Source organism: Podarcis muralis, chromosome 2 (assembly GCF_964188315.1).
Source record: "Podarcis muralis chromosome 2, rPodMur119.hap1.1, whole genome shotgun sequence".
NCBI classification, from domain to species: domain Eukaryota; kingdom Metazoa; phylum Chordata; class Lepidosauria; order Squamata; family Lacertidae; genus Podarcis; species Podarcis muralis.
In genome coordinates, this window is record NC_135656.1 from 74,276,200 (window position 1) to 74,348,288 (window position 72,089).

Genomic DNA, 72,089 nt, shown 5'->3' on the forward strand with positions numbered 1-72,089 from the left:
GCCCAGTATACCTGAAGGAGTGTCTCCACCCCCATCGTTCAGCCCAGACACTGAGGTCCAGCTCCGAGGGCCTTCTGGAGGTTCGCTCCTTGAGAGAAGTCAGGTTACAGGGAACCAGGCAGAGGGCCTTCTTGGTAGTGGCACCTGCCCTGTGGAACGCCCTCCCACCAGATGTCAAGGAAATAAATAACTACCTGACTTTTAGAAGACATCTGAAGGCAGCCCTGTTTAGGGAAGTTCTTAATGTTTGATGTTTTTAATGTTCTGTTGGAAGCCACCCAGAGTGGCTGGGGAGGCCTGGCCAGATGGGTATAAGTAATAAATTATTATTATTATTATTATTATTATTATTATTGGCAAGGGGCATGAATTAAGGAGGTATGTGGCTGTGGCTATCATGAGGGGGCCCTGCATTTCTGAATTTGCCCACTACACTACTCACCACAGAGCAGGGGTGAGGAACCACCCACATTCCAGCCACACAAAAGGCCAAAGGCTTTTACACTGCTGTCACCACACACCACAAGAAAGAGATGTTATTGCAGGTCAAGGCCACATTCCAATGAGGCAAAAGCGCTTGAAGGTGCGGAACAGGGGCCAGAGGCCTGGTATTTGGCCTCTGGGCTTGGCGTTCTCCCCACCCGATGAATGCTGGGTGACATGGACAGAAAGTTTGACCTGACATTAAGCAGCTTCCTCTGTTCCTGAGATCACACAGAAGCTTGACAGGCTTTTAAGAAAGGAGGGAACCTACCTGAGGGGCACCAAAGCCAACGGTGTGGGCCCCTGTCTGCTTCCCCTGCCCTTTCCACCCCTTTCAATCCATCACAGCTTAGCCTTTGTGTCAGATTTAACAGCATGACCTAATAGTTACCGCTGGGAAAGCCTCCTGTCATTGTGGAGGATACAAGATGACTCACAAGACAGAAGGGCTGATAGTTTCAAGGAGCTGAAAGTTAATGCCACCATATAAAGCATTATTGTCTTATCACAGAAATCCTTCTGTCCTGGGGAGCACAGCTGCAATGAAAATAAATGCGCCCTTTCTCCCCCGTTTATTTATTTTATAATCGTGGGCCTCAATAAAGCTCTGTCACGTGTGGCACTTGCTCTCTGATGGCATTCACTGAGTCCCACAAGCGGAATTCTAACTTCCATTTTTGCTTCACATCTCCCCCAGCAAGGAGTTATGTGTAAGAGGAGGCATTCAGGGATCAAAGTTAGGATTGGCACTCCCCCATCCCCCAAGCAGTCCTCGCTCACTGACGTTAATGCTTCTGATGCTGATATAATGAGGATAATGACTGAAACGAAATGGTTTAAAAGGTTGTGAGCAGGGCTTTCTTTCCAGGTTTGCATAGCGTTTACTCCTTAGCCTTGTCTTCTCCTGAAGATGTCCCGCAAGGCAGCAGGTACAGATTTTTTCCTTGGGGTTTACTTTAAGGTTACCAGATGTTCCCATTTCCCGGGGACAGTCCCCGGATTTGTGAATAAGTCCCCGGACAAATTCCATCCCCGGAATGTCCCCGGATTTCATCTAACGTCCCTGGGAAACGCAGCAGCGGCAGTCTCAGCAGCCCGGAGCAGTTGGCTCTGGCTGGTTTCAGGAGCTGCTCGGAAGTCCCCATATGATGGTGGTGCAGGGGCTCTAAGATGCAGCTTCCAGGCTTCCTCCACCTTCCCTGACCCCAGCAACTAAGCTGTGAAGGGAGGCTTCATGCTGCCTATTGGAGTAGCCTCCCAACTTCTCCTTTGTGCAAGCAGGAGGGGGCACGGATCTCTCAGTTAGGTAGTGGGAAGCCTTCCTTCCCAGCTGAGGGATCCCTGCCCCCTCCTGCTTGCATGCAAGTAGGAACGGGATTGGGGCTGCTCCAATGGCCCCGCCGCTGCTGCTCTCGGCCCTCCTTCTCCACCTTCCATGCCTGACCCACCGTCCACCGCCCCCACCACCACTGTAGAACCAACAACTCAGGGGCTGTCCAGACTCATGGAGAAAGGAGATAGAAGCCTCGGAGGAAGGGGAAACATGGCAGTTGAGGTCAAGGCTGCGGCCGCCTCTCTGCCACCGCCATCGCTGCAGCATCAACGTCCCGAACGTGCAGTATTTATTTATTTATTTAAAGTGTCCTCAGATTCATTGAAAAAAACCTGGTAACCTTACTCCCGAAGCCTTTCTCATGGGTGATTTAGGGACTTCCCCTGCATGTGAAGACAGACTCTGGTGGACTGAGCTGATGAGACCAATTGCAGACCCTCCAAGCGTCCCTCTTTTTCAGGGACAGTCCTGAATTTACAGACACCATCCCAGTTTCTGATTTGATCCTGGAATATCCTTCTTTTCCTTAGGATGTTCCTATTTTCATCGGATAAATGTTGGAGGGTACTGAGTTTTCCGACCCTCAAGCCATCTGAAGGCACAGTGGTACCTCGGATTACAGACGCTTCAGGCTACAGACGCTTCAGGTTACAGACTCCGCTAACCCAGAAATAGTACCTCGGGTTAAGAACTTCGCTTCAGGTTGAGAACAGAAATCGTGTGGCGGCAGTGGGAGGCCCCATTAGCTAAAGTGGTGCTTCAGGTTAAGAACAGTTTCAGGTTAAGAACGGACCTCCAGAACGAATTAAGTTCTTAACCCGAGGTACCACTGTATAGGGAAGTTGTTTTTATGTCTGATGTATACAAATAACCCTGTTTGATTGCGCCCTACATCTCCCGTTGTGAAACCATCAGGTCTACTAGCATTCTGGTCAAAGAGGTGTTAGAAATACAACTGAAGAAAAATGAAGAATCTTGTGTTGCTAGACTACAACACCCATAACCCCTGAGCACTGGTCTCTGAGGCTGGGGCTGATGGGACTTGGAGTCTAGCAACAGTTGGAGGCTCAAGGGTTCCCTATCCCTTATGTGCACACTGAAGCAAAAACAAGGCAGAGTTTTCTCCCCTCAAGTGCTCAGCATTCCTTTACGCCTTGGAAAGGATTCCACCCCCTAGTTTGCTCTGATTTCCCTCTCTTGCTGAGAGCTGTCAGGGAAGAAGTCTCTGTGACTCATGGATACAAAGGGGTGGGGATCAAACAAGAGAGACTTTGGCACCAGCCAGAGATAATTCATGGCCGTACAGGTTCACTGTGCTCTGGGATGCTAACTGAGCTTCAAGAGCAGCTGCTCTTGAAAAGCTATAAATATGTCCCTGTAATAATAGGATGAGAGGAGGAATTTCCCCACTTCTTACCTATCTTTTATCTGCACCTGGATCCGCTTGTGTGGTGCTCAAAGACTCCTTCTTTTGCTAGAGAAATCAAATGCACCACCTGCTTTTAATCTTGTGGAATTTTTAAACTTATTGTCCACAAAACACAAACACACTCTCGCAAGTGGAAACACGCCGCTCTCCTCAGCCTGCCATCTTGACAAGGCAATGAAACCCCTGGTTGGGCTGCTAAGAAGGGGCAACTCAACTCATTATCAGACATGGGAATTACCCTTTTTAGACATTAAAACCCAATGCATGCAGAGGGTCTGGGATGAAGGTTTTCAAAACAAGAATAGTTCTGGGGAGAGCTAAAAATGAGTTTTTGCAGCGAGCAAGCTCGGTTTTCTGTAGATGGCATATGAGTCATCCTTTCTACTGTCCTTGATTTACACTAATGAAAGGCAGACGACACGTACTTGGCTCATGAAAGAGTCTTTCTTAAATCAGATGTGAGGGACAGTATGGCCTTGAACGCTGTGCCAATGCAGGGGAAGAACAAGCAAGCACAAGGAGCACCAGCCACTCAGTGCCAGTCCGCATGGAGCAACCTGCCCACCAAGTTTGCGAATGTGCAACAAAAGGCAGAATATACCCGTACATAAACCCCGGCTGAGAGCTAATGTGGGTAATGTCCAAGGTACTGGGCAGTGAACTGGAAAGTGCCCAGCTCGAGTCATATATCTGTCATTTATTTTTATCGATTTATTAGACTTGCTAGTTGCTTGTTACCCAAAGGGGTTATTTGTTTATTTCTTACATTTTTATGCCACCTTTCCCTCCAAGGAGCTCAATGTGACACAGTAGTTGTTTTCAGGACCAGTTTCACTAGCTCCACATGCTGAAAAAGGCAGTCACTTTTTGCCCTCTTCGAATAACTTTGCTAGAGCTATTACGAAGTGTAATGATCAGTTGTTGTTTTGATGAGTGTCCCATACCCTCCAACATTTATCCGATGAAAATAGGGACATCCTATTGCAACAAGAAGGGACACGGGTGGCGCTGTGGGTTAAATCACAGAGCCTAGGGCTTGCCGATCAGAAGGTCGGCTGTTCGAATCCCCACGACGGGGTGAGCTCCCGTTCCTTGTTCCCTGCTCCTGCCAACTTAGCAGTTTGAAAGCATGAAGTGCAAGTAGATAAATAGGTAGCGCTCCAGCGGGAAGATAAACGGCCTTTCCGTGTGCTGCTCTGGTTCACCAGAAGCGGCTTAGTCATGCTGGCCAGATGACCTGGAAGCTGTACGCCGGCTTCCTCGGCCAATAAAGCGAGATGAGTGCCGCAACCCCAGAGTTGGTCATGACTGGACCTAATGGTCAGGGGTTCCTATACCTTTACCTATTCCAACAAGAACAACAGTTTTATTATTTATACCCCGCCCATCTGAATGGGTTGCCCCAGCCACTCTGGGTGGCTTCCAATATAAATAAAAACATAATAAAACATTAACCATTAAGATGTCTTCTCAAGGTTGCATAGTTACTTATCTCATTGGTTTGGGGTGTGTGTGGGGGTGTCTTATAACTCCATACTCTTCAGCATTTCTCCGATGAAAATAGGGATGCCCTAAGGAAAAGCAGGATATTCTGGTTTCGAATTAGAACCCAGGGCAGCTTCTGTAAATCTGGGACTGTCCCTGGAAAATAAGGACACTTGGAGGGTCTGGTGTCCCCAAGACCCCGGGGAGTTTCAGGCCTTGCTGAATATTTTTCTCCCTCAGAAGTTTCTTCCCATTTCCAGTAAAATCTTAAACGGTGCTCCTCCCTGTGTTCTCTGTACATTGGGAGTAAGGCATACAGAGTGCTTCAGACTAGTGAGATGACTTCACAGTGATTACAAGAGGAAGGAAATCCACTTCACTCCCGTCTCAAGCATAAAGCAGAGTCCACGACATTAGCGCCCTATGTGCAATTAATTGAGCATGATGTGAGTGCTCTCGGGTGAGTCGCCCACACTGGTTGAGCAAGAATAAATGTGCAGCGGTTAGTGTATTTGGGGAAGTAAGGTAATGAAACGCGTTGCTCAAAACCGTTTATTGTAAAACAACCTGGAGTGGTGGGGGAAGTGAGATCTTTTGCAAGGAGAGAGGCATTTATCATCAGCCCCCTTTGACAGAAGTGTAAATGCATGGAAGTGAGTCAGCGAGAGACTAGTTGGCCAACTTATTGGCAAACAAAACGACTTCTTTCTTGTGGTTATAAAGTCCTTTGCACTTTAGCAACTTCTATGCGTGTCTAATTTCGAGCAAATGTAAAGCACTTCTGAAAAACAAATTGCAGTGATTTGTGTAGGACAAAAAAATGATTCGTGTGTGCCTCAAATGTGCCCATTTCTGCTTATTAACTTGCAACCATCTTGACAGTAAATCCTACAGTGGCTCAAAAAATGTGGCTTCCAGACTGTGCTATCCTTGGTTCTTGAATATATATTTAAAAAGGCATCTGCTGTTGCTTTACATTTCCTTTTCCCTTGAGTTTTCCTCCTCAGCACGTCAAGGAAGGTTATTGTGCATTATTTTTATAAATAATCTAAATAGATTTCTCTTCATAAATGAGTGTTTGATTTATTGCCCGTGTTATTCAATCTTCACTTGGTGGATGTGTCCCTCTAGTAATCACTGCCAGGGCCAGGCTGCTGGATGATAGGCCTGGTTTTGTTGTGCACAAGTTGATTCAGGTCATAGCGACCGACAAGGTGAGGCACAGTGTCCTTGTTGTTCAGCTGGCTTCTTAATATGGAGGTTGCTGCTGGTAACTCAGAGGGAGAGGAATGAGGCTGGCAGGGAGATAGGGGCAGGGCAGGCATAGCAGCGAAGCCATTCTGCCACTGCTGGCACTGGGCCCACATCAACCGCACAACAACCTTGCCACTCTTGGTTACTGGCAGAGACCTCTACGTTGGCAAGCCAGGTGAGCAAAGCCACCCCTTCCTCCCTGCCGGCTGCTGCTGGATTTAAGTGGCCATGAACGAAAGAAAGCCTAATCCCCATTTAACGTTTGGAGTAGTAATTAGTTAGAAGAATTATATTTCTCACAGTGGACTTGAAATGATGTTTTCAGGACAGAACCTTAACTTCTGTTTTCCTCCTTTCTTGTTCCAACCAGGTACCTATGAAGTCTTGTCGAATCCTGGGAACAAATTGCAGTACGTGTAATGGGGAAAAGCAAGGGCAACTTGACCTTTGCTGCCTGAAGCAGGATGGGTCGCCACCACCTACAGAATCTTCCCAGACTGGCAGCTGAATCTTATTTTTTTAAATCAACAACAACCACCTTTATTAACATTACTAACAAACCAAGAGTACAGTAGCAGGTTTTACAGCATACCATATAAAAAGCAAATGAACAATAAATAATAACAGAAAGAAATGATGACACACCGATAGAAAACAAGGCATCCATATTTCACGAGCTGGTGTGGATGGTGAATGCTGAGCTTCTAAATCCAAAGCATAGGAAATATAATCCCACCGAATGTCATAAAAGTGTCCTGGATCCTCAAAATCCCTAGAAAACACAGTTTATGTGGATTCCCCCGCCCCGCCCCGCCCCGCCCCACCCACAATAGCCAAATTCCATAGAGTCTTAGACCACACAGCCAAATGCAGATTTTTTAAAGTTTTCCATCGCTGAGCTATTGAAATTATTGCTGCAGTTTACATCCATGTCAAAAGCATCGCTGTCAACTTTTCCCTTTTCTAGCGAGGGATCCTATTTGGAATAAGGGAATTTCCCTTTAAAAAAGGGAAATGTTGACAGCTATGGTCAAAAGTTCTTTAGAGCGACCTTTCATGTTCTCCACCCTCATATTCAGTAATGACAGTTGTGCCTAAACAGGTGATTTAATTGTTTTAGATATTTCTTGATATATCTGGGACTAGATTGATGAAACCTAAGGGCATTCCCACGAAAGACAGGAAGAATGCCCCTTGGAGCTCACAAACCCACCAGCAATCTTGTGTTGATTGCCAGGCAGTATGATGCCATCTATGCAGAACTTTGAAGGAACATTCCCTTACATATGCCGAAACAGATTTATAAGGTTTAGCCAGCCATAGCGATTTCCATTCAGATTCCTCTATCTGAACATTTAAATCTTTCTCCCAATAACATTTAAGGCTCGCCAAGGGATCAGTGGTAAGTTCCAAAAGCTCTTATGCACACCCGAGTCTGGTTTGGAGGCTGGAGGGGAGGGGGCGGACCCAGAAAAGATTGGCTACAGCCCTATGAGCTCTCCCAATAAGATTATGTGTCTGTAAACAATATGGAACACAACTTATGGATTTCTCTTTTGTCCTCTCGTAAACTGAAATACGATTTTTTCACGGTGTCAAGTCTAGAAAGGAGGAAGGCAGAAGATAAATTGGGATCTACTGATAGACAATTCGCACTGGATCAGCAAGTGTTTCTGGTTGTCTAACAATAGCAATAAATAAAAGGTTCCCCCCACTGCTAAAACAAGGGAATCTTATGGGAAAACGAGGAGTGGTTTCCCTCCCCTCACCTGGGCTGAACATATGCCATTAATTCTTTCTCAGCTTATGCCCACCCTTCCTGAGCCACTATTTTGGCTCTCATTGGCTAGTGAATAAAGTCAATCCTGCTAGCCTTAAGACTGCCCCACCCTAGCATAGGCTATGTAAGCCACCTGCTTGAAGGATCTGTGTGGTTTTGAAGTGAGAAAGCGGGTCAGCAAAGCAGTTGGCGAAAGTGTGAGCCTTGTGCTAATTAATACCGATTATCATCCCATTCAGCAGAAGTTGCTCATCAGTCAAACAACATAAGGCACTTCAAGAAGGGATGAGTCACTCTCATTGTGGAGTTGAATGTTATGAAATCCAGGGTGACTGATGCATTAGATTGAGCTAAGCTCTTCAAACGGCCTGGAAACATAAAAAGGGGGCCTAAGCCCAGCTGTGGTGGAAGCAGAAGCAGCAACTGAATGGCTTCGATAGAGTTGTGTGCCTGCTTTGCTCCATTATTGACTTTGGCCTCTAGCTGTTAAAACAACTCGGCATTCATACCTCAGTAAAGGACTAGGCTGGTTTGTGAATGGAACACGCTGGAGACATGGCAGCAGAAGAAGAATGGGAGTGGCACTGAAGTAAAACAAAGCAGAAGGGCTAAGACATGAGCATGTGGTCTCCTCCTACACCTGAAACACATTTTCTTCAGCTGACATAGTGGACAAGCAGGTCTCAGGAATGAGCAGACTTTCAAGACAACGTCCCCCCTTTTCTTCTACAATGTGATTCAGCGTGCTATGTGTGCTACAGCGTTAGTTTAACCAACTACAGATGTCTGGTCAAATTCTGCCTAGAAATATAAACAGGCAGACAATAGGAAACCTAAAGCCAGCTGAAAAATATGACAGGCAGTTGCTGTTGGGACCGAACTAATCTCTAGCAGAAAGACCACTCAATAGGGCCCCTTGAGCCAAGGAATGGAAGGGGTGCATTGTGGGAAATGGCCTGTGGCCAGATCACATGAACCCTATTCACTTCTATGTGATTAATAAATGAACAATTACTCCTATGCAGACAGTCCTTGTGTAGATTATTCCTGCCCTTTTCATGGGAGAATAGATTGCATGAAAGGAGTTGTCATGCGGCGGGGGCTTGGCTGAAGGTTGTGCTCATGCTAATACTACTTCTGCAGTTTATGGATTACAGTTTCACAAACTAATAAAACAGCAGAGGCTGTAAGGATCTGAATGTCATCTAGTCATCCTTTTGTATTGTGGAAGGGTCCTCTGCACTAAGGAGCCAAGTGCTGGCCCTACTGTTAGGCAGAGTGGAGTAGGCTGGAAGTTTCTGGATATTGTTAAAGGGCAGAAAATTCCCAGCTAACTTTATTGTTTAACACAAAAAAATCCATTAGGATTTTCTGCCAAAACGTCTTGGCCCAGCCTTGCAAATATCCCAAAGTCCATGTAGATTTAGTTGAGATTCAGACTCACTGCAACTGAGACCAGATGTCTCTCTCTGGACTTCCAACTGCTTCCAGAGAGGGTACGGAAATATGAAGAAGTGGAAGAGGGTGATTTTGCTTTGTTGTGATTAGAACTGACAATGCGCCAAGATATAAAAGTGGATCAATTGTTTTAAGTGCACTAAATGGCATAGGAGGTTGTAAGCAACCCTGTAATATTCCTGGAAGATCCGTTACTTGGGTTGCTAAGGAAACAAGAAAGTAGACACATGGTGAATATTTTTACTTCTCCCGCCCACACTGGAAGTCACCTCCATCTGACACACCTTTTCTTCTCTGTTTGGTGGGCTGAGACCTCCTCTGTTTGGACTGAAAAAGGCAGCGACTTCTAGTGACACAGCTGCAATCAAACTTCTCTTTAGATCCATGTGATGGTTGGAATTACTTTGCCCTTCAACACACAATACAACAACATCACAACATTTAATGGTTCAGACACACCTCTCCCAGTCTCCTTATTTCTTCTCAGTGGGATTCTTTTCTTAATAATTCCTCTTGCCTCAGTCCAGATCAAAGTAGAATATTCTAGTGCTGGAATGACTCATTTCCCCATATATATATATATATAGGAGTCACGATGTCTCCTTTGATAGGTGTCATTCATGCACTAAACACTGGCAGAAGTTATGACACAAGAGCATAATTAAATTCCCCAAAGGCAAAGGAAGAACCCTATTTCCAAGTTGTTTTCTTTGTTTTGTTAAGCAACCTGTTCTGGCGCAGATTATATTAATTTGTAGAGTCTACTGCAGACACTGGGCTGGAAGCATAATTAACATATATTTCCAATGGCAACGAGCACTTAATCCTTGCAAACAACAAATGTCTGAAACTAGAAATCAGTTTTAGCTCATTCATAAATCTATAAACCACTCATCCAGATCCTTCTGAATAATCTGCTCTATTGCTTATGTTTTCCTTCGTTACAAACACCCTTCTAGTGCAGAAAATATACTAGCTCAGGATGCCTGAACCTCTGGTAGTTATGCAATGGTTTTGCCTTCAAACTTTTTAAATGTTGGCCCAGTTTGCATGCCCTGGTGAACCATTGTTAATTAACACACCCTATCTGGGAGGTTTTGCTCTTCTCTGCTAGTGCATTGAGAATAGGAATCACAATCTTAGGTTTTGTGTTACTTTTGAACCAGGGATCATGGTTTGGAAAAGATCACAATCCTAAATCTGGATGTACTGCTAAGCCAGGGATTGCGATTTGTTTCCCAGTGCTAGTGGGGACAGGCAAAGTGGGTGTGACCAGCTTGTCTATGGTTTATGGCTTGTTTATGGTTTATGATGTGCAGACGTGGCCATTGTGTCATATTGCTGGAATTGTGGTCTTGTGAAGTTGTATGTTTTGTAAGCCACCTTGAATGTCCTGTAAAATGATCATATGAATAAAATAAATAAATAAATAAATAAATAAATAAATAAATAAATAAATAAATAAATAATAGTGATATTAATTAGAGAAGCAGAAATTTCTTATCCTTCTTCCACTATCAATGCACTTGCTACAGTCAACAAAGGGGAATAACCCCAGACCAATCAAAACTAAGAGATAGTATACAAAGTCAGGACAAAAACCCTACAGGTTTTACTAAAGGTATCCTTATATACAAAAATAGCAACACAACAATAAAATAGAGATGAATATAGAACAGTGCTTTCAAGTGCTAAATATTAAGATAAGCCAGCTTCTAACTAACATAAAAATATCTCTCATCTATATCTATATCTATATCTATATCTATATCTATATCTATATCTATATCTATATCTATATCTATATCATCTATATCTATATCATCTATATCTATATCTATATCTATATCTATATCTATATCTATATCTATATCTATACCTCTGTTTATGAACTTAATCTGTTTTGGAAGTCCATTCTTAAACTGAAACTGTTATTAAACCAAGGCGCGCTTTCCCTAATGAGGCCTCCCGCCGTCGGTGCCCTTCCACCGTTCGGATTCCGTTCTTAGACCGAGGTAAAGTTAGCAAACCGGGACACTATTTCTGGTTTTGCGGAGTTCATAAACCGAATCGTTCATAAACAGGACTGTTCTTAAACCGAGGTACCACTGTATCTATATCTATCTAGCATCATAGTTCAGATAAACGAAACTTTCAGTTACCACCATAGCCTCCTACAGATGAAAAATATTTCATGTTTTGACCATGCCATTGGCAGGAATTTCTCTTTTTTGTTTGATTCCAGTCAAAACTTAATAAAATAGGGCCAGAAGTCCTATGATGCAACACAGTTTACTCAGTTTACCACTACTTATGCATAAACACGTTTAAAAACAAAACTAATAAGTTTAAAAATATAAAAACGTCTAAACACATTGAGATCAGGGAGAACAGAGAGAAATGGATATCATTCCCAATAAACATGGCATGTAACTATTCCAGCTGCTAGATGTGTTTCAACCTTGCAGTCTTCTTCAGCTAGTTAGGTTGACTAGCAGGTTCCCTGCCCCATTCATTTAGGGGACCTTGCTAAGTGGTGAACAGGCAGACTAACCTGCTGTTGCACATGGCTGTTTTGAAAGGGCCCTGCTTCCCCTTATTTGCCAAAAGCTGCCTTTGTGAAGAACCTCCCCCCACAGCTTTGGGTTGTTTTCCTTTCCCTGTTCTTCTGAAGATGAAAATCTGAAACAGATGCACAGAGAAGACGGATATTTTTTTTCCACCTCAGTATTACAGCCCAAAGCAAAGACAGTGTTTCTTAGCATACCTTGATTTAAATTTGGGGGGTTTGCCATGCCGTGGCCAGAGAAAATTGTTCTGGAAGTGGTGAAGCCATCCCTAATTTATGGGGGCATGCAAGGAGTATATGTTGCAAAATGAAGGCCTACAGCTTTAATTGGATGCACGAGTTAAATGTATACACACATCCCTATCCCTATATCTGTTCCTGAATGCATGCACTCTGTAACTCCTTTACCATGAGATGACTCCAAGGGAGGGACTGCGGCTAAGTGCGAGCAGGTGGGGGAGGAGAGGGTGGGAAAAGCTGAGGGAATAGGCATGGGGATGAAGGACATGTAAAGGGAGGAGAGGTTGGCCAGGAGTGGGAGAACAGGGATTGCTGGGTAGGCCGGGGTTGGTGAGTGGAGTGTCCAAGGATGGCAGGCAGCCCTGTGTCTTGTGTGTGCATTGCTGGAAAACTTCACCACAAAATTCAGACAAGCGCAAATTTCAAAGGATAGCTGCATTGTGATTTGCTTATTGTTTGGGGAACTGCAAATTTCTCCCCCATCACTATAATGCACCCCATTATTGCCCCAACTCTCGACTCATCTACATTTCTGTTTGTTCCGCCACTTTCCTACAGAGAAACCTGCTCTTTACCATTGAATTGGTGTTTGCTCTGGTCCAGAAGTAAAAAGAGGGTTTTCTCAGGGAAAGGGAAATAGAAAACAGCTCAGACCCCCTGCTTTCTCCTCATGGGACAAGCAGAATTTTGCTACCCCAACACCCTGTTTTTCTGTATAAAGCTTTTTTTAAGGGGATTTTTTCCAAACCTGCTGCTACCTCCCTCATGTGCATGGATGGTGCCATTTTGACCACATACAGATTCAAACTTGGGAGAATGGATTTGCTGTTAGTATATATGGAGTGGCGAAGACTCTTCTGTTTTGTTAGGTTTTGATGTCTTACGGGACTGTCAATAAAGGAGCAAAAGGGCATAATGAAGGAGATGGATTAGCTGTGTATGTCATGAGCTGAGTTAAAAGGCTTCTCACGTTCACCCGCCACTCCTTTGACACGGAAGCTCTGAGAGGCAACTTGCCTGGCCAAAGCCACCTGACAGTTTCATGGGGGTGGAAGAAGTTAATGAAGCGAGATTAGGCACTGCGCAGGCTGCAGAGCTAACTTTCTGCTGAGTGGCTTATAAAAGAAAACGTGGATTCTAAACTTTCCTGTGGAACCTTATTATCATAGCACAACATTAGCATTGATAAAAATAGCACAAATTAGTGCAGGAGCTGAAAGGCTGGCATAAAAACTCTGAATACATCCCCACCCCACACACTTTTTTTTCTGGAGAGGCTTAGCCTTTTGCACACATTAGCAAGAATGTGTTCATTCCAAGTTCTGACATTCCCACTTGCCTTGCCATATCAGAACCCTGCTATCCTCAATAAGGGCTTGATCCTTAAGTGGGAATAAATCGGCCCACTTTATGTACAACAGAAAGATGAGCACTATGTATATAGTACAGCTCCTCACTATAGTATTGTTGTGTTTTTGGAGGAGTCCACTGTTGAACAGGCCAGCCAAGTCCCTTTGTGAGAGAATGGCCTTTGTTGCCGTAGTGTAATGGTTCAAGGGGTTGCTCGTGCGTAAGCCGGTGCCCACACCTGGCTGGGTTGCCTGAGTGAACCTTTTCTGTCCGGACAGCCACTCTCCCGTGGCTGTCTCAATCGCTGGCAGAATCCGTCAGTGGGCGTTTCTTAAACTTCTTCCAGCAAAGAAGCTCTTTGACGCCTAGTCTCCTCCTACTCTCTCTACGCGAAAGCCTTCTGCGCAAGGAGGGCGTAGGCAGCGGAGGACCTCTACTCTCCCCGCTGGTCCCCGGCAAGGAGTCATGGGACCGCCTCGCCGCTTCCCCCATCTGCCCCCCTTCTCCACTGGTGCTACGCTGATTCTCTTCCCCAGAAGATGGGCTGCCTCTCCCACTCCCGGGATGCTCTCTGGAATCCCTCTGGATTTTGCTCTCTCCCTCCGGCACTGATGGCAGTTCCCTGGGGGCAAATGGGTGGACCCCCTCCCTCACCTGGCTGGTAGTGAGAAAGACAATAGCCAGAGTGGAGTGCATGGGAACCGGGGTTAGAAGAAGGCGGAAGCCAGAGATTGAGAGCCATGCTTGATTTCTGCTGGAATCCAAGCCTGTGGCAATGGCCTTATTGGGGTGTTAATGCCGTGAGCCCTTCCATCGTAGGCTCAGGTTGCATATATATGTAACTAAACCATGTATCATAACAACACCCCAGCCTCCAGTGCCTCTCCTTCTGAAGAAACTGAACCCTGGGTAAGAGCCTGGAACCACTGGGATCTTACACCGCTCAGAGATTGGGGTGGCACGCAACAGCGTAAATAGTATGGAATCAGGTGGCACATGGAATGTGGGGTCCTGTTCCCACAGTGGCAGTTGAGGGGTGGGGTCTTTCCAGCAGTTGAAGCAGGTCTGGCTTCAGCAGTGAGTGGCTTCACCATTCAGCCAGCTTTGGTCCCTTTAGGCTGCTTTGCTATCCTTGCTGCACCCAACCCGACATTATTGGCCACCTAGACTGAAGCAGACTAAAAAAAGACAAGGTGGTATCCAGGAAAGTTTTACTCAGCGTAGACCTGTTGAAATGTCAAATCAAAATGACTGTCTTAGGTCCCTTCTTTCCAATAGGTTGGACTACCAGCCCTAGTCTTGAGCAGGAGCGTGGAACCTGTGGAACGGAGGGGTGCTGTTGACCTCCAACTCCCACCAGCTCCCAGGCAGTATGGCGAAGGGTTGTGGGAATGGCAGTCCAATGAAACATGGAGGGCCATAGGCTCCCTGTCTCTGGGGCTGAGCACACAGCTAGCTAGAGGACTTCAATGCAGCAGAACGCTTCTGCAGTCGAATATGGTGTAGGCACAAGCACCCAGTTCTACACCTTGTCTTGGGCATAGGGGAAGAGCTACAGTAATAGCCTCCTGGCAGGGCTGTTGCAGGTCTTTCCTGCAAAGGGTGCAGCAGCAGTGAGGTCCAGGTTGCAGAGGTGCCCCAGCAGTGGCACCAGATTAGCTGCGCCGGTGCAACCTCAACGTCACTGCCGATTCCTGGTAAGTCGTAGTGACGTCCCTTGCTAGGAAACTATTGCTACAGCTTCCCCCTATCAGGCAAGCTGCTCCTGTATGCAGGTCAGAGATGTTGTTGTCAAGGAGAAAATGAGAAAATGCTATGCAAGTGCTCACCTGGTGAAACCTCAGACTCTTTGCCCCCATCTGTGCTCACGTGGCTGCCACAAAATCACCACTCCTAGAGTTCTGCAGACCTAAACCCCACCCTAAATCCATGGCTGAGGTTCATCACCATCATTTTCAAAATAAGTTTATTGTACTAGCCGAAGGCCAAGACAATTCAATCCAATCACAATCAGTTTAAAATATAGCTCAGACACATATAAAGTGAGATACTTGAGAACAGGAATGCCTCCACATCTGCACCGAGTTTCAATTTAGTACTTTGCATCCCCCTTACAGTTTATGGCAGGCATAGGCAAACTTGGCCCTCCAGGTGTTTTGGGACTATAACTCCCATCATCCCTAGCTAACAGGACCAGTGGTCAGGGATGATGAGAACTGTAGTCTCAAAACATCTGGAGGGCCAAGTTTGCCTATGCCTGGTTTATGGCTTCTTCCTGATCTTTTTTGCCACCAGAACAAAAAAAGGGCCACCTTATGAGTCACCAATGCATTGTTGTCACTCAACAACCACTGAAGCATCTCCGTTGGGAGGAAGCCCACCATCCTGTACAAACAGGGGTTTCAGAAAGCACCTCCTCAGATATGCATATAGGGGACATCATCATCATCCTGGCCCCAAAACTGAAAGGCATGCATTACAGGTTGCCACAGAATTGCCTTAGGAAGCAGCCACCCTGTGCTGAACATGTCCTTGGCTATGACATGATAAGGTACGGAGGAGGCTCACGAATGATGGCTCCGGTACATGGCATGAATACTCATATCATAGCACCTGGGCTGGGATGATTCATCAAAGGCCGTTTCTGGTAGCATCTCCATGGCAACTCCTAAGATGTACTCCAGAGCAGGCCAAGGTGGCGTCCTTTCGTGTACCAAAGCCTCATCCCTCAGTCCCCTTGCTATTTTCACTGAAGAACTTGGCCACTCCTTCCTTAGCAGTGTGACAGGGAAGGAAAAGAGGCTTGGAGGTGTGTGTGAAGTATGATCTTCAGTCTAAGGGATCCAATTTCGCCCTGCCCCCTTCTCTTTTCTTGTCTTTCCTCTTCCATGAAGACTCTGAGACAGAAGTGGGGAGTGACTGTGACATCAGAGGAGGAGGACTGGAAAGCTGACTTCCTCAAGGTCCAAAATGTCTCTGCAGAGGTATGTATGTCCATTTGCCATTTCAAACAGTCAGACTACTTTCTAAGTCCCTGGGACCTCAAGGAGAGAAGAGTTTTCCTGTGATGAGCACCTTAACTGACTGTGATTGTTTTCATGCCCAGTTTTGCTCCTGCCTCACTTATTCTGTCCAGCAGAGGGCAGGGCAGTGATGCACGTATACAAAACTACTTTTGGAAGGTTTGTGTAGCAGAGAAACTGAGAAAAATGTATTCCAAATGTTAAATCTCTCCAGGGTTTCAAATGAGGGTAAGTTCACATTTAATGACATTTCTGCCGTACTTCCCCCTCAATTGTTCTTAAATGTTTTGTTCCTATGAAAGACCCAGCATGAGAAGTAAAAGTTTTCATCAAAGGAAAGCAAGTTTAAGTGAAAATATAGGGGGGAAAGTTAAATGACATTCTCTGAAAAATTACTGACTCATCCCAGTCAATATGCTGGTATCACACAAGCTACGAAGTATTGATTCCTGGGCATTTTACCTGCCAGTAAAGCTAGTATAGCAATGTAAAAAAGTCGTAGACTGCTGGTCTTGTTCTTTTCTGGGGTTAAACACTTAGAGCAACAATCATTTCCTCTGCCCTGGAGGGAAAGAAGCCACAGACTGAGGATGCTCTGTAAAACCTGCTTGTATTGAGAATGGATGAAGGAGAAAAACAGTAACTAAAGTTAAGACAAAGGTGTCAAAAAGCTTTGGTCCAGCTTGTTCAACACTATCAAATCCAACAGAGATCAACTCTTCAGGCCACTGGTTTTCCCTGCCTGGGCTGGATTCCATCTTCCTCTGTAGCTTGTGAATTGCCAAAGAAATATACCATATATGTCTCTCCCTTACAGATAATCAATGCCGATTTTGTTTTTTTTAAATAAAATTTTTATTAGGGTTTTTTACTTTGCAAAATAGAAAAAGAAAAAATACAAAATACAAAATAAAAATAGTTAAAAACAATCAATCTTTTCATCACATTATTTTTCATTTACTTGTTTCCCGGACCTCCTCATACCTCCCTTTTTTGTATTCCAATTCAATTTGTTAGCTCAGCCGTTTCTTTCCCTCTTTATTCTACCCTGATCTTTAATCTTAAGTTATTATAACATTAAATTTTTACTTATAAAAAACCATTTTTTCATATTCTTTTATACCATTACAGCTAGAAACCACTTAATTTCAATCCAACATTAGTCTAGCATTCATTAATTTTACAATATCTCTGCAAATAGTCTTTAAATTTCTTCCAGTCTTCTTCCACCGACTCCTCTCGAGGTCTCGGACTCTGCCAGTCATTTTCGCCAATTCCATGTAGTCCATCACCTTCATCTGCCATTCTTCCAGAGTGGGTATGTCTTGTGTCTTCCAATACTTTGCAATGAGTATTCTTGCTGCTGTTGTAGCGTACATAAAGAAAGTTCTATCCTTCTTTAATCAATCAATGCCGATTTTGGAAAAAAGTGTTTTTGTGGAACCCTGCCATACTTAGGATGTTGAATTCTATACCAAATTCTATGTGTGTGTTTTGATTTTGACACTTGCTTTGAATTACTAAATACACACTGCTTCTTTCAAGAAGGATTGCAGTGCTCCCTTCCAGCATTTTGCAATATTTATGCATTTCCAGGGATATACAATCTCCTGCAAAGACCAGGAATGTTATCTGGGTGACGCGGAGATGGTTTGCCTTGTGCATACTAGTCTGACAGGTTTGTGCCTGAGCTCTGCACAAGTAAGAGTGCTTCCAAGCAAACTTTTTTTTGTTAAAAAAAAGTATGTATCCAGGTGGAAGTGTCCCGTGCTCTTGGACTGCTGTTTATGTACTGAGTTCCAAATCTGGAAAGCCAACACCTGCGTTGGAGTGATATAATCACCACCCTGACCTGTATATTCGGGACACTGAGGGGGAAGGGGGTATATTTTATTTAGTTCAAGATTAGGAAACAGCAAATGAAAAAATGGCAAGCATCCAGCATCAGAAGCAACAGCAAATAGGGACAGTACCCTCCCCCCACCGACACACATTCATATTTGCTCTCTGAATTCTTTGTTAGGTAGCAAGCCAACAAGTTTTAATCATGGCTAAAGGTAAAGGGACCCCTGATCATTAGGTCCAGTTGTGACCGACTCTAGCTTTAGGGGCCGAGGGAGCCGGCGTACAGCTTCCAGGTCATGTGGCCAGCATGACTAAGCCGCTTCTGGCGAACCAGAGCAGCACACGGAAACGCCGTTTACCTTCCCGCCGGAGTGGTACCTATTTATCTACTTGCACTTTGAAGTGCTTTTGAACTGCCAGGTTGGCAGGAGAAGGGATCGAGCAACGGGAGCTCACCCCATCGCGGGGATTAGGGAGACTGAATTGCTATAGGTTGTATTCAATGTCATGTGAGCAGAAGGCAAGCTTGCACAATGCATCTTTCTCTCCTTTCTCCTGTACGGGGAAATCACATAAACTTGGGAGGTTTGTGCAAAGTGGTACAATAATTTTATGCCCAGTTTGGGGCAATTACTCCTGCACCCGCTCACCTAATACAGTCCCATAAGACACAGTCCACAATGTTTGGTAGTCCACCTAACGCAGTGGAGTTGTTTTTGAGGGGGAGCAATGCAGGGGATGGGGGAAGGAAGGAGAAAATACTCTGAGTGAGCTGTCTTCCACTTCTGCAGTACTGGATGCAAATCTATGCCAAGTTTTGCCCAATGTGGCCTAACAAGCTGCATGTTTTTGCATCTCACCGTGTCTTTAGAAATTGCAAGTAGCAGCAGCAGTAGAAACACAAAGCCTGTCAATGCTTTTTATAGGACTAATTGGGGGTGGGGGCGGGGGGGGGGGAAACCTTCTGCTCCTCCATGGGTTGGATGATGTCAAGGAACGTCAAAATGTTTATTCAGTTCTCCCATATCTGTAGGAGTGTTGCTTGTTTATTTACAAGGTGTTCCCTCCGCCTTCAACCATTTGACACTGAAATAAAGGAAGGAACAAACCTCACCTGTGTTTCCTTGCTCTGTGGCACCAGAATAGGTAGAGAAAAAGTGAGTAAGAGGCAACATGATAGAAGTGTATGGAATTATTCATGGGCTAGAGAAAGTGGAAAGAGGAACATTTTCCTTCCTCACTCGTAATACTAGAAATCACGGATATCCAATGAAGTTGAATGCTGGGAGATTAAGGACAGGTAAGTAGTTCTTCACACAGTGCATAGTTAAACTATGGAACTCTCTACCACAGGAGGCAGTGATAACCACCAACTTAGATGTCTTTCAAAGAGATTCATGGAGGAGAGGGCTATGGATAGCTCAGTCAGTAGAGCATGGGACTATTAATGGGTCGTGGGTTTGAACCCCGTTGGGCAAAAGATTCCTACATCGGAGGGTTGGATTAGGTGACCCTCATGGCTCCTTAGGTAAAGGTAAAAGGACCCCTGACCATTAGGTTCAGTCGTGACCGACTCTGGGGTTGCGGTGCTCATCTCGCTTTGCTGGCCGAGGGAGCCGGTGTGCAGCTTCCGGGTCATGTGGCCAGCATGACTAAGCCGCTTCTAGCGAACCAGAGCAGCACACGGAAACGCCATTTACCTTCCCGCCGGAGCAGTACCTATTTATAGAATCATAGAATCATAGAATCATAGAATCATAGAATCATAGAGTTGGAAGAGACCACAAGGGCCATCGAGTCCAACCCCCTGCCAAGCAGGAAACACCATCAGAGCACTCCTGACATATGGTTGTCAAGCCTCTGCTTAAAGACCTCCAAAGAAGGAGACTCCACCACACTCCTTGGCAGCAAATTCCACTGTCGAACAGCTCTTACTGTCAGGAAGTTCTTCCTAATGTTTAGGTGGAATCTTCTTTCTTGTAGTTTGGATCCATTGCTCCGTGTCCGCTTCTCTGGAGCAGCAGAAAACAACCTTTCTCCCTCCTCTATGTGACATCCTTTTATATATTTGAACATGGCTATCATATCACCCCTTAACCTCCTCTTCTCCAGGCTAAACATGCCCAGCTCCCTTAGCCGTTCCTCATAAGGCATCATTTCCAGGCCTTTGACCATTTTGGTTGCCCTCCTCTGGACACGTTCCAGTTTGTCAGTGTCCTTCTTGAACTGTGGTGCCCAGAACTGGACACAGTACTCCAGGTGAGGTCTGACCAGAGCAGAATACAGTGGCACTATTACTTCCCTTGATCTAGATGCTATACTCCTATTGATGAGGCCCAGAATTGCATTGGCTTTTTTAGCTGCCGCATCACACTGTTGGCTCATGTCAAGTTTGTGGTCAACCAAGACTCCTAGATCCTTTTCACATGTACTGCTCTCAAGCCAGGTGTCACCCATCTTGTATTTGTGCCTCTCATTTTTTTTGCCCAAGTGCAATACTTTACATTTCTCCCTGTTAAAATTCATCTTGTTTGTTTTGGCCCAGTTCTCTAATCTAATTTATCTACTTGCACTTTGACGTGCTTTTGAACTGCTAGGTTGGCAGGAGCAGGGACTGAGCAACAGGAGCTCACCCCATCGTGGGGATTCGAACCACCAACCTTCTGATCAGCAAGTCCTAGGCTCTGTGGTTTAACCCACAGCACCACCCGCGTCCTTAGGTAAAGGTACCCCTGCCCATACGGGCCAGTCATGTCCGACTCTGGGGTTGCGTACTCATCTCGCTTAAGAGGCTGGGAGCCAGCACTGTCCGAAGACACTTCTGGGTCACATGGCCAGCGTGACGAAGCTGCTCTGGCGAGCCAGCACCAGCGCAGCACACGGAAACGCCGTTACCTTCCCGCTATAAAGCGGTCCCTATTTATCTACTTGCACTTAAGGGTGCTTTTGAACTGCTAGGTGGGCAGGAGATGGGACTGAACGACGGGAGCTCACCCCGCCGCGGGGATTCGAACCGCCGACCATGAGATCGGCAAGCCCTAGGCGCTGAGGTTTTACCCACAGCGCCACCTGCGTCCTTACAACTCTGCAATTCTATTATGGCTACAAGGCATGATGGCTATGTTCTGCCTCCACAGTTACTGAGACAGCAATGTTTCTGGATGCCAGTTTTTGGAGAAAAAACAAGAGTGGGGAGTGCTCCTGTGCTCAGATCCTGCTTGCGGGTTTTCTATTGCACCTGACTGGCCACTGTGTGAACAGGATGCTGGAAAAGATAGGCCTTCTTTGAAGAGAAATTACTCATTTTGCTTTAGAGTGTTGATTTGCATAACAACCTATAAAAGTAAAAAGGCCTAAGGGCCATTTCACACCCCATTCAAACTCAGCCTTGCCAGCAAGTTGTTGGGTGTTTTTTTTACAAAACCGGCAGCTGCAGCCAACCCCAGCGTCTTGCGTGACTCATCTGCCTATTTTATGCACTTTAGTAAACACGCGTTTCTTGCATACCTAACATTTACAGGTGTGCACTAAAAACACCTTGATCACCAAAAGCTTCTGTGAGAGGAGGCCCCGAGTTGCCCATCGGGGCATGCCGAAGCCTGCACGCCTTGAATAGCATCAGCATGCAAGGAAGCAAAGGCAAAGGGCGGGGGAGCATCGCCTCGTTTTTCACAATGCCTTAAGAATCAACCGCACGATAATCCCAGGAAGGCTAACCGCTGGCCTTCTGCGCAAGCCCGCTCTAGTTTCGCTGCTCCATTCACTTCCTCCGGTCCCCCTTCCCGCGCTTAGCGACTTGATACACAAGATTCTAAAAGCCCCGCCTCCCTCCCCTGATAGGCCTCTGACATTCCAACACCGCCTACCTAAGCGGCTCATTGGCGCCCCGTTAAAAGGCGAAAGTCAAGAAGGAAATTATTATTATTATTTAAATAAAGCAGCAAGGCATGAGGAGCAGGTTGTCAATCAAGTACTCAGTATGAATGTAGAATCAGAATCCGGTCAATAACACTGAAAGCCGAGTCGTTCTATTCCCCCGCTTATATTTTATTTCCTTTTTATTACTATTTATTTTGTCTGAATAATGCGATCATTCTCCTTCCAGCATCCAGCTCTCTGGGGACAATTCTGGTCGTTTCCTGGGGCAAGCATCGCCTGCCTTTCCCAGGTTTCAAGCCGTATATTATATTTAAGCCCTTGCACGCATCGTGGACTCATTATAACCTGACGTTGTGTAGAGGCGCACTGAAGCTCCCGACGGAACCCTACTATTGGTCCCACAGAGGCAATCATGATAATCTCTGGCGGAGTTGGCTCATGGTACTAGTCCTCAAATCACATGAAAAAGAAACCTCACAGCAGCCCCAGTCTATTGATGTGGGGAGGCTGGTTGTTGTCATAAATCACTTGAAGCTGAAGCGGTGGCGTTGAAATGTCTCTAGGACTAGGGACTGAATCCTTTTTTTCTTTCCCCTGCCCACAAGTATTATTATGATTCTCCCTTTCTGAGTGATAACAACTAGTCCATAAACACTGTTGCATTAAGGTAGGAACACTTTACGTGGTTCAGCCACGATCCCTTCTTATTCCTCCTTTTAAAGCGAGGCTAGGGACTTTTCAGGGGCTTTGAACTATTCTAAACAAATGTAAGGAAAAAGAAAAGCATTCCCTTCTGGTGCAATCGATTGCAGGCGCTCCTTGGACCAGATGTGAGTGAGATCCTATGGGTCCGCCGTCCGCCCCCCATTCCACAGCCCCCATTTATTCCCAGAGAAAAATTTCACGGAGCTCAACGGGGCTTCCTATTTCAGCATCATTTAAATAAACTTGGCACACACACACTGGAGAACGGAGCAAGAAAGATGCCGAGTCAGGGAGACCGGGGGCGGGACACACCTTGGCTAGTTGCAAGTGGACATTTGTAGCCATCTGCCCGAGCGCAAGAGCGCCGCTTTCCCTTTAAGGCGGGCCTCTCCGCCCCGCTGGCCCCTCCCTCTGCGCCGAGTCCCGCCTCCCAGAGCATGACACGCCGATCCGTTGGCGAAGCCCCTTTTTAATTGAGGCTGTCAGGCTGAGCCCGCGATGGAGCGAGCGGGGCGACGCGGCGCTTCTAGCAGCAACAGCAGCAGCGCCTTAAACCGAACCAAGTGAAAGCAGCCTTTCCCGGGGAGGAGGAGGAGCAGCAGCCCCGAGAGCTTGGCCAGCGCCTTCCTCGCCTCCCCCATCCCAGAAGCGCGAGCAGAGCCAGGCTCTTCTCCCCCGCTCCCTCCCGCCTTCTGCTCCTGCAAGTGGAAGGAAACGTCTCTCTGCTGCGGGCGAGGAAACCGAGGGGAACGCGGACGCCGATCCGCTTGGAGCGCTTGGATCTCCAAAGCAGCGCGGGCTCCTTGGCCGGATCTCTCTCTCCCCCTCCCTCCCTTTAAAACAACGATCATATTTTTTTGAAACTAACTCTTTTGCTTCTTCGGTGATTTGGACAGTAGGCTGCAGAGGGCATTCCTCGCTCCCTCCCCCCCCCTCCGCACCGCGCCAGTGATTTGTTTTCCACGCGCGGCCGCTCTCCTCCTCCACTCCCCCCCCCCGCGATTTTGCCCTCCCCCACCCTTCCCCCCCTCCCTTGCGATCCTCATGAAAAATCACATCTGGGGCAGCACCCCGCGGGCTCCCATGGCTGCGGCGATGCCGTGGAAGAGCGCGGAGTGGCTGCAGGAGGAGCTGGAGTCGAGCGGGGGCAGCTCGCTGCTGCTGCTCGACTGCCGCCCGCACGAGCTCTTCGAGTCGTCGCACATCGAGACCGCCATCAACCTGGCCATCCCGAGCCTGATGCTCCGGCGCCTCAAGAAGGGCAACCTGCCCATCCGCTCCATCATCCCCAACAACGAGGACAAGGAGCGCTTCGCCAAGCGCTGCAAGGCGGACACCGTCCTGCTCTACGACGAGGCCACGGCCGAGTGGCAGCAGGACAGCGGCGCCCCCAGCTCCGTCCTCGGGCTCCTGCTGCAGAAGCTGCGCGACGACGGCTGCAAGGCGTTCTACCTGAAAGGTACCGGGGGCGCGGGACTGTGGACGGGGCTGGAAGGGAGACGGGCAGGGGTCGGATCGATTTGAGCAGCGCGGGGAAGCTCCCAGCCGGATAGCTCTGGTCTGCTAGCTAGCAGCACCCCCCCCCCATCGGAGCGACCGGCGTGGTTCCCGCCTAACAGCAATCCCACCCCCCCACCCCTAATCTCTCACCACCATGCAGACTGGATCCGGATCCGGATCGCAGCTCCCCCCCCCCCCTTCCGTAGTTCTTGAGGATTCGCCTCCCGTTGTAGTGTGTTTTGGGAATGCCGCCCTTAAGAAATCAGGGATAATAATGGAATGAAACTTCTGGTCTGTTGTTGCACTTTTCCCACCCTTTAAAGGCGATTATAGCTTTCTCGTTTAGGCGAAGGATTGTGCTCCTGCTCTTTCGCCTTTCAAAATGGTTTCATGTGCCGAGTACGGGCAGATATTGGCCGCCGAACCCTCGGATTCCCCTTCTTGTTGCACCTCTTCCCGCCGGCCGGCCGTCCTCCCTCCCTCCCTCCCCGCGCGGTACAAATCTCTCGCGTGGGAGACACCATTCCCTCCCATCTCCCTTGTTCCAGCGACGGAAGGTCTTATTCCTGCCCGATTCTTCTATATCTATGAATGGGGCAGAATGGGTTTATTCACCGAGTGACTCCTCCATGCCTCTTTATTCTGAAATCCGGTTTGTGAGTATCTGTTTTGGAATAGTCCCTCCTCCCTCTTTCTGACCACCATCCCAAGTTTTCCCACCTTGTCCCCCGACCTGGTGTGGATCTATGATCTTCACTCCCTCCTTAGTTGCCCTTTAGGAGATCTCCTCTATACAGACGGAGAAAATTAAATAAGGGGATGGTGGATCTAACTTCTCACACAGTGGCAACAATCTCCCCTAAAAGACTTCTTTCACGACATGCGGTTATTTGAGGCCAGTAACCACAACTAATCTAACTAAACAGTGTATCTGAAGAAGTGTGCATGCACACGAAAGCTCATACCAAGAACTAACTTAGTTGGTCTTTAAGGTGCTACTGGAAGGAATTTTTTTTGTCACAACTAATCTGTGAGAGGGGTGGGTGTATTGATCATATGCACCCCCCTCCCCAAGTTTGAATTTGTGCATTGAGACTAGATCCAGGTGCTTTAGCAGTGCTTCCTGGTGTGTGTGTGTGTGTGTGTGTGTGTGTGTTTCTGGTGAAGGATTGACTGATTGGATGTGCTTGCCTTTGGGCAATGGGTTGAATTAAATTACCTCTCTGGTGCCATTCTGTGCCATGCTTCTGTTATGCCTCTCAATCTCTGAATGAAGTGCATTTTGAATTGAGATATTAGTTCACTATAAAGTCTCCATTCAGATCTCTTAGGAGATCCCCCCAAAAAAGAGGGGCATTGCGAAGCAGTCAAAACAGTCATTCTGAGTGAGCCTACCAGGATGATGATAATAACTTTGCTTCCCCCAAAACACACACACACACACACACACACACACACACACACACACACCACAACACTGCTGTGGTCACTGGGTGGCAGGATTGAGGCAGGAACAGTAGGCAACACCAAATCAATATTGTCACTTGCAACAAGGCGGATGGATAGACTGGTAGATTGATTACGGGATTTCTGATGGTAGGAGGGCAGTATATGTGAGGCGCAGAGGAAGGAGGATGAAACTGTTATTGGGGATTCTGGATCCTCTTCTTTCCTATTATAGGTTTCAGGGTTCTTTTTAGTAGCTGAACTCATGCTGCCATGTTAACTTCTTCAGCTTCTCTTGAGGAGAGAAATGCCCTGGTGCTTCCCATTCCTTTCTCAATATCCTAAATAGTTCTCATGAGTGTCCAGCGTTATTTAAACTGAATTCTGTACTCCTGGCATTTCCCTCCTTTCTGAACTCCCCCCTAGTTCCTTTAAACTCGCATGCAATGGAGAAAAGGAGGAGTTAAGCTGCTGCTGCTTTCCCTTCGCTTCGCTTTTTTTTCTGGGGCCTCAGTGGGAAATGTTTCCAATTAAAATTCCAAAATGGCTTCTCCATATTGTCTTTCTCCTTGAGGAGGGGGAAAAAGGGAACCTACTCTCTCTCTCTCTCCCTCTCTCCCCTTCATGAATGAATATGGCAGGGGTTGTGTATGCTGTTCAGTGACCTTGCCACAACTATGCCAAGTCCCTGGAATTTCCAGGAGACTTTTCGTAATGACACTGTTTATCAGATCCACGTAATGACTGCTAAATGCCTCCTTAACGTACATGAAGGAGCAAATTAAATTTCTTCTTGTCTAATTGCTCTGTCGGAAAGAGGCGCCAAAAGAGAAATGATTAGAAGGAATGGTTTTACTCCTGACCTTTACTTGCACATTCAATAGATCCTTGAGTTTACTTAAACAATATTGGAGCAAGTTGCTCAACTCGGTGACGGGTTGTTTTCTGAGCTCTCCAGTTGTGCTGCTGTTCCAAGTGATAAGCGGGCAGTGGCCAAACACTCTATAATTTTGAAAAAGGAAACTTCTGTTCCTGTCTCTTCCTCACCCTCGCTGGCCCCAGCATATCTTAATACCTTCCCCACATGTTGAGCAATATCTTCGAGACTAGATCTTACAATGCCTTCTATTTGAACCGGCTCTCCTTAATGAAGTTTTCATTGCTTGGAAATGAACTTTTGTTTTCAAGCCGAGTTGCTGTGAGAGTTGTCACATGCACACCCACCCATCCCTGCCGCCCAACAGCGCCCCTATGCTTTTAGCCAGTTACATGACAGGCAGTTAGTTATTCAACAGGTGAAGCTTTTCTTGTCACTGCATTTTCATGCTGGAAAGTGGCAGCTGCTGATTTTCTGCTCATCTTAAATGCGCAGGAGCCCTCTGGGGGGAGAGGGTGGGAGAAGAAAAATGGCAGGCATCATTTCTATAATTTTATTAAATGTTAATATTGCCACCCACTTTTTTCTTTCTCAAGTCAAGCATGCATGGCATATGTTAAATATGTGCTTAGGATATTCCTCCTTAAGAAGCAGGTAGTCAGATACTAGTTTTAGTGCAAATTTTGTGGATTTAATTGCTTCAGACTATAGGTGAAGTGGCTTTTTCGTGATTGAATGCCTCCCCTTAGCAAATAACAGCAGCAACAGCAAAGCAGAAACAAGCCTACATGTAGAATGCTAAATGTCTGGGAGAAGGTTGAAGCTTACTCTTCTCCCTGATAGTCTAGTTTTCTGATATGCAGGAATTGGTTTTTAAACTGACGAACATTTCGTCATGTAATCCTCATTACATCTCGAAAGATTACACATATTTCTCACCTCAGAGCATTTTCCTGGCATGGCAAAACGAAAAGGTGGAGCCATACAGCACATTTCAGTAATACTAGTGCAACTGATGTGTGATCAAGTGAAAACTGCGGCAGTCACCTGAAATTTCCTGCTGTCTTGGCACTTCTGTTGGGGCTGCCAACTTTTTCCCTGAGCCCCTGCTCCTGTGCTTCAACAGCACCTTGGTCTGCAGGCATTAGCAGTTCCTAAAACATCTCCATGCTATGAAAACTTTCACTGGCTGCTTCCCAGATATTAAATTGCTTTGTAAAGTCACACATGAACAGGCTAGGCTTGTGCTGTGGTGAGCTGGGAACTGTAATTACCACTGAAGAGGAGGGTGCGAAAACTGGGCACCTGCTAAGAAGTAAGTCCCATGAAACCCAGTGGGACTTACTTCTGAGTAGGCATGTATAGGATGGCAGTGCCTGTGCTTTTTTGAGCCCTTGGTTGGAATTGTAGAGTTGGAAGCGACCCTGAGGATCATTTAGTCCAAACCCCTACAATGCAGGAATATGCAGCTGTCCCAAACAGAGATCGAACCTGCAACCTTGACATTATCAGCACCACACTCTAACCAACTGAGCTATCCTTCCCCTCGCACAGGATGCAATGCTAGAAGCCGTTGCCTTTCCTCCCCACGTGACTGTACACAGAGCAGCATGCTACCAATCTGGGCCTAATTCAGACCATACGCTTGAAGCAAAGAATTTAGGTAAATGGACTTTTCAGGGTGCGTTTAGCTAAGGAGGAAACAGATGGCTAAAATATGTGGCTTTTCCTGGTAATGAATAAGTATTCCGCTATTGGTAGCTTTAGGATGCAAGTGATATTAAAGTGCGCCTTCTTTTCGCCTCTGCAGGTGGATTCAACAAATTTCAGACAGAATACTCGGAGCATTGTGAAACCAATCTTGACACTTCATCTCCTACCAACTCTCCTCCTACATCGGTCCTTGGTCTGGGAGGCCTGAGGATCAGCTCCGATTGTTCGGATGGGGAATCGGACAGGGAGCCTAGCAGTGCCACGGAATCCGATGGGAGCCCGGTCCCAAACAACCAGCCGGCCTTTCCTGTCCAGATTCTTCCCTATTTGTACCTGGGTTGTGCCAAAGATTCCACCAACTTGGACGTCTTGGGCAAATACGGCATCAAGTACATCCTGAACGTTACTCCCAACCTCCCCAACATGTTTGAGCACGACGGAGAATTCAAGTACAAACAGATTCCCATCTCGGATCACTGGAGTCAGAATCTCTCCCAATTCTTTCCCGAGGCCATTGCTTTCATTGGTAGGTGTTGGACATCCTGTTCTCGGCGGACCAACCCCTTTAGCAATCAGTAGTTTTCCATAACTAGTCCTGGGGGTTCAGTACCTGCTCACTGTTAGGTTCCATGCAATACATGCTACACCTCCTAATTTTGGTAGCTAGTGATTGTGCCAGTGTCAGACACTGATTTTCCCTACTTCAGACTTTACTTTACTTTACTTTACTTTACTTTACTTCAAAGTCAAAAAGCTTTGCTTCAGTTGGCTGTGGTGGAACAGTTTTAAAGATGGCTTGTTTTTTTTGTCGGGGGCTTCAGGGCTGTGCTTTAAATTATAATTTCCACCTTTGTGGGCATTTTATTTGCCGCGAAACTAAGTTACATTGCAGAGATTTTAAATGTTCTTTAACAAACTACATGCTGGTGTTTTGAGGCTGAAATCTTGTAAACTCTTACCTGGGAGTTGGTTCCATTGAAGACCCTGGGGATTCTGGCTAAGTAGACACATGTAGGGTTGCCCTGTAAATGGTCTATTTTTGTTTAAATGTTATGATACTATATGTCCCTGGTTTCCTATTCATGCTGTTTATGAGTAAATTTGAGGGTCCAATAGCTTTGAAAACGGAATACCTTTTTGAAAGCTCCTTTGTGTTTTGGGAAGTAGATAAAGGAGGCATTTGTAAGCTTTAGACTTTGGGGAAAGACTTTTCACAAGGAGGTATCTGCTAAGCATCTGTTGTGGAACCCCCTGTGTGCAGCAAATGCTTACAGACATGTTCTGCAGTGCGTACACAGGGAGTATTGCCTATTGGCCCCCACCATCACCATGCGCCACCTGAGAACCAGGATCCACTTACCCATTGGAGGCGAGCTGCGGCAATAGTCTACTGGCAGCGTTGCCAGGCAGTGAGGGGGCAGTGAGTCTGTGGGTGGGTGGAACCTGAGCATCTGCAATCCCACCCCTGCCTCTCCCTTCTCAGTGAGCGACAGTGATGCTGCAGCAGCTCTGCCTCACCTGGCAAACCACTCCTTCTGACACCTTTCCCTAGGACAAAGATGGGGAATGGCTGGCCTCCCAGACATTGCTTGATTCCAGCTAGCATGGCCGATGGATGGGGTTGGTGGTGGTTGGTAGTCCAAAACATCTGAGGGGCCAGAAACTCCCCACCCTTGCCTTGGGGGGCACATAGCACTTACCTGCTCCAGGAGATGGCAGGGGAAGATCAGAACTGCGCAATCTGCCTTTCAGAGAAAGATGCCTGCCATTCCTAGTCTTCACATCATTGTGAACCCCAAAATTTAATGGGACACATTTAGAAAACCACTGAGAAAAAGAAATAGCTGTTTTGCTCATGTTGTGTATGTTCCTTGATTCCTAAAGATAAACCTAAACATGTGAACAAAGATGAAAGTTCTGTGTTAGAAACTCGTCCAAATTCCCTCTGGCTGCTGAAGTCGTAAAATGATGGGTGTGCATGTGTGAAGTAGCTAGTCCCGGAACAGGGGTTTATGATTGCTATTTGGGGAGAAAATCCCTATGCTGATCATAACCCCTAAAGGACCTAAAACTTATTTTATTTAAAACTTTGGATCCTGCCCCTCAGCGTTTCTGCTTCCATGGCAGCTCACAGATGCTATGAGAATGGGCACATCTAAATAATTTAAATTCAGCCAATTAATATGGCAAGAATGAACAAGATAAAAACACAGTCATTTAGGGAGTGCCTTCTCTGATATGAACATGCCTGTTCACAAGTGTCATCTTCAGAAGTCCTTTCAATGCACTTGGCTTCTAAGGTGAGGCAGGTGACAATTGGAAAAAGGGTCTTTTCAGTTGTGGCACCCTGCCTTTGTAGTATTCTCCCCAGAGAGAAAACTTTACTGTCTTTTCGGCACCAGAGAAATAACATTTTTATTGACATTTTTATTGGTGTTTTTTTTTTAATGCCCACATTGGTCTCAAGAAGTATGTAGGACATTATTGGCATTGCATTTTGAATTGTGCTTGGAAACACAGTGTCCAAATGGATCCTTTCTAGGATTGTTCTAGCTTTCCAGAATTGTTATTGTGATGCAGGAATAGATATATGGCTGCCAGATAATGGCTCATATTTACCTAACAAAGTTGTGTGCCCTAAAGTTGAAAATACAACAGTCCAGGAGTTTGTTTCTGGCTATGTCAGAATGCACACCCACTACTCAGAATACACCCACTGAAATCATTGAACTAAAGTTCGTCATGACTAAACCTGCTTGTCCACTGATTTCAGTAGGTGTACTGCAAATATGACTTAATTGGATACAAACCAGAGAGCTGTTTCATTGAGATAGTGGACAAGTGCTGGTCTGCTTGACTGCACTGTAGGCTTGAAAACCTCAGTGCTGCTAAAGCTGCTTACTTCTGTTCTGTGTTCTCTAAACCAGTATACTCTGGGGGAAAGTGCAAGCTTAGTTGGTTTGTACTGCCCCAAAACCTCAATATGAAAAAGTCTATTTCTTCTATTGCTCTTATCAGTAGATCATTTTGCTTTTGCTTAAAGGCATGTGAGGGGAGCAAGGTATTTAGACAACGGCTCAGTCAAAAAAACATCCTTTCTGTGAAAACCACACTCTGCTTTGGTTTTTATGACAGGAAATGCTTACCTCATTCATTCACTATAAGACTAAATAGAGGGGGAAAGAACCAGTGTTCAAATAGGACACCAGAAGACCTCAGGGAAATTTATTTTGCTTGAAAAGAGGCTGTGTTAAAGCAGTCCTTGTCACCTGGCACTGCTTCGTGGCTTGTACAATAATGCGGGCTAAGAAGTCAAACTTGTTCATTCTTTATTTCCCTGCTATCATTGGCTATCTCATCTTTCCGTCTCCGGCTAAGGTAGTTAGGCTGTAAACTTTTCCGGGCTTAACAGCCAAGCCTTAACATGTACTTTTGAAGTAAGTCTCTTTGGCATCAGTGGAATGTAGTTCTGCATAAATGTGCTTTAGGGCTGTGTGGCCTTTGTTATGGGTCAACATGCATATTCACTGTGCAGTGGTGTGTGTGTGTGTGTAAGTCCTTCTGAGTTCAGCGGGGTTTAACCCCAGAGAAACAAACATAGGATTGCAGCCTCAAACTGACTGCTGTGGGAAGAGACACTGGCTAGTGTCAGTTAGGTGTAGGTATGCACCTTAAATACATGCTGCAGTCAGTCACCGATAGTATTTTTAGCTTGTGAAAGCTGTTTGTGTCTGCCACTAAACAGCATCTCACCTTCCTTTCCCTGCTGCCGTCTGCTTGAATATAATTATTAATCGATGATAACTTTGTGTGTCAAGCTCTGCTGCTATATTGCTTCCAAAAAAACCGCCCTGCAACTATTTAGCAAACTTCAGTTTTTCAGCAGCATCTGAAGCTAATTCTGAAAATAAAAGGGACCTCAAAAAGTTAGCACATTTGGCCTTAGTGGTTGTATTTTGACACATGTCAGTGCTGCCAAGTTTGACTAGTTGCAGCTGGGCACCTACCTGTTGCTTAATACCAGAATTAAATTTGAAGCGAGAATGGCCTGAACTACGTCTTAAGAAGAGTCAGGGAACTCCAGAGACAGAACTACAATTCTGTCTTCCTTCCTCAAGAGACTTGCTTCCTTATCTTCTCCGTTTTATGACACTTCCATGCTTACATCATCTTTATGTGCCAAGATTTAATGAGCTAATATTTGTAAACTGTTATGACTACACAGTGCTGATTGCCACTGTTCACGCAACTAGTCATCATGTGAGACTTGAGGAAAGCATATAGTTGTGAGGAAATACAAAGAATTGTGGGTGAAAACTACCAGTTATCCAGCAATACGTGGATATTGAAATCCATGTATTATGATGATGATGATGATGAATAACAAATCCGTTGCAATAATTGACCTAAGCTGTTTGATGTGGGCTTCCCTCTCGCCCGGGTTTAAAGAGAGGCAGCTTCTTGTGGTCCAGCACATTCAACCTCTCCCTTTTTTGTCTCTTTCAGATGAGGCCCGTTCTAAGAAATGTGGCATTCTGGTTCACTGCCTAGCCGGCATCAGCAGGTCTGTAACGGTAACTGTTGCCTATTTAATGCAAAAGCTCAACTTGTCTCTCAATGATGCCTATGACTTTGTAAAAAGGAAAAAGTCCAACATTTCTCCAAACTTTAACTTCATGGGCCAGCTCCTGGACTTTGAAAGGACTTTGGGGCTCAACAGCCCATGTGACAACCGCTCCCCCACCGAACAGCTCTACTTCACCACTCCAACCAATCACAACTTGTTTCCACTGAACACTTTGGAGTCTACATGAAGTGGATTTTCTCTGGGGGACACCCCGCAAAGCCTTGAATCGCTTCTCTTTGAGCATTTCAAATCCATTAAGCGGAAAGTCTTTCCAGCCAGCCTTGAAAGAACTGGTTTCTCCAAGCAGAGCTGTCTGAATTGCTGCTTTACTGAAAAGGCTTGTGCCATTTATTAGTATTCTGATGCTAAATCAAAATGGGTTCGGAGGAGTTACCTTATCAGAGTTACTTAATGTGGGGGATGGCCTGGCATTCTGAACACAGCTGTTACTGGCAATAGCTGCTTTCCTGGGTGTGTAGAGACTGACATGATACACACTGCACACACACACATGCAAACACACACATACATGTATTACACACGCACACGTTAAGAACGACTTGTGTGTGTTTGCTCGGTGTGGAAAGCAAAGGAGACTCGTGCACTTGGCAACCTTTGATCAATAAGTGTTGGCCTGAGACTGTTGTTTTAAAACCCAGTTTACTTTTTTTTTTTTTAAAGAAAAGGAGGTAATCTTTACTCCTTCTTGGGTTCAAGCTCTTTTTAAATATGTATGTACCTGACAGTTTGTACAGACAAGGTTGCAAAACCAGTATTTTATTCTGTTCTTGTTCGAGTTCATGTTTTTAGATAAAAGACGAGGAAAAAAAAATCAAAATGTTTCTATTGACCAAATGCATTTTGCACACTTTGTAAAGCCTTGATATATTCTGGCATGTTACTGGGTACTTGGGAGCGAGAGAGAGAGAAAGTGAGAGAGAGAGAGAGAGAGAGAGAGAGAGAGAGAGAGAGAGAGGAGGGCACCTGTTGCTGCTGCTTGTTAGCATCCGGTTGGCGTTTTCATGACTTGTGAGGGCCAGTTGGTGATAATACCACTCTCTGCCATGCCCACATTCACAATCTGCACTGAATCAGCCAAGGTGACTAAGCGCCATTGTGCTTTCTTAAAAACACCACCTTTTGCCAAAAAAACAACTTGCCCCTACCCTACACCGGTTGCCCTCTGGCCCCAGTTTGATGCTACCTGCGTCTCCTCCATCCGAGCTGGTAGAGGCATGTTTCGAGGCTCTTAGCTGCTCTGCGCAGCCTATTATGACTGTTAACATCACCCAGCTGGCCTGAAATCATTCCAGTTTCTGAAGCAATGAAAATACTTTCAATGATGTTGGCATTTATCCAGCGCACTTAATTCTGTGTCTCTCTGTGTGTGAATTTGTGTGTGAATTTGTGTGTGTGTGTAGGGAGGAGCGCAGCTGAGAGGTGTGAGAAGAATCAGCTGATTCTGCTATTTTAAAAGACTTGAGCAGAGCAGAGACATTTTGGTGCGTAACCAGTGGACAACTCTCATATGAACCACAGGAGGGCATGGAATTATGCTGTTTAGAAAAGGGGCATGGAAACGTGGATTTTTCCTTTAGCTCATTTGAGCTCTCTGGTGAACTTTTTTCCTGGGTAACTTCTTTGCTGTGCCTTCTACAACAAGAAGACTTGTTTATATTTCTCACTAATGTATTATACTGGAAGAGGGAGAAGTGGTGCTTATTTCCCCCACCCCCAGGAAGAGGGCATGACGGGCATGGGAAAACTTCATTGCCTGCAATGTAGCCCCTCCCTTCTTCTCATCTCCCTTTCCACTTTCACTCTCAAAGTAACTTTATAAAAGCCACGGAGTTCCCCCCCTCAAAATATTCAGTTTTTATACTCCCCCCCCCCAAAATAAATAAATCTCTATGTGGAAGAATGTTTTAATGCTGTTGCATCACAGAATTGGTATGTGTGCGTGTGTGCGTGTATTTTATTTTTTAAAGAAACATTACCAGAATATCGGAATGATTTTTGTCTTTTTTGTCGTTGGTGGTTTTGTTCGTTTTTGTTCCTTTTTTATGTTAGCAATGTTGGGGTTGCTGGGTCATCGGGGCAGGAAGCGTGGAGTGCTTTGTGTGTGGATGAGCAAGCAAATGCGGAATCTCCTAACTGAAATCTTACCTCAAGGAGGAATTTTTATTTTTTCAGGGATTTAGACAGTGCATCTGTATCTTGTTAAGCTGGTTTGTATAAAGGCTTCCTGTGCCAATGGTGGTCTTTTTTAAAATAAAGAAAGATAAAAGAAAGATGCATCCTCTTCGTATAAATGAGAATTTGTTAGCGAGGGACAGTTTTGCTTTCTGTGTTTATGAAGGAAAAATGTGTGACCCTATATATCCTGAACCCAATATTGGGACTTTGTTTATATTGCAAATAAATATTATTTTTTCTTTAAAACCATGTCTCTGTGTCACAAATGCCACTCTGGCTTTCTGCCTCTTTATTCCTTTTGCCTTTAATACACTACTTCAACCGTGACCGGTGTTTGCTGGTTGGTGTTTGCATGGCATTTGGTTACACGCGCCGTTTATAATTTTGACAGTCCTGTGGTGAAAGTCTGGGGGGAAAGGGGCTGGATTAAACCAAAAAAAGCATAAAGAACCATTCTGAAAGACTTGACCTCATCTCACTGGCTGGGAACGCACTGGTTGGCAGGAGTCGTGTGTCGCGGGTTTCTGTTTATTGGGATCTTGCCAGCTACTTCAATGGCGGATATGGAAGGCCTACATCTGTAAATCAGCCAGAGCCTAGATTTAAAGATGTTTGACACCTAAAATTTACACATGAATTAATAGGACCTTTTTGGGCAGCTGGCACCTTGGTTAATCCTGCTTTTCTGGTGCCTGATCCTTACAGACATGCTGAGTTCCTGACAGGAATCAGCTTTCTTGAAAGTAATGGTTGCTCTTGAACTATGACAGTGCCATGTCTCCCTTTGCTTCATTTGGCAGGGTGAGTTTTATTTTGAATGTCACCTGGGAATCGGACTGGGATGAAGGGCGGCTTAAGTCCTTGTCAAGGCTTTACCTGCCTGCCTTATGTGCTGATTCCTGTCAGAAACGCTGTGAACACCCTGTGGGTTCACCTTGCACTGTAATTTAACTGTTGGATTTGACAAAATGATGGCCACTTTGCTCCCTACTTCGTTCCCTGCCGGGGGAGGTTTGGTGCTGACTTTGGAGGGAAAAGGCAGCTATTTCCACTGCATTTTTAGGCTGGGAAAAGGTCTATGCCTGTTAATTTTTTCTGCTTTCTATCCCAGCTCCTGCCAACCTAGCAGTTCGAAAGCATGCCAGTGCAAGTAGATAAATAGGTCCCGCTGCGGCGGGAAGGTAAACGGCGTTTCCGTGCGTTCTGGCACTTGTCACGGTCCTCCGTTCGCCAGTAGCGGTTTCATCATGCTGGCCATACCATACACCCATCAAGGAGCAGAGGCAGGCAACGGGCATCTAACAAATTGAGGAAACAAAATAGTAAACAACGGAACAGTGCCTGGATGTAGTGGTGGGATGGATATGGGAAAACAAGATAAGCTTGAATCTTAGAAAGGTGAAGGCACTGTGGCTGAGAAATTGTCTGCACACTCTCTGAATGAGGACGTACACAATCTGCAGGTGCTTATGGATCCAGCTTTGGCTACACCTGCTATGCCTCATCTGACCCACTTTCTGGACTGGGACAGCTTGATCACAGTAGCTGTTTGTAAACTTGCAGCATCACACACATTCATTGAGGGAGCTAGTGTTTGGACAGGTGGTGAGAATTTTAACACACAAATGACAGCCTTTGTTTTATTTTTTTAAAAGGGAATCTAGATTTCAGTTTCTCCCAGGGGTGGTAAAAGTTCCCCCAGCATTTGTTCAGGCAGTACAGATTTCTGGATTTCTGGCTTCCTATTTAGGTAGTTGTATACCATAATAAGTTTACGTGGTAAGCAAATGTGAAATGGTCATTTGTGTAGCCTCTGTGTGACATGGGAAGGGTAGCAGTCAGTCAACTTGAGGGTGGAAATAAGAATAAATAAGTGGGTGCCCCTGGATATAGCTGCTCCAAACAAGCCTCACCAGCCAGCTAAAAACATGATTATTTCAAAAAAGATAGTGTAATTCCGTTTGTTCTAAGGCCCAGTCTGAAACTCAAGAATAGGATGTGTTATTTCTGAGGGGGGAGCTGGAGTTGACCATTTCCCACATTGAGGATGCCTCCAGGTTGCCACAATTTTGTGGGAGGGATTCAGTCACATATTGGAAATTAAGGTTTGCACAATTAAAGTGTATAAAAGCACTCAGGTGTAACAAATCCACATAAAACACACCACCCATTAGGCTTGTTGCATTTAGAACAGTGATGAGGAAATATACTAACAAGTGTGGGATACAGATAAATGGATGGGAAAATAGATAACCTTCCCACAAATAAATCAGGAGGATGAATGCTTATTGGCACATAACCCCCACACAAATAAAATGGATGCTCAATAAAGACCATATTTAATCTAAACCACATACACAAATCAGGATAAATGTTCAATAGACATGTGTTCTGGAGGAACCCAGCATGTTATACAACAGCACATGTGCCTTCCTATCTTGAGGACATTGCAACGGTAGTTCCTAAAAAAATTCTTTGACTAGTTTGGAGGATGAATTTAGCATTCTAGATGAAGGATCTTTTAACGCATACATCATTTTATATTAATGTTTGATCTCCAGGGATTATGATTCTAAAGTCATATATAAAATAATTTAATTTCACACAAATGTTAACCCTGGTTCACTATCCTGCAGTGTGGCTGTGCTTAAAGCAAGGACTGGCAACTGTGTGCGTGCAAAACTGACTTCATCACAGGCAGCTTAGGGCACAGATGTATTTTGAAGGATGCAAACCAATGAGCAGAGGAGGGTAAACTACTTCCATGCCTTTCTTGCTATGTTACAAAATACAGGGGTTTTGAGGATGCTTTCAAAAAGCACATATTAGTACAAACATATATTTCCAGCTGGTCTCACTGGCTGTGGTAAGACTGCTTTCTCTCCTCAATCAGGTATGCTTCCCTGGTTTTTGCTTGACATCCTTGGATAGGATTCAGGTTAATAATAGCATTTAGCATCAACTGTGTGTAAGAGTGTTTCTTTCCCCCTTGCAGTAGCTTGTGTCTTTCTGGAACAGTACAGCAGCTATTTTTAGCTCTCTAACTGGAATAAATAAGCATAAACTTAACATTCTGTGCGAGAGAGGCTGCATCGCTTCAGAATGGCTTGATCTGAAGAGGACCCTGCGATAACCACCATGTTACACGTTTGCTGTGCTTGTGACCCAAAGGAAAGGATTTTTGACGTGGCTAGATCTCATTCAGGATCCTTACCTTTGGAGTTGAGTGGTATCGCCCTAGCGGTCACAGGGAAGAGCGTTTTGTGGCCCTGGTTTTTCTGGCCTACGGTAGCCAGCCAAGTTGCATGAATGGCTCACCTCTGTCTGAGTGTCTCTCACTGTGTAGGAATTGCTGATACTGTGAATGTTTTGTGTATACGTGTTGCCATGTTTAGTGAGAAGGAAGCTTGCGGGGGGGGGGGGAGAGAAACAGGCAATAAAGGCTGAAGCAGGAAAAGTGGGGGTTGGTAGCTGAGAGATGGGGAACAGAAAAATGGGTAAGAGAAGAGAGGGTGATGGAGCTGAGACCTTGGCGACCCTGGGACCTATTAATGGGTGGGGTATTTTCTGCAGGGTGGGTGAGTTTTCCTTATTGGGGTAAAATGAGGGTGAGCGAGGGCTGCTCAATTTACCCCTGAGAAGAGGAAGTGAAATTCTGCATGCTTAAGTTAATCCTGGGAAATATGACATGGGCCTTGAAGGCTAAAAGAGGGTTTGCAGGATTTCTGGCTGCGGTACTTCAGTTTTCATTAAATCCGGACATTTCATGTGTTATTGAGGCCTTTTACTGTTTATGCTTGCTAATGGCAGGCTGGGCCTGGGACACTTGTTGGGTAGTCAGGTGGGTGGGTTAGAGATTTATTTATTTAAATTGTTAATATTGATCCTGTTTTTGCATTTGATTCCATTACCGCAGTATTGAACGTGATTTGTTGATGGTGCCTTATTTGTTTTTATATTTTGGTAACAATTATTTTTAACTGTCTTCTGTTTTGATTTTTGTCTAACACGAGTCTCATTGGGCATGGCCTACCATCCAAAAGCGGCATATAAATTAAACTAAACTAAACTAATAAAAAACAGCCTAACCCTACGATGGCACAGAGAGGAGGAAAGAGAGCACAGATTATATGGGGCGACTAGAGAAAAGGTGATGATGGGATGCAGAGAAGCTTATTTCTGAGTAAAGAAAAAAACGAAAGAGTGGCTGAGAAATGAGGGTAAGGAGAGACCAATGGGGCAGGATAAAAGAGAAATACAGTAAACATGCAATAGTATTTGTTGAGAAGCAGTCTATTTCGGTAGCTGACATGCTATAGCTTACTATTTGACATGGAAGTCGGCTTTTGACAATATCTGACATGTACATTTACCTAGTAGTCAATAGATGACACAGCCTGACATGCAGTAGCATTCAGCATTGGAATTATCTGAAAGCTGACATGGTGGCAGTCACTATTTGAGCATTTCCAACATGCAGAAGCATCTAGCTATTTGACATGTAACACAGAAATGTTGATTGCCAAAACATGACTTTGAGCCTGCCTTCCATGTTGTAGCTATAGCTGAGGGGAAACGAATACTGTATAGTAAGTATAATCTTAATATGAACACTACATTTCAATTCTTGGTTTTCTAAGGTAGCAGGCCTGGTTTCCTCCACCTCCCACACACACGCACACATTTGTAGCCTTGAAAACATGAGAGCATGTAAATAGTTCTGCTAATCAACACATTGTATTTATAGGAGACTGGCACATGCTTGCTGCGAAGTGCTGCACGTGAAGGTGCTGCATTGCGATCACAGGCTCTCTTGGTTACTTCGAGGCTTCTTCCCCCTTGCTCCACCTCCCAGCTTTGCTTGGTAGACAGGGACATAAATAGACCCGTGTTGGGCTACTGTTGGAAGAGTGGTCATGCAACAGTCTTAACTTATGCTATGTACAAACCATACATTTACAGTACATGACTTCCCCCAAAGAATCTTGGGAGCTGTAGTTTGTTAAGGGTGTTTGAAATTCTAACCCTGTGAGGCACAAACTACAGCACCCATGATTCTTTGGGGAAGCCATGACTGTTAAAGTGCTATAAATGTGCCTTAAATGTTTGGTATGTATGCAGCTATGCTTTTCAGATGTGATGCAAGCCAGAGGCGGAGGCTGACAGGATGTGGGATTGCAATTCCTGTTCCTCTGCAGTTCCCCTGAAATTGATCTTGCATATCTCTTTCCTGTGAAGCCCTCTGCTTGTCAGGTCCACTTCTCAGGACATATCTGCTCCTGATTTGACACTAGTTGGCAGCTTCTGGCAACGTAGAACCATATGACAGGCAGAAATTCAATAGTTGAATCTTTGATCACATCATTGTCATCATCTTCATCATCATTCTATTTGTATGCCACACAACAGTGAGTCTCTATAGTAGAAAAAAGCAGTGGCTGTTGAATTTCTGCCTCTTGTGGAGACATGTCTGAAAAAATATGTGGCAAATTCTCTTTGTGCAGGAAAAAGTGTTTGAGAAAATGAGGTTTGCAAAGTGTGGGTTTTGAACACCTTCCTCTGAATAGACAGCACCATCATATATATATAACAGCATACAACAGTATGTATATATATAACAGTAGTCAAATTTTGAAGTTGCTGTGTAGACATTTTGAAGATGGGGAAAATCAGCCTGAACTGCATGTGGGTGACATGCGCCTTATACGAGGGGATCTGGTTTGCAGAATTAAGAAGTGGGCCCTGCTGTTAGGCAGACAGAGATGGCTGCCTCAGGTGGTTGATTTTAAATATGAAAGGGCAGGAAACTCTTAGGCTATATCTGCATTTAAAGCACATGACTTTCCCCAGAGAATGATGGGGATTGTAGTTTGTTAAGGGTGCTGGGAATTATAGCTCCTTGAGAAGCAACTACAGTTTCTGGGATTGTTTGGGGTAAGTCATATGCTTTAAATGTATGGGGTATCTCCAGGAACCTGTGTGTCTCACCTACAATAAGCATGGAAACAGACCTGGATAACAGCCAGTTCTTGTGTTTTTTAGTGATAGGGAATCAGAGTCATTCTTGTGTTTCTTGTTTTCAGCAGGCCTCAGGGCAACCTGATACCTGCCTAGCACCCAGTAGCACCCAGCATGGTGGGGCAGCACTGTGGAGCTGGTCTCCCAACACCAGTGTCACTACAGCTTACCTGGATGGTGCAGAGAGAGGGACAGGGCATCAGTGAAATTGGATCCATTTTTTTAAACTGTGGCCAGATACAGACTTCATGGCTTCACTCTCAGGCAAAAAAACAAACAAAAACAAAACCTCTCTCTCACCACTCCTTCCCATTGCTCTGATGAAGAGTGCGGGAGAACTCTTAAAACCTGAGCACTATTTCGTGATATTTTAATTGGCTTAATAAATCGTGTCCTCCCTAAAAGAGGGCACGTGTTGCGGTGAGACCTGGAGACTGACCTCCTGTGTTGTGGGTGGGTTGGATTGGTCAGCTACAACAGTGTCCCCCAACCTTGGGCCTCCAGCTGTTTTTGGACTACAATTCCCATCATCCTTGACCACTGGTCTTGCTAGCGAGGGATGATGGGAGTTGTAGTCCAAAAACAGCTGGAGGCCCAAGGTTGGGGAACACTGAGCTACAACACGGTAGGTCCCTTGATGTTGGGTTCAATCTGGACAATGGGGCGCAGTCTAAATGGATCAAGGGACCTATGCATGTGACCCAGAGCTTCCTCTTTTGGCTCGTGCATTCGGAACAAGCTAACAGCATGTCCTCTGTGCAGCTGAGAGACTTACCTTCAAAGGATCGCCTTGGTGATTTCTTTCCGTTATTCTTTCCCTTTTGTTAATCCTTTCGTTAATTTTCCCCTTTTCAGTTGTCTTCTTCCCCCCCTTCTCCTTCCCTTCTCTAGCGGGGCTTTGCTCCACTGGGGCTCAGCCCCTGAGCACTCCTGGTTGAGGAGCTTGCCGCCCCACTCTTACAGCGGCTGGTGTCCCTGTAATTTGGCTGCGGCTGCAGCTTTGGGGTTTTTTCAGCTAACGTGACTTGGGCAATTTGCGTTTGTCGCTCTCTGGGTGCTTTCGTTCAGCGCTTTGACTAATTTTGCTGCATCGAGAGTTCCCTCTCCGTTGCAATATTGATTTCTGTGTGCCCTTTTGAGGAAAGGTTGGTTGGGTATTTGTTTGAGGGCGGAAAACCCTCTTCTTTTCATTCCAGCCCAGGTCCACAAAAGTAGCAAATCAAAAATCAGTGAGAGAGATGCCTGATATAGCCAGGAAAAAGATCAGGAAGGAACTAGTGTTGGGAAGGATGGCTGGACCATTTGAGTGCCCTCCTTATCCAGATTTACACCTTTCCCCGTTGGGTGTGGTGCCCAAGAAGGCCCCTGGGGAATTTCATTTAATTCACAATTTAGCTTACCCACGAACTGAATCAGAGTTTGTCCCCATTGCTTTCCATGCAATGGAGCAGAAGGAATCAAGGAGTCCGGCACAGACTTCTGTGCCGGGGACAAGTCTGGTTTGCAAGAAGCCCTTGTCGTCTGCTGATGTATCTGTTCTAGTTCCTTCGCAAGTTCCTCCCCTGGGCTCAGCTCGCCATCCCTGCAGGGACCCCCACTGGCCAAGGATCCCTGGCACAGTCTCTGGATTGACCCCTGCACAGCGCCAAGAAGTGGCTGGGAACCGTAGCGCATGTCATCCTTGCCTTTGCCCCTCTGAGGTTCCAGCGTGCTTTCGGATATCTGAATGTCATGGAACGGGATTTGGTCCTCAAAGAGACATTGGAAGCCCCCGTCCACCCATCGGGCAAAGGGAACAAAAGGAAAAAGGACGATGTTACTCTAGAGGAGGAACTCTCCTGGGCTGAGCTTCTCCAGAAAGAACTACCAGCTGAAGATGATCCCCAGGACCTGACTTATGAGTCTACCATCTTTGAGACGGAAAGCGAAGAATACAAATCTCAGAATGACACCAATGTCAATTTGGAGGTGGAGGGGAAAGATAGATTCTTGATGCTGAAGGAAGACCCAGCTCAGCAGGAGGATCCAAGGAAGGAAAATGGTGCTGGGGAGGAGGCCCTGGACCCCCGCTGCTCCAGGGACGGGAGTGAGCAGCCAGACAAGGAGGTGCCTGACAGGACAACCCGGGTGCGAATCCCACCAGCCCTTCTCTGGAGAGCAGAATGCTCCTCCCATCCCGCGACCCCAGTGCTGAGATGACCTCCAGTAACAACTCCCAGGGTGAATGTGACCAATGGGTGAATGTGAGCAGCAAATAATGGCAACTGTCTCCTTTCCTGGCTGAGATTGGCACTGCAGCATAGCAAGGTGACTATTTCTGACTGTCTGCCCCCTTCCAGCAACCGGATGCCCTCTTTTTGATATGGAAACGTCTTCTCTCTTTTTTGAATTTGCAATAAAGCCTTAATTTTTCACACGAAAATTAATAATTTTTATCTTACCCACAGGGTACATCAGTAAATTATGCTATCCCTCCTGAGTTTTGTTCTGTCAAGTATGCCACCTTTGACCAAGCGTTCAAGTTGATTAGGAGCTATGGGAAGGGTGCACTTTTGGCAAAGTGTGATGTGGAATCTGCGTTCCGCTTACTTCCTGTCCATCCACTTGATTTTAAGTTGCTTGTTGGATGGAGCATATTATGTGGATAAGGCCATGCCAATGGGCTGCTCTACACCTCCGTGTCAGTGGGGTTAAGGGATTGGTTATAGGTGTGAGTGGTTGGTGGCGAGCACGGTGCTCGTGTGGTGGATAGGCATTGGTTCAGGTGATAGGGATGAGAGAGCAGTCTCGCCATCCCTATGTGAAGGGTATTCCGTTAAGGAATCCAGGGACTCAACTGGTTTGGTCAACCCCCGAGAGGGGGTTGTGCCCGTGCCTGAGTCCATCTGGGTGGTGAACATAGTTTGTTCCCAGCTTTTCGCCTACCCAGGTGTTTACCTTTGGCAGACCTACGCTGGTGCCCTGGGTCAGTGCTGCCTGCAAGGGTGCAGGGAGCTAGTCGGACCAGAGCCTATGCAACCACTCACCTTCTGTAATCAATACATTTGTGCCCTAAATTCTGCCAAAAACCAAAACTAAAATTGAGTCAAGTGTGAATTTATTTAGGGGGGAGATCTCTGGGTCTGAACCCGCAAATGTATTCCGCTAAGAATTTTTTCCCCCATTTGTACAAACAGCATGGCATTCTTTCTATCTGGGAGTAATTTGCTGGCCTCCTTACCTGGCCTGGCCTGACCCTGCCTAGCCTATAAGAGATAATAGGATAACAGCCCAAGGTGGTTTGACTGCAAGGCAATTCCCTGGTCCTGGAAAGGAGCCACAGAGAACACAATCTAAAGTGAAAAATCATTCCAGCCAGTGACACTTATTTTCTTTCCCACAAGGCTTCCTCCTCTAATCCCAGTATAATTAGTCACTGTGGCATTCAATGGGGCAAATGTAACTTCTCATTCAGAAATCCCCATTTCTTTCAGCCAGAGAACCCACCCCTCTCTTTCACTGGGGTTATTATGGGGCTCCCTACCCGCCTTACCAACTCGTTCCCTGTGCCCTTCACCTCTTGACTGCCTGCCTGCCTGCCTGCCATGGATGTTTTGAAAAGGTTTGTCTCCTTCCTTCCTCCACGTTATTCTCACCGACTCCCTGGTACCTTTTAAGCTTACCATACGCTGCTTTGTTGTCTCCCCTCCCAGCGTCACTCTTTGATTTCGCAGCCCCAATATGACATCCTAATCTTAGCTCCCTTCAGGATGTTGGAGGAGATGATTGTCAAGATAGCTCCGGGCAGCGAGCAGATCGTGAGGAAGGCAGGCTGTGCTACGTGAGGGTGACGGGCAGCCCTTCATTCCTCCCCTTGCCCTCCCTTTCAGGTCTATCTCTTAATCTCTATTGCTGTAGCAAATGGGTAAGCAGGCCATCCTGAAAAGCAGCATGGCTTGCGGTGCCCATGTGGGAAACGTGCATGTCGCAGGAAGCCTTATCAGGCGGTGGCATTTACTCTTCCGCTCCGCTTCCTCCTGCTGTCTCTTGTTTGTTCTTTGTATTGTTGTTACTCGGATAATTATTCACTACATCCCCGAAGGGATGACATTTTGATGCAGATAACGCTGCCTCTGCCGAGCAATATTGCACGTGCTGCTGCCGTTAGGCCATAGCGAGGATTCCCAAGGGAGGGATCAGGACCTGCCAGTGGGCCGCACATCCCTTAGGTGGGTGGGTCGCCAGGATGTCTGCTGTGACCGCTGGGAACAATGCAGCTGAGGGAGTTCCCAGAGAAAGATACAGGCGTCATCAGGCCCATGCAGAGCGGTTGGGGCAGCCAGGTACACTTGCCCTGGGCCTTGGAGGCCTAAGCTGGCCGAGAGGTCCTGCCACATTATGTAACCAGACCGGCTGCTTTTTTGTTTGAGTTTATAACTTTATTCCAATGGGACTCCCGCCCTGCCCTGGGCCTCAGGCAAGCTTTGCAAAGGCCTGGGCATAATGATAAGTAACATGGGCTCTAGTAAATTGGGTTGTGTGGGAGAGATGTGGGAACTCTTATCAGCTTGAGGGCCACGTTGCCTCCTCATTTGACCTTCCGGGGCCACATGTCAGTGGTGGGTGAGGCAAATAAACACAGGTTTTGCCTTTGTACTGTTGGCTGTTCCTCCACACCTGCTCTCTGTCCTCCATCCAGGCAAGCAAGAAGCATTATCAGAGTTTAAGGACAGATGAAAACACTCAAGGAAGGTGCAAAGTAGAGCTGGTGAGGGGTGTAGTTCAGGAGGGTGTATGGATTTGGGAAAATCCTGAGGACCACATAGAGAAGGATGGAGGGGCCATGAGGTGCCCCATCCCTGGATGAGATGTATGCATGGTCAAATGGGCCTGAGTGCAAGCAACACGACCAATTGCTAGGGCCGGTACAATGTTTTAGGGGTTGCCGCTGAAACGGTGCATGCTTCGAGATGTGTGCCTCCCAGTCCCTCACTATTCTGGGATGTGCCTCTTGCCGCACATCCCGCCTCTGAGGGCAATAAGATGGCATGGGCCAACTCTGGTAGGAGTCGCATTCCTCTGCCAGTTTCACAGCATGTCATTGTGATAACCGCTCTATGGGCACCAGTTCTTCTGCTGGAGAGTTGACAAGCAGCGGTGGTGGTGGGGAATAGTACACACAGTGAGTGTTGATAAATTGTTGAGCTGTTCCAGTGCTACTGCAATGGCCTCATAAATTATGATAACTAGGGAAGAGGTACGAAGTGGAGCTGTTGCGTAGGATTCATGGAATGCCAAACATTTGATTGCTTTTCTACTTACGTTTTCTATATTAAAATTACAGTTTATCTGGGGCTGGCACCCTCTCTGTCAAGATCTTCAACTTATGTATTTTAAGGCTTTTTGTAAACACTCATGGGAACGTGGTCTCCCTTCTGTGGCAACTTGTAACCACCAGGTGAAGGCACTGTATTTCTTCTGGTGTGGTAAGTTTGCTATGATATTGCTTTGCATTTGGGAGTTGTTATTTTGGATGTTGCAGTTTAATTTCTCTTGGTGCTATGAGATAATGTATTTCCATTGTATTCCTGTTTACTTCAGTTGGCACAACAAATACTATTTATTACTTATATCTCTCCTTTCCCCTATTGAATGCAATATGGTCACTATTCCAAGGTGGTCTCATATCCAGGCACTGACTAAGACTAGACCTGTTTATCTTCTGCAAGATTTCTGTATGCATGGGCAGAGCGTGCAAACAAACAATTCTTCCCTCTCCTTTGCAGCATGGAACCAACAAGGGGGGAACCAGAAAAATAAGCAGAGGAGTCTGTCCAGTGACAGCTCAGGCATAGATTCCTGCCTGCCTTCTTCACTCACCCTATGCATTTGGTTGTCACAGCTTTCACAGCCTGCTTCCTTTTCATGCTATAAACAAAATGTACAGAGGTTAACAGAATGCGGCATATTTGCTGCACATGCTTACTGCTCAGTGAAGCAGAATCATAGCCAGCCACAATACAGAACAATGCAATACACAAGTGGTATGGCTTGAATGTTAGTACTCTGTTAAGATCAAAGCAGGAGAGACACACAAACATACACATTGCCTTAGAGGATTCTCTCCCAACCTGGAAGCAAACCCATCATTTGATGGTAGCTGGGGGTTGGCTCTGGGTCTTAATAATTTCCTTTCAAAGAGCCAGGCAGAAGATTACATGACCTTGATGGAATAGTGGAAGAGACCAGGAACAGAAGGCAGAGAGGATGGCAGGGGAGGGCCAGGCAAAAGACAGAATGTATTTGTCGTTCTCGTGTTTTCTAAGCAAAAGCCCCCTGTTTGAAGCTGCAAGCTACCTCTATGGCTACAGGAGGTTGTCTAGAGTAGGCCCAGGGCTACACCTGCCTGTGTGAGGATGTGGCTGAGTTGCATTTTCACATACCCAAGTGTCACCCAAAGTATCTGCTAGCTTGCAGCTCTGAAAAGGGGCTAAGCAGTGCAGCGGCTTGCTAATCCAGCTAGCACTCTCAAAGATTATAGAACCAAATCTGGTAATACTATATCATGCAGGGGAATCTGCAGCTGAATTTCACATGACCCAATTCCCATGAGTCTTGCATTAAAAATAAAGTGGCTGTAAAAAAGAAAAGAAAAGTGAGTGATAAATATTTTAGTAGGGCTCCAGACACATTTTCCTTGCAAAATGGATATAAACTTTAATCCGTTTATTAGTTGGAAAAGTGAAAGGAAATACTTTAAGGACTGCGTCCTCTGTTCTCTTGAAACTGTGTAAACTGAACAGAGAATTATGGTTTGTGGAAGAATGTGGTATAAGGCATCTACTGAAAAAATGGGGTTGATACAGCCATGTTACTGAAGAAGTAAACAAGGGGTAAAAGTTAGGGCTGATGCAATACATTTTGGCACCTACAAAATGGTGCCCCCCCCCCCCCAATTTTGGTGAGTGAAGATCTACACTGGGAACAATGGGGAGAATCAAGTCAACCTTACCTGACAATTGAATTGGGATTCAAGGCCATTGTTGGAGGAAAGGAGCCCACTCTGGATCACGCTTGGCTGGTGCAGAAGACCCCAGAGGGCAGTCCCTGCCATTTCCTCCCTAGGGTGTGGGAGGAAACCAGCAGTGCCTCCTATTTACCAAGAGACCACTGTAGTGGCAGCATTGGGTGGGCGTTACCAAGGCGGCAGATCTGACTTCCAAGGAGCGTGTGATGTGTTTCTTTGAGGCAAGATCTGTCACCCCTGTGAATCCTGCCGCCCGAGGTGATCTTGCCTTGTGGGTAGGCCAGCCCTCGTAAAAATGTATGAGTAGCTTGAAATGAACATAACAGGATAGTTATAGCTGTAACATGATTTGCTTTTTGCATATAGCTGCTAAACAACAGTATATTTTCAGTTTACCAAAGCCCCCAATACTAGGGTTCCCATATTTCAAAAAGTGAAAATCTGGACAGAAAAGTTGCTGAGTGGTTTTTTGGGGGGTGTGGTTTTTTTTTGTTGTTGTTTTTTTTGCAAAATAAATTGGACGTTTTTTAGCCATTCCTGAGGAAAATTGGCAAAAATGACACTGCATCCGGATTTTCCAAGACATTTTCTGCCCGGACACTGCTTGGTTTTTTTTTATTTTATATATGACTATTTATTGAATTTTATAACAAATAATGATACAAATCTCATTCATCACGTTATATATAATTATTCTCCCTCCCCTCCTCTGGACTTCCTTCAACTCCCCCTCTGCTGAGTTATTTAGTTTTATTTATTGTATCCTGCTTTTCCTACACAAAAATAAAATCCCTTATCATTTCTCTAAAATATCTGCTACTCAAATTAAATTGTGAACGTTTATTCAAATCCTGCCAGTGAATCCACTCCATTCTGTTGTTTCTGCAAAAAAACTGTAAATGCTTCCCAGACTCTTTTGAAGTCCTTTTTGTCCTTCTCTCATCGTTTGTCTGTTAGCTTAGCCAATTCTGCATAGTTCATCAGTTTTTCTTGCCATTGTTCCTTTGATGGTATTTCTTCCGTCTTCCAGTATTGTGCAATCAAGATTTTTGCTCCTGTTGTAGCATACATAAATAATGTCCATTTTTCTTTTGGTAACTCTTGACTTGAGATACCTAACAAAAAGGCTTCAGGATGTTTAACAAAATTCATTTAAATTTTTTTTTCAATTCATTGTATATCATTCCCCAATATTTTTTTTAATGCATTCACATTCCCTGCACATATGATAAATAAAATGTTCCTTCCTTTTCCTTACATCTGCTTAAGGCTGCAGTATTCCAGATATGTCCAGGAAATTCTGGACATATGGCAACCCTGCAATACATTCGTGGATTATTAACAGAGCTGAGACGACGACGACGACTACTACTAATAATTTTTATTATTTGTACCCCGCCCATCTGACTGGGTTGCCCCAGCCATTCTGGGCGGCTTCCAACAAAGTATTAAAAACAGTGAGACATCAAACATTAAAAAATTCCCTATACTAACGCACGATGATGTCCCTTCCTGATGAAACCATAGAGTCCTTTTCATCAGATGCATGAAGTGTAAAGTGACAGCAATAAGGGATTATACGTAATCCAAAAAACTAGTAAAAATTAGCTGTGGAAAACCCACCTAAGAGGGTACAAACTCTAGCCCCAAATTCTAAGTTATTTTGATGTTTACTGTGTCTGATGCATTTCTGGTTTATCATAAAGTAAGAGGAAACTGTGAGTGCAAGAGCATAATTCAGAGTCAATCCTCAGAGTCTTTGTTTTGGTTTGACATGTCCCTCCCTGCCCTGCATTCATAATACATCTAAATGACAGCCCTTTGGAATGAGCTTTATAGAGCAGCTACACTTAATAGAAGGGTTTGGCTAGTTCCTGTCTCTGTTCCTTTGTTTTCACTTTTGGAATGATAATCTGATTAGGTGAGGCTACTACCTTCCCTGAAAAGCTGGCTCAGTGCCTGACACCTCAACTCAAAGGCCTAGAATTCTTCAAAAGCGCTTAGCATACATCGCAGGTTACGGTTATCTTCTATAAGAAACTTTCCACTAAACTCCCAACCTGTCGTACAATTGCCAAGATAGGAAGAGAAACAAAGAAAATGTCCAGTGAAGTGTGGAAAACAGAAAACTTCTCTTTGCTGTATATCAGATCTGTGAAACCAGATTAATACAACAGCTGTTCAAAAACCACTGGATGCCCCAGAGGCTAAGAATTCTGCCCCCTCCCGTACTGGCAGTGTGGTCATCAAGAAAGCACTTTAGGGCACCTGATGTTGAATTACCCAGCAGTGTGTGCTTTGGATGTGGAGTGTATGTTTGAACTTTAGAATCATGTTGTCTTTTCACGTGCGAACTGCAACCCTATTAAACACTGGCATTCCTAGCGTGCAGAATCAAGATACATGTCATATCCGGCTAATTTTTCAGAGCTGGAAGATATGGACACCTTCAGTCATTCACCAGAACACAGAGAATCTGATTAATTTTTCCATTTATGGTGGTAGAGAACACATACCGGTATTTGAAGGAGCCCTCTGTTTGAAGCCCCAAGTCCTTGTAATGACGAAAGACAAGGAGGAGGGAGGCCACCTGGTCACAGTCTTCCCACCGTGGTGAGTTGTATTGTATCTCCATTCAAACTATATGGAGGAATTCAGCGTTGCGCTGTTGTGATTGTTCAGTCACCACAAGCATTTATGCTTGTTGGATGGAGTGGTCTTCCCTCTCCTTCCCCCATTCTCCTGACGCCTCAGAGCTCGGGGGAAATTCGGAAGAAATTCCATTGCATTGTGCCGGCTCCCACTAGGGCTGAAGATTCATTATTTTATCATTTGTGCCTGTGCATGTTGAATCAGCATATGTGAATATGAAGGGAATCTGTGTCATATCTGTCCTGGTGCAACGAGTTCCCCCCTCTCCTTTCCCTGCATGCTCCCCTATGCCGCTGAAACTGGCTCTAGGAAGGCTCAGGAGAACCCCCAGAACAGCACACAGATGGAGGAAAGGTGGGGTTCTTTTGTCTGGCCAGCTGGGATGCTTGTGCTGATAAAACAATTAGAAGAGTGTGACATCGGATTCCTCCCTTATTGTGGCATATGAACTGGTCATATAAACTCCTCTTCCTGGGTTTCTGTTGGTCACAGCTTAGGTTTTTACTTGTCAACAGAGAGATACTATGAGCAGCTTATCTGCTGGGCTTTCTTCCCCTCTCCCCTCCTCCCTTTTTCCTTAAAATTGCAGCCTGTTTCCTTTGCCTCTATTTTTGCCAGACACCCCACTGTCTTTTCCCCATGCTATAATGCTTTTTTAAACTTATAATTGCCTTGCACAATCAGCTCTTTTGAAAATCAAGGTACAGTTGAGCTTGCATACATCTGATACCTTTAAATTACATTCAAAGCACACCCACACCCACCCACCCACCCAGAATTCTGGGCACTGTAGCTTGTTCAGGATTGTTGGGGATTCTGTGACAGGTAAACTGCAGTGCCTACAATAGAAGCTACTCAGACTGATTCTTTGAAACCTGATGAGAGTTTGGGAAGTTGTCTGTAATTGGCCATGGTCCACTGTTTTTGAAATATTGCGTAGGGCAATCCTGGTCAGACTGACCTCAGGCCTGCTGTGTCAAGCTGGTCGGAGTAGGAACTCCTCTTTCTGCTTCTAGCTTTTCTCTGGGGGGTTGGGGAGACACACTCAGCTACTTTAAATTCTTTACTTTCTCCACTGATGTCCATGCTTAGCTAATCAACATATATGTCATTCACCGGCCATCCTGCATTGCGGGTCGCAAAAGACTCCTTTAATGTTTGTGCCCTTGAATGTTTTGGGAGAAAACGTTTGAGTCTGTGACATTAGGAGTTTTTAAATACAGCACTTAGTAGCCATTAACTCTTTCCCCACTTATTATCAATTATTATTAATTGAGTTTATATACCGCCCTATATTGAGGCGGTTCACAGAATAAAATCAAAATATAAAACCACAGAATACATAATCAAAACAACAACAACAATAACCCATTAAACCCCCCCACCCCATATTTTAAAAGGGCATAGGATGTCAATCAAATCAACCAAAGGCCTGGTTAAAAAGGAACGTTTTTGCCTGGCACATCAAGGTGCATAATGAAGATGCCAGGTGAACTTCCCTGGGGAGAGCATTCCACAGACGGGGAGCCACTGCAGAGAAGGCCCGTTCTCATGTTGCCACCCTCCGGACCTCCACACACAAAGAAGGGCCTCAGAAGATGATGTCAGGGTCTGGGTATGGGAAGAGGCGGTCCTTGAGGTACTGTGGTCCCGAGCTGTTTAAGGCTTTATAGTCAAAACCAGCACTTTGAATGGGGTCCAGGCCTGTGCAGTCAGACCAGGATTGGTGTAATATGCTCAAACCGTCTTGCTCTGGTAAGCAATCTAGCCGCTGAATTCTGCACTAGCTGAAGTTTCCGAACCGTCTTCAGAGGCAGCCCGATGTATACATTGCCATAATCTAACCTTGAAGTTACCAGAGCACAGACAACAGTAGTTAGGCTATCGCTGTCCAGAGAGCGGCGTAGCTGGGCCACCATCCGAAGCTGATGGAAGGCACTCTGGGCCACTGAGGCTACCTGAGCCCTTGAGTGTCAGCAAAGGATCCAGGAGTACCCACAAGCTATGAACTTGCTCCTTCAGAGGAAGTGTAACCCCATCAAGAGCAGGCGACCCATCAGGTCTAGGGAACCACTCACTAACAGTGCCTCAGTCTTATCTGTACTGAGCTTCAGTTTGTTGGCTCTCATCCAGTCCATTACTGAGGCAAGACACTGGTCCAGCAGTTCCACTGCCCCACCTGCAGATGTAAAGGAGAAATAGAGCTGAGTGTCATCAGCATACTGCTGACAACGTTGGCTCATGTTGGCTCATGGGATGGCTTCCGCCCACTGAGTTTGTCCAGTCCTGTTCCGACAGGTCTCTTCATCTGGCGCAAACTTACTGCTGCTTCCTCTCTGTCTCCAGTTTGCGTAGGAGGTGTTCGTCTTTCTTAACTTGTGCTGACTTCAGTGTGTGCCCAAACATGTACTGATAACCCACTTTAGGACTCAAACTCTCCTGCGATTATTTATGCACTGAGATGACTTTGTTGTTGTTGTTGTTGTTGTTGTTGTTGTTGTTAATGGAAGCATGTAGACATCTGAAGGGTGTGGAGTGGGGGCTGTTATTTAAGGCAGATGAAGCAACGTTTTTTTTCATTTTCATACAAAAGCTGACTCAAGTTACTGCATAATAGACAATATGTCAAGTATGGAGCATTTCTCAGAAAAGACATTGCCTTTCCTGGGGCTGAGTTTGTCACTGGGAAATGAATCTGAAAGAGGAAGGGGGGACACCCAAAAAACCACAACCAATGGTCTATGTTGCAGATATTTGAAACAAGGAAAGACCGGCCACTCTTTTGTGAAAGATAGCCAAGTTTCAAACAGAGGCAGACGAAAAAGGTAAAATTCCCTCCAGTTCAGGTCTGAATATCTGGGACTTGGGGCGCTTCCAGATATTGGATTTTCCACCGTCTCCTTCCACCTGCACACACTGAAAAGACTCTCCTCAGAAACGTGTTGTGCGGCAGCTACAGAGTGGGGATGAGGAAATTTTATTTATTCTTATTTATAGAACACTTTTAATCATAGATAGTCACGAAGTGGTTTACACAAGAATCAATGAAACAAATCTGTCAACCAAAATAATGTGGTGTTTAAACAGGACTTTATTCAGGTGGAACTCACCAGAACTCAATTCTAGCATCTCTCAGGTGGCATTATAAGATAACAAGGGAGGCGTTCATGGTGATTTCCAGTGCCTTGTTTTCTAAAAAAACAACACTGGGGAAAACTTTCTGTCAGTAAGAACTGTTTGACAGTGGGATTGACTCCCTTCAAAGGTGGTGGACTCTCCTTCTTGGAGGTTGTAAAGCAGAGGCTGGATGGCCATCTGTCATGCGTGCTTTAGTTGAAATTCCCTCATGACCCTCGGGGTCTCTCCCAACTCTATGATTTAAAACACATTCAACACACATTTAAAGCACATGGCTTCTCCCAAAGAATCTTCTGTTCATTAAGGGCCCTGGGAAGTGTGGCTATGTGAACTACAGTCGCCAGGATTCTTTGGAGGAGACACCTGTGTTAAATCTGCATCTAAAGTGCTTTAAATGTGGGATGTGAATCTGCTTAGTCTCTTTTAATTAGACATTAAATGGGTGGCAACATTGTTAAACAACCAGGAAATGTTGTCTTAAATGGTTTATAATAATGATCTAATGAATTTACATTTGAATCATCACATTCTGAATTTTTAAATCAATGTATTTTATATATATATATATATATATATATATATATATATATATATATGCTTTCGTAGATTTTCACGGGTACATGAATGCAGGTTTTGGTGTTCTCGGGTGTCTTCCCATGTAAAAGTTGGGGTGTCTAGGCGACGTTTCGACGAGGTCTCACTCGTCATCTTCAGGCTGGTGCTTTCGGCTTCTTGTTACTGGAACAGAGCTCTGTTCCAGTAACAAGAAGCCGAAAGCACCAGCCTGAAGATGACGAGTGAGACCTCGTCGAAACGTCGCCTAGACACCCCAACTTTTACACGGGAAGACACCCGAGAACACCAAAACCTGCATATATATATATATATATATATATATTCAAAAATCTTACATTGCAAAGCCCCCACCCCCACCCCACCCTGAGGCTGTTTTAGCATGCTGGAGATGTAATCCATGTGACCTAAGAATGTTATTTTCAGGATGTACAAACTGTCGTTATTATTATTTACATGAAACAAGATTCTGTTCCTCATAAAGGTATGTTTCCTCCACTGATGCTCTTGGAAGCTATGCAAAGCTGCTATCTTAGCCGGAACACTTTCTCCAAGGGAGAGGCCTCTTTTACTTGTAGGTCAATGAAGACGCATGCTTGTTAAGCTAGATGAGTGCTATTAGCCAAGTCTATCAGCAGTGAAAGCGGAGGAATGAGTGCTGAGAGCAAAAGCCAAATTATGATGCTTCTCATTATGAGACTGAATAGCTCCTGCCCACACATTACCTGGCTTTCACCACCATCATTAGTGCCTTGTCTTCATGGGAACTAACTTCCTCTCCAAGTTTTAGGTAACAGATGATCTAACCAGTTGAGTGACTGGGCACACCCTTCAGGGCAGAACAAGAAAGGCTTTCTCTTCTGCTTAGCTGCTGTAATCATAGATCTACAACTGACTGACACATAACAAACATGCAATACCATTTTATTTGTTTCAGGAATTTTTACCCTGGCTCTTCAGGAAAATAAAAAGAAGAAGGAAGGGGGGGGGGCTCTCGGAGTAGCTTACTAATCAATAAAAGCAAGACAATCTCTACCCACAGTTTTACAATCTAAAATAAATGACATAAAAGGAAAATGGATTGGGAAGGAAGAAGAAATAAGCAAACTCAGGTACCAGTTTCTTGTTACAAATCCTTGTTCTTTTAATACTAAATTTCATCTGCCTCTCACTTTAAAAAGGTATCAGAACGACTTGACAATATAAAATGCAGCATACAAATACATGTTAAAGCCAGGAAAATTCAAAATGATGACAGATTAACATAAAATGCTCATCCACCAATATATTGATAAGGACCAAGACCAGGGGTCAGCAAACTTTTTCAGCACAGGGCCAGTCCACTGTCCCTCAGACCTCAGACTACATTTTGAAAAAAAAGAAAAGAATGAATTCCTATGCCCCACAAATAACCCAGAGATGCATTTTAAATAAAAGCACACATTCTACTCATGTAAAAACATGCTGATTCCCAGACTGTCCGCGGGCCGGATTGAGAAGGTGATTGGGCCGGGTCCGGCCCCCAAGCCTCAGTTTGCCTACCCATGGACTAGACCTACCTACCCACCCCACTGAAAGATGAGCACCATCATGGGAGGCAGTATTAATGACAGAGGCAGATTTAGGGGGCATAGAAGTTTGGGGGTGCTGCCAGGGACACCACAACTATTATTTAGAATGGAGTGCGAGAGGTGGAGGGACACCAAATTTTAGTGCCACACTGTCTCTGAGTGGACCTGCATCCCTTCCTTTGCTACATCCTGATGGGGTACAGCTGCTGGAGGGAAGATCCTGGTTCCCCAGCAGAGCTGATGGTAGCCCTGCATCTGTTTTCTTCTCTTCCTGGAGTGATTGGGTTGCATTCAACAAAGTTCTGATCTGAGCAGACTTAAGTTAGTCATGCCCACTAATTTCACTGGATCTACTGTGACTAACTTTAGATACCAGATTATGAGGATGATGATGATGATACGGAAAAGGGCAGCAGCAAAAATGCAAATGGCAGCACACGGAAGGACACACGGAGGCAAAATTCTGCTTTCTTGCTTCTGAGATATTTAAAGGGGGGCATTTGCTTCCCTCCTTGCCTTATTGTCAGCCTCCATTTTGTGTGTGTCAAAATTTGTCCTTTTCTCCATTTGAACAAGGCTTCCAATTTCTTTATATGAAAAAGGCTTCTTGACTTTGCTGTTCATATTATATTACGCTGTCAGAAAAGGAGGAGGTTATGATATTTGTATCTGATGTTTGGTAGGGCCAAATAGTTCTACCATGGCTTTGCATGGAGTTCACAATACATTTCTCATCTATGGATGCAATGTCATGAGCCAGATGCACAGTTTGCCCATCTCCATTTGGCCTATGCATGTGCTAGATACTTCTTATCAGCGGGGAGCCACCTCGAAAGAAGATCTGATCATGCTCCTAGCAAGGCCTGAGGGTGTTGACAAGGAAGAGGAACAAGAGGAGAAGGTAGTTTTTCAATGAAAGGAAGGAAGGAGGGTGTGAAACCACTTTATTGAATCGTTATTCCTTGGGTAATAAGCATGTTCACTGCAACTCTTGCTTATTGTGTAAATCAATAAACTAGTATTACTTCATGTATCTGCTAAAGTGGACTCCATTCTAAAAAAGCATGTCCCATAATACATTTGTGAGTCTTTAAGATAACACAAGACTCTTCATGGTTTTTGCATTTAACTTTCAGGAGAGAACTGGAAGAATAAAACTTCCATTTGTGGTAGCTGCTCAGGCAGACACTTTTTGAAACTGGGCATGATATCATTGTGGTTTACTGCTGATGATAATACTGCATTCTGGTTGGTCTCTTGGGATTCACAGAAAGCACACCTCTTAGTAGTAGAGAAAAGTTTGTTTTAAATAACCTACAGGTGTACGTTTTGGGCTGTGCAACCAATCAGGCTGAATTCCAAACCAAATCGGAATAATTTGGACTGAATTGGGGCTCTTATGGATTGGCAGTCCTGTATCACCTTGGGAAAAAAGGAGGGGGGAAGATATTAAACATGCAGTGGGGCGGTGAGCAAGGAGAAGAAGATGACGCAGGTGAGACTCTCTGTCTGCATCATAGATTACTTCGCCTCCACCCTGCCTGATCCCAAGGTTGTATAAGGTCCAAATTTAGTTTGAGGCTTGGAGCAATCAGGCCTGAATCGGGGCCCAATCAGGACCACCAAATTCAGCCTTGCCTGAACCCAATTGGTGCTTTGTACATGCTGTGTACATGTTCTTAGTATAGAGGTGTCAAAGATAAGATCCATCTATACTTTAATTAATAGTTTTAAACCCTTCCAACTCTACAAGTCTATGATTCTATGAAATTACGCCATTGGTTTTCAGCCCCCTCCCATACAAATTGTTAATTGTAACTGGAAACAATTTCAGTCAAATTTAAACACACCTAGGCCTGAATGGTTGTGTTTATCAATATCTCTCAGTTCCACAGAGGGACCAGTTCCTTTTACTATATTGTAATGTTGTGGCAAAGTGCTGTTAACACAGTTCTTGCATGAAAATTATGATATAGGATGGCCTTTAACATCTCCATCTCTATTCATCTGCTGGGAAGCTCCCATGAATCTGTTCATTTTGAGAGGACTTCTGTGTACGAGAACACCTTGGAGGGTTGTGTGGAAGAGGTCCCTTATACCAGGGGTGCTGAGCATTTTTCAGCTCAAGGGCACCTCTCTGTCCCCCATCTAGACAAGCAAGAGGCATATCAGAGTTCAGGTACACATTTCAGCCAGGCAAAAACACTTGGGGTGAGAAGCAGGGTCAGTGCAGGATGTGGCCTGGGAATTGTTCAAGGGTCAGATAGAGGTCTGGAGGTCCATATTTGTGCTTAGCACTGAGGTTCCCCACTCCTGCTGTATGTCATTGATTCTCTGATTTCTGGTGGTGATGCCTTAGCACTCTTTTGAAAAAGACATGGAATTGTTTGCAACGAGTGTTTGGAGTAGAATCATGTCAACACTTTAGCCCGTACTTGGTTCCACCCGAGTTCCTACATTTTTGTCAATTGGTTTAAAGATGGTTATGAACTATTGCATATCATCTGAAGACGAGCAAGGTTGAAAAGTCTAAATAAATAAGTGTACGGTAAGAGTAGGAGTCAATGTAATTAAGTTTCTGTAGGGTTATAAGGGGATAAATTCTGCAATGCAATGGTTATTGAGCTAATGCTCTAACACAGTTGAACAATTAGGGTGTGTGCTCCTATTATTTTACTTAAGCAAAGTATAATACCACACCCCGAAGTAATGTTGCAAGTTCTTGAGAACTAGCAATGTCTGGCCAGCATGTCCACACACGTTTATACTTGTTAAAATACCATCCTCCTCCTGTCTCTTTGGCCCATGAGAACATGTTTAGTGACCCACTTGTTGGTTAGGTTCCATATATTTTATTGCCTTTCCAGACTATTTTTCTGTTTTCTTAAGCTGTCACATTAGTGATGATTAACAAAACAAAACAGAGAATTTAGTGTTGTAAATCACGACGTAGCTTGTTTGGAAGTTTCTTAATGTGAAGATTTGGACTGGCGATGACAGTAATGACCTGACCCCATTGTTTGATCAAGTAAATGACTGCTTAGAATGGGGTATACAGGCTACTGCACCAAAATAAGGGCAAAAATTATAAACTTATAGCAAGGGACTGATTTCCTGGCACAAATATTTAAGATAACAAGAACTGCTTTGTGAGAGCAAACCATTTCTCTCAGCATTTTGTCTCCAGCAATGGACAGCTGGATTCCTCTGGGATCTTCATGAGCAACGTATATGAGTACTATGGTAATAAACCAGGGGACACCTGGCTTACTAGCAGCACTTGTGAAAAGGATCTAGGGGTCTTGGTGGACCCCAAGCTCAATGTGAGTCAACATTGTGATGCAGCAACAAAACAAAAAAAAGCTGACACTTCTAGGCTGCATCAACTGAACTGTAATGTCCAGATCAAGGGAAGTAATGACCGCTCTCTGCATCAAATGGAGGGCGCCCTTTGCGTGCCCGCGTGCAGCATCCCCGATCCTACGTGACTCCTGGCAGAGTCCTCCTGGACTGCCTCTATTCTGCCTTAGTCAGACCACACCTGGAATACAGTGTCCAATTCTGGGTGCCACAATTTCAGGATGTTGACAAGCTGGAACGTGTGCAACTAGGATGATGAAGGGTCTAGAAGCCAAGCCTTATGAGGAACGGTTGAAGGAGCTGGGTATGTTTAGCATGGAAAAGAGAAGACGAGAGGAGATATGATAGCCATCTTCAAATATCTCAAGGGCTGTCACATGGAAGAGGGAACATGCTTGTTTTCTTCTGCTCTGGAAGTTAGGACTCGAACCAATGGCTTCAAATTACAAGAAAGGAGATTCCAGCTAAACATTCAGAAAAAGCTTTCTGACAGTAAGAGCTGTCTGACAATTGAACAGTCTCCCTTGGGAGGTTGTGGACTCTCCTTCCTTGGGGGTTTTTAAGCAGAGGTTGGATGGTCATCTGTCATGGATGCTTTAGTTGAGATTCCTGCATCGCAGGGAGTTGGACTAGATGAGCCTTGGGTCCCTTCCACTCTAAGATTCTATGATTCTATGAATTATGCACTGTACTCCAAGTGTGGATTGACATATTCATAGAGTTGTGCACCATGATCCCATAGTCGTGTTCCTGGTCAGACATTGCCTGTTCAGACCCCATGAACATATATGTGACATTTATTAAGCTAGCTTCCTGTAATTTCCAGGAACCCCTCTGGATCCCTTTAAAAAATGGTGTTATATTGGCCACTTTCCAATCCTCTGGTATGAAGACTAATCTGAGTGACATGTTACATATTTTTGTACATATATCAAATTCCACATTTGAGGGTTTTTTTTAAGAAATCTCAAGTGGATGCCGTCTGGAACTGGAGACTTGGCAGTTTTTATTTTGTCTATTAGACCTAGAGCTTTGTCTCTTATCACCACTATTTGCCTCAGTTCCTCATACTCCCTTCCTGCAAAGTTTAGTTAGGCACAGCATTCTGCCATATATCTTCTGCAGTGAAGACAGACACAAATAATTTATTTAGTTATTCTGCAATCCCCTTATCTTCTATTAGCACATATTTGACTCCCTTGTCATCCAAGGGTCCAACTGCTTCCTTAGCTGTTCTCTTGTGTCGCCCCTCACCCACTCCATGTTTCACACTGCACTATTTGCAAGTTCAACTTTCAGTAACAGCAGATTTAGCTGTGCTTTAAAACTAGGCTTACGCTTTATCTATTATGAAAGCTTCCCCCACTCTTTCTCTCTAAGGAATATTTATTGATGGGCAGCTATATAAATTTAAATTAAATGCATAGCCCGAATTAAAGATTTGTTCACCTTTCTTCTCCAAACTAGTTTTTCTAGTCTCACCTCATTTTACTGATTTTGCTGATTCTCCTGACTTCTGCTATATTTTCTGTTACTTCTTTTCATGGTTATATAATGACCCAAAGGCTTTAGCCGGCGCTTGTTGAGATGATGCTTCATGGTGCCCTTGATCCTTTCAGTTGCCCTCTCTGTAACTTTTGAATGTCTATGAAGCTGTATCAGTCTATTAGTCTGTTGTCCAGTGTTCTCTTTTGACCACCTGTACCTTTCCAAGATCCAAAGTTCTTTCTTAGCCCTGTAGCTCTTTACCTGGAGAAGTCTGGGAATGAACACAGGGCTCTATCACCAAGCCCACTTTCTGCTAGATTTTTGGTACCTTTTGGAACAAAATAACCAGAAATGTAAACTACTCTAATTTTTCTGCACTGTAGATTTCTTCGATAATGACATTATATTTATTTCTGCTCTCTTTCATTGTGATAACCTTTAATACTGGGTTCGCCTTATGCAAGGAGTTCTCTAATATGTAGCTCTCCCGTTTTGCATAACTGGCAACAATAAAATGTGTTGTGGACTAAGCCATAGCTCCTATTGCAGAATAGCATTTTATCCTTGTGCTTTTAAAACTAATGTACGTTCCTAATTATATAACTTCCTGTTCCTATGAATGATTTCCTCACAGCACTATTTGCACAAGCTAGCAATTTACTTTTAAACTGAAACTAGTCTTCAGCTGTGGAATGTATTGTAAGAAAATCAGCAGAGTCCTGAATTTCTAAGTTCAGGAGAAACTTCTTTTGAGATGTAAATAGATGAAACTTCATTAGAATTGAGGCGTAAGGTTTTGACACCTTACACAGAAAATCGAAAAAGAAAAACCCAGAAGAAATACAAAAGGGAGAATTACTCCTGCTCCTGTGAGTCTCCTGGTTAGCCTTCATTTGGCACTGCTCCATGAACACCATCGGTCAGAGGACAAAGGGTCATTGGGAACTTGCACTTCCTAACTCCCAGGAAGAATGTCACATCAAAGGGAAAAGCAACTTGGCACCCTACCCATTGCCCAGAGAAGGTCTGCTCCATCTGCCAACTGCCCTGGGATTGCAGAGCAGATGAGAAGCTCGCTTTGGCCGTTGCCATCAGCAGAGGACTAAGGGCTGCTGTGTGTGTACGTGTGTAGTTCTGCTTGCGTGTGTTTTCTCTGTTTTGTACTGTTTCAGTCTGCCTTGTTGGTTCAATTCAGAAAGCCAGAGTAGTATAAAACTTCCAAATGAATAAATCAAGCAGGTGTGCCTGTAGCCAGGCTCATGTTCCATTTCTTAACTGGGATCGTCACTTTCAGTCATTTCAAATGCAGTGCACTCTTTAGGAAGGTACACACTGGTGTAGGAAAAATCAACCCACAACCTTGTGTATGCTGGTGAACATCATCACGTCAAGGGTCCCTCTGTTGCATGTATGGCTTGTTGGACATTCACTGCCAATAGTGCCTTCAGGTTTTGCTCCTGGCATTAGGCAGAATGAGGCAGAGGCAGCCACCTCAAGCAGCTGATTTTGGGTGTCACAAAAGAGATGAAAATCATTAGGTATTTTTTATACTGTTGGGGAAGTGTTTGTGCATTTTATTTCTGCCTCAGGTGCCCAAATCAGTTTGCTGGCCTTTAGGACTATAACACCCCCCCCCCCGTCTCTCTCTCCCCCCCTCTCTCTGTGTATGTGTGTGTAGGCCCCATTTGCTGGTCTGCCTCAGGCAGCTGAGTGCCCTAGGCTGGTCCTTTCTATTTAGTGTTCCTTCTCCAGAACAAATACACACTACAAATTTCACACCTGGCAATGTATATTACATGCACACTTTCTCCCCCTGCATCAATGTACATACATACTGAAAAAGTATTGGAGTGAACCTATATTTTATGTGGCAATGCATTACAATGTTTTTTTCTTCCCTCTGCAGTAAGAGTGTAAAATGTGAGTGGCAGCCGTGCCTTATTGAATACCCATGATAAATGTGCTTATGAGCTCTGCTTGGGCCACAGATCTCTAGTGCATGTGAATGATGCGCCTCTGCCATTCATACTTCCAGCTTGCTTTGGGAAGCATCACCCCATTGTGAGCACAATTGTTGAATGAAGTGTAGAGCTTGCAGGCACAACCAGCAAGAAGGAAGAGTAGCTTTTGCGTCCCAATATAAAGCCCTGCATTGGTTTGAGGTGTGTTGCAGGAGATTTTTTACCCTACATTCGTAAGGGGACTGTATTGCTTGAAGGACTATTTAATGAGGATTTTTTGGGAAGGTTTGGGGAGCCTTTCCTATAAATTACTAGTAAGCTCACTGAAATGTCTGACTCTGGAGCCTGGCAATCATGTGTGATCAGCCACGTGAATGAAGAACTCCAGGGATCAAAAAAAGAATCACAGGAACAGTTTGTGAATTATTTACAGGCTCTCTAAAATCAGTCGCTGAATAATTGAACATGATGAACAAAGTCATTAAAAAAGTGCAGATTCTCTTAGTAAATTTATGAATGGAAAAAGCAAATGGATAAAGCTGTTTAATAAATCACTTGGTGCGAGCAGTTGAACCAGTTCTGGTTCCACTTCTACGAGAGAGAAGGGGTGGCGGTGAGTTGTTTCAGTTGAGTTGTCCAGTGCCAGTGGATAATTAAGAAAACTTGTTTTTTATTGCTTTTAAAAATAATCAAACTTCAGAAGGTGAAGTTGCTTTAAACATAGTTCTTGAGTACTTCTCTGACACCTTCAGAAAATGCTTATTAGTTGGAAGAACACCAGCTCTTTCCAGTAGCCAAGTGAGTGACAGTACCAGCAGTGTGGTTTGAGTTGGCCCAGAAGCAAAATGGAGGCCAATGCAGATGAGTTATGATTTGTGCAGTGTGTTCTCTTTGGCTGATCCATGTGAAAAGTCACTCTCTTCTCTCAGTTTTACGCTAGATATTGCTAATGTGTGAGACAAAATGGGACTAGCACTTCAGGGTTAGCATCTGCCAGTACAGGCTCATTCCAAAACAGTACCCACCCATCCAGTAAGTTCATTCAATGAAAACTAGTATTTAAAGCCACTCATTGCATGTATACGATACATGGCACATGAACCTACCCAGCAGAATAACATTTCTCATTACTCTGGGTTGTTTGGATCTGCTGCTGGGACAATCATTTATTGTAATAACATCAAGTAGGTCATTGGGTGAGGAAACTTGAAATATGCTTAAAGATGCCTGCGGGGAAGGGAAGATGTTTGGAATATGTAAGAGTTGCATGCTAGAAGGAGCTGACCTCTTCTGAAGCCAGGCACAAGGAAGTGTGTCACTGACTCAAAGCAAAAAGAAATGGCTAGAAAGAGATACATCTGACGGGGATGGGTGAATCCATTTCGGTTTTTCCATTTGTCATTTTCCCAATCTTAAGTTTAGTTCTCCATGTTTCTACATCAGTTTGCCAATCTGCCTTTAAAACATCCTGGTGGGAAATTCACTAGAATTTTAGAGTGAATATATTTTTACATGTCATTTCCCCCAATGTGCATGCTTTTGCAAGCTATTTCCCTTCATATAATGCATTTCCGTATGTTATGTTCACTAATTATGCACAAAAACCACAGAGCCTAGGACTTGCCGATCAGAAGGTCGGCGGTTCAAATCCCTGCAACGGGTTGAGCTCCCGTTGCTCAGTCCCTGCTCCTGCCAACCTAGCAGTTCGAAAGCACGTCAAAGTGCAAGTAGATAAATAGGTACCGCTCCGGCGGGAAGGTAAACGGCGTTTCCGTGTGCTGCTCTGCTTTGCCAGAAGCGGCTTAGTCATGCTGGCTACATGACTCGGAAGCTGTATGCCGGCTCCCTCAGCCAGTAAAGTGAGATGACCCCAGAGTTGGTCACAACTGGACCTAATGGTCCAGGGGTCCCTTTACCTTTACCTATATGAGTTTTTCTATACATTGCTTAGTTGGAGAACTGCATTTGATGGCGAACCGCATATTGTTTTGGAAAGTGCAAATCAGGTAGCCTTTAAATGTGAACAGGACAGAATATCTCCCCCTTGTCTAATCTGACCCCACTCTTGTGGAGATATCTCAGCCTGGATTTCTTTGCAAGTGCTGTTTCCGTTGCAAGGCAGACTTTCTGCATTCCTCACTTGACCGCGATCTGCACAGAGAAACATCCCATAACTCTTGTGAATGAGTTCATCTTGTGTTTGTCTCCCCCACACCATGCCCTGGAGAAGCTTTGAGAGAACTTTGCATAACTCTCTCTCCCCCCCCCCCCCCACTCCACAGCATGTTTTGGAAGCATCTCTTGATCCACTGGGTTTGGAATATGTATTATGAGTCCTGTGCCCATGGGCTTCCCCTGCTCATTTATATTTTTAAGTAGTCCACTGATCTTCTCCTTTCAGCTGAAGAGAACTTCAGAAAATGAAGCAAGTGTAAACTAATGAAAGGAGGGAGGAGGAGGAGAAACAACAGCTTCAGAGATTTTATTACACGGTTAGAAGGAAACTCTCACTCACTTTTATGTAAAGAATCTAGCTCCATTTCCTCAGAACAACACTCTGGTTCTATGGATAGGCAATGCATCTCTCTATGAGTCTGTAGCATTTTTCCTTCTTTAAAATGTTACTGATTTGGGGCTTAAGTTTTAAAATGCAAAAAGCTTTTTCATTCCTGTTGCAACTCGCTGGACACAGTGGACATGGCCCCATAGGCTTGACAGCATATACAAATACCCTTCTTGTCATTTGTTACCAAGCACATATTATATAAAAACTTTGCATTGCATTCAGTTTCTTTACCCAAGAGTAAACAGACCTTCATTGAACCAAGTAGTGAAAACTGCAGGGCTGCCTTCTTCACAGCAATGATCTACCATTTCATTTGTTTGTTTCCCCTGTTGAATTTAGTTTTGGACGGTATTCATCTCCCTCCCTCCAGAATGGCAGTACAGTGGTACCTCCGGTTAAGTACTTAATTCGTTCCGGAGGTCCATACTTAACCTGAAACTGTTCTTAACCTGAAGCACCACTTTAGCTAATGGGGCCTCCTGCTGCTGCCGCGCCGCCGGAGCCCGATTTCTATTCTCATCAAAGTTCTTAACCTGAAGCACTTTTTCTGGGTTAGCGGAGTCTTTAACCTGAAGCGTATGTAACCTGAAGTGTATGTAACCTGAGGTACCACTGTACACATATTCACACACACACACACACACACACTTTATATACCAATATCATGCAAAAATATCACATCATATTTGGTTTGGTTTCTTTGATGTATTCCCTTTTGTATCATTAAGCTTATTTTCATAATGCATAGGGAAAATGTGAAGGGTAGTACATTGTTTCATCTCAGCCTATCAAGTCTCTCCAGGAAAGTTCTTAGGAAGCTACTACTGAAGTCCCATTTTCACTGATTCTGGAATGTAGAATGAACCTGTGCCACCATCTAATGAACTCATCCTCTATGTTGGTTTTTCTTGTTGCTTGAACTGGCTTTGCCAATCTTTCCATTAAGGCATATTGCTGTGTTAAATTTTCCCATTCATTGAATGTTCCTCCATCTTCAGTTTTCCAATTTCTTGCTGTTAGCTTTCTAGCTGCAGCTAACAGTGTTTATATGGTGCATCTGAGTTTTGATCAACAAATGTAGCTGAGATTTTACTGGCTCATTTCTTTCAGTGTGTGATCAGATATTTACAACAATAAAATCAGTTAGAGAGCAGCTAGATCCCTTGTTTGCAAAAGGAGATTAAACAGGACATAAACTGCAACATTTCTTTGATTTCTGCAAGGGAGACTGAATGGTAATCTAGCATGAATGGGAAACTTTGATCCCCCAGATTTCAATGCACATACTCAAGTGGGGCCTTAACATAGTTTGGATGCCACTGGGAAGGAAGAAGCTTCAGCTGGAGCCAAATAAAGGGACATTGCAAGGAATTCTATGCAAGGATTTATAATAAACAGGATAGCATATGCTGGTGATTTTTGTGAGTACTTCCATGGAGCCTTCTGCCAAAGCTGGAAATATCTTATAAAAGCCGCTACGTTTTTTAGGTTTTTTAAAGCAGTAATAGTTTTCACACATTCCTTAAATTTTCTTAGTAAAGTGCTGTTGGACTGTTTCTGGTGTACCAGATTGAACTGGGTGTATGTAAATACTGTGCATGGCTTGCTGTTGTTGTTTGGGTGGGCAATAACCAATAAAAGCATTCACCCTAGGGTCACAACACAACAATAGAACGCAACAATAAAACAGTTTAAAACAAATGACAGTCACAAGAACATCTTGAAAAATGCATCTCAAGTGTCAAAGATCAGGGTGAAGAGTTGTATTTTCAGCATACAATGAAAGCTGTATAGTGAAGGGGCCAGACTCACCTCTGTGGGGAGGGAATCCAACAACTTAGGGGCTGCCACAGACAGTGGTGGAGCTTCATGCTCTGGTACCAGGGGGCAGAGAGCAGGCGGGGAGGGGCTGGCGCGGGTCCTGGGGGCGTGGCACACCGCCCGCAGGGGTGTGGTGCGCATCCTGGGGGCGTGGCATGCCACCTGGGGGGCCCTGGCACCTAGCACAGGCGGGGGAGCGGCCGCGATGGCACCCCACTGGGATTGCACTGCCAGGTTTTCCAGCCTGGATAAGAGTTTGACATTGGTCTTTTGCTTAGCAGGTTGAAGAATCATAGTGCGCCTTGGATTCCTGCATCCTTTTTTCTTTCTTTCAGGAGCCAAATGAGTAATGAGGTCAAATTGCTGTATTGTTCCAGGGGGTTTTTTCCATTCTTTGATAGAGTGGCATCCTCCACCTGGTGACCTGCTCTGCCTTCTCACTTTTGGAGAAACAGGTGCAGGTGCTGCATCCGCGCTCTGCCAGGTAGCCTGTGGTGGTGTTTTGGCGGCAGCCCAAGCAACACCTGCCGACTGCTGGCAGCGAGCAGGATCTCTGGAGGCACCGTTTGTTCTGTCTTCACGTGTGTGATCAAAGGAAGCGGCTCCACATCATTACTGTGATGAAAGGGAGGGAGGGCTCGATGTGGCATTTCCAAATATTTCTAGAGGTGGCAGGGAAGAATGAAAGAGAAGGAGAAAGAAATCCTAATGATCGTCAGGAAAAGGAATGTAAGAAGGCGCTGTTCTCTGCTCTGCCCTGTATTCATCACATGCATCACTTTTTCCATTTTTCTGCAGTTCGCCTTCCACTGAAAACTACATTATCTGTCCACTGTGGCAAAATTGCATAATGTAATGAATTACATTGTCGTCACGCTATTCCACCCCATTCATCTGAGTGCAAAGAAAACACAATACAGATGGGGGGAAACATAATAAATTACATATCATCTTGGAATGAAAGCAGCAACACAGTGAATGTCGATTGTACTTACTGGATTGATTTCCGTTCCGTGGGACGGATAAGCGAACACCAGCCATTCAGTGCACAAGCCAGCCTGTCATTGGTGACATCTCCCTTGACGACAACCAGAATGCCAGTTCTCTGCACACTATGTTTCAAGTATGAATCTCAGCATCACCATTTCCAAAGGGAAGCTAAAGACAAAATAGACTGCAATATGACAGATGTCTTAAGAATCTGAGATGTGGAAGGAAAGTTGGGGTGTGTTCTGTGTGCACATGCATGTATGTGTTCCAAGCACCATTCCAAATTCCATGTTCAATCCTGAGCTCATCCTCCGCATAGTGACAAATCCACCTTTGGAAGTGCCTCTGGGCAAGAAGAAAAGACAGCCTCCGTCCCTCAGGGAGTCAACCTTCTCACCACCGGGAGTGCTATGCTGCTAGTTCCCCTGGAGCTCTCAGGAACATATGATCCCATTAACCAGGGCATCGTTCTGTGTTGGTTGTCAGGGATGGGCATAGGAGACACCATTTTGTGGTGGAGCTGAATCTTCCTAGATGAGCATTCTCAAAAGTTGGTCCTTCAGCTCTACCCTGTGACAATTGACGTAAGGGGTTCAACAGGGGTTGGTATTGTCCACCATGCCTTTGAACATCTACATCAGGGGTCAGCAAGGCTTACCAGGCATGGGCCAGATCACTCCTGTGGAGATCCTTTGTGGGCCAGACCGGTGCAGCACGAGGCCAAAATCGCATCTGTGCATGTCCGTGGTGCTGGAAATCGCTTCTGCGCATGCCCAGATGCAGAAAAACATGCCTGCGCAGAAGCGATTTCCAGAGCTGCAGAAGAGGGTCACTTTCTGGTTCATAGGCCTTAGGTTGCCAACCCCTGATCTACATGAAACCACTGGGGGAAACCATCTGGAGGTCTGGGCTGCAGTATCACCTGTATGTGGTTGACAGTCAGTTCTAGCTCTCATTTCTGTTTTCCAATCCCAGGGAGGCCGCAGAACTCCTAAACCGGGCAAACAAATTCCAGCCCAGATGGAAGTTCTGTGGGTGGAGGCAGAGTTGCGTGTTCCAGAAGGAAGTTTACAGCTAGTCTAGGATGGGGTGGCACTCTCTCTGAAAGAACAAGTATGCGGTTAGGGATTTCTCTTGAACTCTGCACTAACTTGTGGCAGTGGTGAGCAGGAGTTCATTTCTTCAGCTTCAGCAGTCAGTCTGAGCCACAGTAAACTATACCCAGTCATGTCTAGGCTTGACTATTGTAATGACCGCTCCCCACATCAAATGGGGGGGGGCGCCTTTTGCATGGTCGCGCACAGCCCCCCGGATCCCAATGTGGCTCCTGGCAGTACGGGCTGGCTTCACCCTCCCCAGGCTGGATACCTGGAGGTCTCCGCCTACCTCAGCCACACATTAAGATCGACAGTTGATCCCACACTTCATTTGCCTGCTGCCTAGGAAAGTAGAATTGGCAGGCAGAAGTGAGAGGGCCTTTTCAGTGGTGACCCCACTGTATAGACTCTGAGCCTCAGGAAGATCACTACACTTCAGTGTTCTAGAAAGGGTCTGGTGACTTAAATAACTGCTCTGTAAATTGTGAAACCAGGTTGTGATGGTCTATCTGTTATTTGGTTTACTGCTAATGGTTAATAGCACCGAGGTACTTTTCCATTTCTATTTTGTATTGCTGTTTGAAATCTTTAATGACGTCAGCTGCATTGGGAAGCTTTGATTGGAAAGGCGGTTGCTAAATAAAAGTTTAATAAATAAGTGGCCCCTATCGCTTGTCCTTTTTACCACCGCCATTGTCTGGGGCAGAACAAGAGGCATATGAAGAAGGAGATGCTGAGCTGCAGAGGAAGAGCTCTTGCCTGTGCACCTCCTGTTGGTGTGTGAGACCTTGGCAGATGCCCAACTTTGCCTTTGACCTTTGACACCTGCCCAGACTCTGAAAATTTCCTTCTGGGAATGATTGACAATGAAATTAAAAAAGAGGACCAGACCTTATTCCAGTACGCAACAACAGCTGCTAGAATATTAATCGCCCACAATTGGAAATCAATTAATATCCCAACGGTAAGAGAGTGGCAAAGTAAATTATTTGAATATTTAGAATTGGCAAAATTAACACAAAGAATCAGAGACCAGAAAGAAACAAAGTTTATTAAAGAATGGAACAAATTTATAACATATATTGAAGCAGACTTAAAAAATTCAAAGATCACAGTAGGCTTAATATAACCCTACAACATGCAGAAGCTTTAAAGATGAACTGCGGGGAAAAATGCCTTATTATATAACCCAAAACCGAGGTGGAGGGAAGTCAATTATTTACATGTCTGTTTTTGTTCTTTTTGGTGGTTCTTTTTGGTTTTTTTTTAGTTACGTTGTTCTCATTATTTTCTTTTGGTGATGAATTTATTCTGTGTATATATGTGTGTATCTGTGTATAATGAAAATCAATAAAGAGAATTAAAAAAAAAAAAGACACCTGCCCAGACTCCATATCCATTTTCAAGTGGGCCAGGACAGTGAGGGAGGCCTCTCAAAGGCTGTGCCTTCCTAGCTGATTTGCTTCTCTCTCTGTTCCAACACGACCTTCAAGGCCTCAGGGCAGTTGCAAGAACCTCAATCTCATCTCCGCAACAATAACAATCCTGCAAAGCAGGTTAGATTTTGGTTCGTCCTCGGCTCCTGGTTCACACGTTGGATGGGTCCAAGCAAGTGTGCATCAGGGGGCGACTGGGACTGCTCATGTGTGTGGACAGGGGAAGCAAGCTCATTGGTTGTAAAGAGCCAAGAAAGAGTAAGACCTCTGCTATGTGAATACCCTTGGAAGGGAAGGAAACAGATCATGGCCGCCACAGAACTGAGGTGTGGTGCCCTTGCCTTTGCTGCCAAGACAGGTAGAGGACAGAGAGAAAAAGTAAGTGCACGTGGGTGGTGAGGAGAAGGAAATGGGGCACTATAACCAAGAGGAGGGCAAGTGGGTGGATGGCTATAAAACCATGTGAGTATGACGCATGGAAAGATATTGGGACACTTAGTCTACATGTCAATGCCCAGCATCGATATATATTGCTTAGTTCTTTGTGTTGTCCACTGTTTGGGAGAAAGAGAATGAAAAATAAGGGGTAGGGTGTACTAGGGGAAAGAAGAGCTTGTGTGAACTTAGGGCAGGAAAAAAGCAAGCGCATTGTCCCACAAAGCATAATGAATGTAAGGAACTCACTGTCCTAAGAGGTGATGATGGTTTAGACTTGTGCTGTGCTGAAAATTGCTTCTGATTTTTTTTTAATAACCATTCTCCATTGATAAGAAAACGAGTTACGTTTCAAAATTATCAAAGGGGATAGAAACTGCAAACCATATTGCCAGTCGTCTGTACCCTGCAGCCTTCCTGGGTGTCCACATTTCAATTTAAGCCCAGAAGAAGACCTTGTGAAGAAACAGATCAGGAAGTGCAGCCAGCGAGGGAGGCTGCAGGTTGCTGGGGCATGTGGAGGGCACCCGGCGGCAGTGGGGGGTGGCAGCCCCCTTAATATTGGGGGGGGGCTGGGACGAGCAAGCATGGATGACCCTGCATCTCCCTAAGCATTGTGGGTTGTGACCATGGGGCTGTAGCTCAGTGATGTTGCTCATGCATTGCATGCAGTAGATCCCAGGTTCAGACCCAGGCACTTCCAGTTAAAAGGATCAGGTAGCAGGTCCCTAGGAAGTCACTGTCAATCCAAGTACAGTTGGTACTACTGGCTAGGTGGCTTAAAT

At 45.0% G+C, this 72,089-nt stretch overlaps 1 protein-coding gene across 1 annotated transcript; it reads left to right on the forward strand.

Moving 5' to 3' along the window:
- Positions 1-23,284: 23,284 nt before the first annotated feature.
- DUSP7 (dual specificity phosphatase 7) lies at positions 23,285-34,886 on the forward strand. Its single transcript, XM_028718770.2, has 3 exons — positions 23,285-24,292; positions 28,467-28,895; positions 32,876-34,886. The coding sequence occupies exons 1-3, from the start codon at positions 23,878-23,880 to the stop codon at positions 33,181-33,183; spliced, it is 1,152 nt and encodes a 383-aa protein (XP_028574603.1). The 5' UTR covers positions 23,285-23,877; the 3' UTR covers positions 33,184-34,886.
- Positions 34,887-72,089: the final 37,203 nt, after the last annotated feature.

What these genes read in the sequence shown, in the direction of transcription:
- DUSP7 (XM_028718770.2), top strand. Translation starts at nt 23,878, where the DNA reads ATGAAAAATCACATCTGGGGCAGCACCCCGCGGGCTCCCATGGCTGCG. An exon ending in CAAGGCGTTCTACCTGAAAG is followed by an intron (nt 24,293 to 28,466) that starts GTACCGGGGGCG and finishes TCGCCTCTGCAG; the next exon opens with GTGGATTCAACAAATTTCAG. An exon ending in CGAGGCCATTGCTTTCATTG is followed by an intron (nt 28,896 to 32,875) that starts GTAGGTGTTGGA and finishes TGTCTCTTTCAG; the next exon opens with ATGAGGCCCGTTCTAAGAAA.